The 72,089-nt window shown below is 37.7% G+C and overlaps 1 long non-coding RNA gene across 1 annotated transcript; it reads right to left on the bottom strand.

The window, feature by feature from the left end:
- Positions 1–23,593: 23,593 nt before the first annotated feature.
- Positions 23,594–65,887, bottom strand: LOC137851653 (uncharacterized). Its single transcript, XR_011093325.1, has 4 exons — positions 65,771–65,887; positions 41,044–41,121; positions 30,033–30,085; positions 23,594–24,007 (listed from the first exon to the last, which is right to left on the bottom strand). It is a non-coding gene; the product is annotated as an uncharacterized lncRNA (long non-coding RNA).
- Between the last annotated feature and the right edge of the window lie 6,202 nt (positions 65,888–72,089).

Here is a 72,089-nt window from a genome sequence, read left to right as displayed (position 1 = left end):
CACTCACCCTCCCCCCTCCCTCTCTGGGATGGGGGAGAGAAATGGGAAAGTGAAGCCTGTGAGTTGAGATAAAGACAGTTTATTAAGACAGGAAAATAATAACAATAATGATTATAATAGTACTACTAATAGTAATGTGTACAAAACAAGTGATGCACAGTGCAATTGCTCACTACCTGCTGACCGATGCCCAGCCTAACCCCGAGCAGTCCAGCCCTCCTTCCCCCAGCTAGCCACCCCTATATATTGTTTAGCATGGCGTCAGATGGTATGGAATACCCCTTCAGCTAGTTTGGGTCAGCTGTCCTGGGTCTGTTCCCTCCCAGCTCTTGCTGTACCCCCAACCTGCCTGTTGGCAGGACAGAGCAAGAAGCTGAAATGTCCTTGGCTTGGAGTAAGCACTGATCTGCAACAATTAAAACATCAGTGTGTTATCAGCAGTCTTCTAATCCTAAACCAAATCATAGCATTCTACCAGCTACTAGGAAGAAAATTAACTCTGTCCTAACTGAAACCAGGACACTATGTCAAATCTATCTCTTGCTCTGTTTTGGTCTTTCACTTAGAGACAACAATCTTTCACTTAGAGACAGCAATAAGGTCCTTGTTTTCAAGAGTAAAATACCACATAATGAGAAGGAGATATTCTTTATGTACATCTTCTGTTTATCAGAAGAGAATTTCCCCTTACTTTGTAACTTAAAGGATACCTAACGAGCAATTTCCTTGTAATACTGTCCTTTATTTTGCATTTGGTAATTCATAAAAACTCATATAAGGACTCTGATGCTCTAAACATATGACACTTTATATCATGCCTTAAAGATAAAAATAATAGCTAAGCATAATATTAAATGGAAAGCAAAATGTAATCCAAACAGAGTTAACAACAGTAGGTCATGACAGGCTTTTCTGAAAAAAAGTCTACTACAACTTCACACAAAGAATGCATCAGTTCTCTACTACCCAGAGTTCTGTAAATGTTTCAGGTGTGTCACACAGAAAGCTGCTTAGTGTCCAGTCAATATAGAAATTAAAGAAGAATTGTAAGGCTGGTGGGGAACTAATCAAAAAGAAGATGACACTGGGGACTATTAGAAACATCAGACTGGAGGGTAGGTATTAGCCAAGTTACTTGAGGATCAGGTTCCATTAATTATCTTTACATAGATGTTAAAAGTATCCTGGCGTTACAAAGCTGGAAGCAGTGTCAATATCAGAGAGAATTGAGACTATATATGCAGAGCATGCCTGACAACCCTGAAGACTCATGCAAAATGCTAGGTCATGCACTTGGCAGAATTTTATGTTACATCCTACATGCTGAATATAAATGAGAAGGAGGAGGATGGGTTAATGATAATATGTAGCTATGAAATAGGCCAATGCAGAATAATCTCTAGGATGATGCCAGGAAGATTTTAAGGCATCTTTAAAAGATGCCTTAAAGGAGAACAGTTTCCTGACAAAGTTAGAGATAGAGAAATGTTAATACCAATTTTAAAGGACTTTGTGAGACTTGACCTGAATTATTGTGTTGCTTTTTTTTTTTTTTTTCCTGTTTTGGTCATGCATATTTAAGAATAACTCCATCTCTGAAAGATGTAGTTATGGTCTCCTTATAGAATACCATTTGATCAGAAGTGAAAACTTTGATTATCTATAAATAAATAAATTAATTAAAATGTGGTGTCTTTTTGTTTTTTACAGAGGATGATATGAAAATAATAGAAGAATTCAATTTGCTGGTACAACAGTAAGTGGCAATATGTATGGATATGTTCTAAGATAGAAACTAGGTTTGCATGCATTACAGCAATTGGACATTACAGCAATGTGACTCTTAAGCTGTATGCAAGTAACAAGCATTTCAAGTGCATCTTTCTGCTAGAGCTATAACATGACCTACAACAACCCTCTTCTAGTGTAACGGCTGTTTATTATTCTAAATCCTTAATTATGCACTCCAATACAGCAGCAGAAACTAATGGATCCAGCACAACAATGATCTCACTGTGTTTCCAGTCAAGCTCCAGATCCCTAACTAAAGCCACTTTTCTCTGGCCTATGAACAGCTTTGGAATATCTTCCCAGAGGTTTCTGAAGTATATGAGGCAGTATTCTTATGATAAAGTTACCCAGAATTAAAACCAAATGTTACCCAGAATTAAAACGTCCTATGTGATCTAATACAGTAAAGTGAAACTATATGAATCTTACCTGGTACTGAGCTAAGTTGCACATTCCGTTTGCTGCTCCTGCGCTATGACAACTGATTGCAGGGGTGGCAGAAACAGGTTAATCAGTTCAGACTACTGAATGAATTGAACCTTATATATATTATCTACTGTATATATGTTATCTATGCTTTGTTGCTTCCCATTCCTTATTACACTAACAACTTAGCTAAATGACAACTGTGGTATACAATAAAATCTGTTGCTGAAAGAGATGTTTACATCTGGAAATAGCAAAGAAAACAATATAAGGAAAAAGGAGATGGAGAGAAGTATAATTTAATCCAGTTTGCTAGCTTTTTAAAAACAATTTATATTTTTACCCTTTTTTTCTGTATAGTCTAATTTTTACTTTTTTTTTTTTTTCTGAGTGCAATGAAACTCTTCATTAAACTGTTATCCTCTAAGCTTCAGAAGGAAAAAAAATAATTAATATTTCAGAGCAACTTCACTTACTTTTAATAAGAAACACAAACTCTATGAAGATAGCAAAAAGCTTTAACAAACAAACAAACAAACAAAAAAACAAAGAATTCATAATTTTATAGTGTGAGCTATTCCACATAGCATTAAAAAAAAAAAAAAAAAAAAAAAAAAAAAAGCCCATGCAGATCACTGGTAGATCACTGAATATAGTCCATATTTTTTCACATTTTAAACAATTTCTGTTCTACATCCAGAAATTAATGGGTTTAACCTTCTTCATCAATTGAAAGTTTTGCCCATTCTCGAAATTCATTTTACCATTTGCAGTAGTCTGGCCCGTAATCCTCACCCGATATCCTCACCCACAGGCAATCTTCTCCACAAAGTTAATCAGAGGACATTACTTATCACATGACCATACTTACCACAGTAAGATAGGAAGGTAGTGGAGACCAGGCAGCATCAACAGAAAAGCTAGACCTACTGTCCTTCTTATTTTATATTTATTACACCTTGAGAGATGGAGGGATAAAAATAACAGGATAAGATCTAACGCAGGAGCAAGCTCTTACAGAAAACTGACATTTCATTAATGAGACAAGGACTCCCACTATGGCTATATAGGGCAGCAAAAGCTGTATATTCCAAATGCTACTACTCACTCTAAGGTTTTTGGCCTTGTAAATGCAATATAACACACATCCTAGACAAATATTTGGTGCATAAAAACCAGCAGAAAGGAAACAAAAAGAAGGAAAGATAGTTTTCTTAGAGTTATAAAGGTTGTCCTTTATTTTTTGCCTAACTGTCAAATCTGGAAATTTTACCTTAAAGTAAATGTCTTTAATACCTGCACAAACTACAATAAATACAAGAGAAATGTCATTGGAGAAGGAGGAAAAGCACATTTGCCAACTATTTCATTTGCTCCCCATCCACTCTTCATAAGTGAAAAAAGCTAATATCTTGAAAGCTTATGAGCTGAATGTCTGTATCCCATCATGAATGCTGTTATTGATTCTTCTCAGTAGCAAAGTGAGTGAAGAAAAGCAAGGATTCGAATGTAAAGCAGGTGAAACAGCTTTTGACATCTACTTCACAGTTTATTTTACACTGCTTCAAAAGTAGCTGGCTCTCCAATGCCATTAGTGCTGTTTAGATGAATGGGCATTGCAATGGCAGATGGAATTCTCTGATGACAAATGCAAGGTAATGAACACGGGAAGGAATAAATTGAAATGCTTACACATATTACTAGGTTGTAAATTAACTCTAAGCAATTACTCAGGGAAAAAAAATAAATTGAGGATCACAGTGAAAATTTCTGGCCAATATACTGTAGGTGATGAAAAAGGAAGTGCAGTGTTGAAATATATCAGAAATGAAATTGAAAATAATTTAGCTTTCTCATGGGTTTGTATTGTTCCTAGTAACCATGGTATTTGAGCATCTCCTACGCAATGCCATAAATATTAAGAAACATCTGTGGCATAAAATGTAGTTTCTGATGTTTTATAATGTGCCCGGGCTTCAGGTGCTTGTGTGTGTGTACATGTGAGAAAGACAAAGGGTACTTATGCTCATGTAGATTATATTTCTCTCACAGAATTACAATGAGCTACAGGATAAAAATATCAGACTTGTATTAATCTTCAGTTAGTATTCCATATGCTGTGATGATACCATTTAAATCTGGCATACAAATTTATTTGGCTGGTACATGTTATGGAAGAAAGAAATAGTTCATCTGGGCAGCAAGCCTGTTGCAAGAAACAACCTGATTACCTACATTTTACCTGAAGTAATTAAATGATAGAATAATGATAGATTTAGGGCAGCCTCCGCTCTCAAGATATATTAGATCTAAAAAATTCAAAAATAGAAAAATCAGTTCACTTTTATTTATAACTCAGACGGCTTATTTTTTCTTGTTGTTCCTCAGCCTGAAAGGATTACTCATTTTATGCTTTGAGTCTGCTTATTTTTCTGAAAGTTTCCTGCCAATTGACCCTCATTGCCTTTAACGACATAGCTCCCAGTGTCTGGATGTGTAACTTACATCCACAGTAATTCTTTTAAAATTCAATGATATTAATATTCTTAATTAAATCAGCTAGGGAAAACACAGAAGCACTATTTTACAATGGAAAATAATACTTGTGGAATTAATGATTATGAATGTCACTGAAGATTTCTTTTCTTTTTTTTTTTTTTTAACTGACTTCTCTAGGAAGCCTGTTGCAGTGTTTGACCACCGTCACAGTAAAGACTGTGGGTTTTTTGTTTGTTTTTCTAATATCTAGTCCCTGGTACAGCTTTGTGCCATTCCCATACATGCTATCATTGGTTACCATGGAGAAGAGATCAGCACCTCCCTCTCCACTTCCCCTCCTCAGGAAGTCTTAGACAGCAATGAGGTTGCCTTTTAGCCTCCTTATCTCCAAGCTAGACAAAACAAGAGTCCTCAACCTCTCCTCATAGGATGTGCCTTCCAGCCTTTTTACCAGTTTTGTTGCACTCTGAATGTATTCAAGTATCTTAACTTTTATTTATTTATTTATTTATTATGGAGCCCAGGACTGCCCATAATATTCAAGATGAGGCTACACCAATGCTAAATACAGTGTGAGGATAACCTCTTTTGACCAGCTGGCTATTCTTTATTTAATGAACACCAATACGTGTTTTGCCATCTTGGCTGATAATTAAATATTGTTTGAAATAAGTGTTTTATATGAACTCAAAATAAAGAAAATCTTGTTCTTAGGAAATTTTGACCTGGGTACTGGTAGGTAGGGTGCTCTAAGCTGGAACAGCACCAAAATTCACCATGAAAAGGTCTATTCTCTATCCAGGTTTCTTCATAAATTAAATGTATAATATAGAGTGTAATGGATTTGATGGATCGACTATTTGGTGGATAAGGAATTGGATGGATGGCTTTATCTAGAAAATTGCAGTGAACAGTTCAATCTCCAGGTAGAGATTAGTGAGGACTGGTATCTCTCAGGGTCCATACTGGGACCAGTACTCTTTAATATCTTTATTAACAACATAGACAGTGGGATTGAGTGCACACTCAGCAAGTTTGCTGACGACACCAAGCTGTGTGGTGCAGCTGACATGCTGGAGGGAAGGGATGCCATCCAGACAGACCTTGACTGGCTTCAGAGTTGGGTTCATATGAACCTCATGAAGTTCAACAAGGCCAAGTACAAGGTCCTGCACCTGGGTCAGGACAACCCCCCCATATCAGTACAGACTGCAGGATTGAGAGCAATGAGGTGGAGAAGAACTTGGAGATATTGGTGGATGAAAAATTGGACACAAGCAAGTATGCAATTGCAATCCAGAAAGCCAATTGTGTCCTGGGCTGCATCAAAAGAAGAGTGGCTAGAAGGTTGAGGGAGGTAATTCTTCCCCTCTACCCTGTTCTCATAAGACCCCACCTGGAATGCTGCCTTCAACTCTTGGGCCCCTAGCACAAGTAAGCCACCAACCTGTTAGAGTAGGTCCAGGCCACAAAGATGATCAGAGGACTAGAGCACCTCTCCTATGAGGAAAAGCTGAGAGAGGCTGGAGTTGTTTACACTGGAGAAGAGAAAACCCCAGGGAGATCTTACTGAAGCCTGTCAAATCTTAAAGGAGGCTTATAAGAAAGATGAAGAGAGACTCTTTTACAAGGGCTTTAATAGGACAACGGGGTAACAGTTTTAAATTAAAAGAGGATAGATTTAGATTAGATATTAGGAAGAAATTCTTTCCTGTGAGGTGGTGAGGCACTGGAACAGGTTGTCCAGATAAACTATGGGTGCCCCATCCTTGGAGGTGTTGAAGGCCAGGTTGGATGGGACTTTGATCAAACTCATCTAGTCAGAGGTTTCGCTGCCTATGGCAGTGGGGTTGGAACTGGATGATCTTTAACATCTCTTCCAAGCCAAAAAATTCTATGATTCTATGAAAATAACAAAAGATGTGAAATACACATTGGTTGTTTGTTGTGACTTTAAGGACTAAAAGGAACTGAATGTCTATAATTTATAAAGATAAGGGGCTCAAAGAAGACACAGATGCACAGTACAGCTATAGTATGTATTACAGAATACAATCTTTTGCACATTTGGGAAGGATCCAGTGACATATTTGTTGCATTTCAAGTTGACAGAGGTATTCATTTTAAGAAAGACTTGAGTTTTCTGGAGCCACCTTAAATCATCATTGTAGGAAAATAGTCTCTATGGAGATATTCTAGTTACAGCATACTTTGCCACCCCTCCCTTTTCCCCCTTACTTTAAATAACATGATTTAGGTTTCTTTGTGTTTAATAAAAAGAAGAAAGAGAAGATGAATTAAACAAGGATAACCATATAGATGTAGGAATGAAGGGGATATTCTGGGTTATCAAGTCCAGTTCCCTTTGTAAAATTATTTTCATAATAGTATATAAAATATGTCCGTAACAGTTCTCTGATGCTAAAGCCACCTGACAAGGAATTGTCCATGCCTAATTAATTTGTATCTCTTCTTCTCCAAAATAGACCGCATGTTAGGAATGGTCCTAAAAACTTTCTGGATGGCCTGGGAGTTATTTGGGAGAGTATTAGAAGGTCTGTGAAAGGGATGTAGGTAATTATGTTCACATGCTTTATAAGGTATTAATTCAATTACTACTATAGGCCTAAGTAATACTTTTTTTGTGTGTGTGTCTTAACCCAGTAGGGCACCACACAATCATTCACTCACAGTCATTCCTCAGTTGAATAGGAGAGAATCAAAATTGGTTGAGATAAGGACAGTTTAATAGGGGAAAAAAAATACAAACAAACAAAAACAAGCGATGAACACATAAATTGCTCAACACCAGCCAAAGGATGCCCAGCAAGTCTCTGAGAAATGGCAGTCCCTCTGGAGAAATCCCCCCAGTTTTATTGCTGAGCATATCATCCTGTCATGCTACTGTGTGGGACATTCTTTTGTCCGGTTTCATGGAATCATAGAATCATTCAAGTTGGAAAAGACCTTTAAGATCATCTAGTCCAACCTTTAAGTTTGGGTGAGCTGTCCTCATTCTGTCCCCTCCCAGCTTCTTGTGCACCCCATCCTCCTCACTGGCAGGGCAGTATGAAAAGCAGAAGTCCTTGGCTCTGTGTAAGTGCTACTCAGTAACAATTAAAACATTACTGTGTTATCACCACTATTTTCATCTTATATCTGAAACATGGCACCATACCAGCTACTATTAAGAAAAAATAACTCAATCCCAGCCAAGACTAAGACACCTTTATATGTTGATTGAACTGTCTTGGAACTGCTTATTTTTTTGTTCTTTGTACTGTAAAGCTTTTCTAGAAGTTTGCTTCTTTACTGAATAAAAATCTTTTCTAATTTCCATTACAAATTTATTCATAGCTAAATCATACCCTTTTGTTCTTTTTAACAATGCTATACAATAGTAAACCAGTACATATTCTGTTTTATCAAACCCATGATTTATGTAAAGTAAGAGGAAAATCACCAAGAATGCTGATAACGAGTTCAGAATCAAGTTGTTTGGCACTGAATATTTGACTAAGGCTGCTGCCAACATTTCCTGTAAATTAACTTTGTAATAGTTAATGGGATGCTTTATATCATTATGATCAAGCAGAGTACATTATTGAACCCTGTGGTTTTTGTCTGGGCTTGTGGACCCTGAAGACATAATGAAGAACGAGAAAGTTATGTTAACTATTTACTACAGCAATATACTTAGTAAATCAGTTCATGTAATAGCTTCAAAATAAACTATCATTCTCTTTTATTTTGAATCAATTTAGACTGAAAATTCTTGATGAAGTGCATTTGTAGGATTTAAAAGTATTTAAAAGTTATAGAACTGAGTGCCTGATTCTCAGCCTGACTGTGCATTGCTCATTTGAATATCCCAATTAATATCCGTGGGATGGTGGTACGATTAAGTGTCATTTGGTATGTAGAATCTTGTCCAATATAACTTTGCCAACAATTTACCAACAGAAAATTTAAAGTGGTATGAAAAATGTATCAACCTGAAAATAAACTGTCAATCCGAACTAATCATATTTTAGTCAAATAGCTTTTTCATCCTGATATATTTACAGGATGAAATCCAATCATCCATAAGCCAGAATCTGTTAAAAAATACAACTTTTGAAAAATCTGCTGAAAATATAGGTTTTGGTACATGTTCTGTCTGTTCCAACTTCTGCATGAATATTCATGCATATTCATGCACATATGAATATGCTCACCTTTGCCTCTGGGTTAAGCTAAGCAAATTCAGTGCATAAGTCTGAAATTTAACCAGAAACTATTCTGTGAGTTGGAATCATGGCTCAAAAGATGCTATCCCCATAACCACAGCAAACAAATTTTCACACCTGTGAAAACAATTCCATTTGTCATATTTGGCATATAAGTATATATACCACTATATATATAGCCACAAAAGTTGGGAAATTTTTATGTAAGTGAAAAAAAAGTACATCTTCAAATTTAGTTTACTTGTCCAAAAGAAGCTTGTTCAATTATAAATATGCAAAAAAAGGACAAATGATGAAAATGAAATGATGATGAGTTTGGAAATTAAACTAGCTCATCCTACACCACCAATATCCTAAAGTCCCTACAAACTGAAGGCTCAGATAGTAAAGCTGACTAGGTAGCTTACAGACCAATATAATAAGGTCAAGAGACTGGATACTCAGGTTGTTGTCTCACCGTCTGCCAATGGTTCATGTTCCAATTATTCCTATCACTTCTGCTTACTTTTTCTGCTTGCTTTCCTTCTGTATTTCTCCCCTGCTGTGCTACATTAGAAAAGTGAAGTGCATGCTGAGTTCTCACAGATCCCTCCTCCTCTGATTCCCCATGCCAATCCCCACCACCCCCCCCCCCAAAAAAAAAATAAAAGAGGGGGAAAAAATGGAGAGGAGAGGAGAGGAGAGGAGAGGAGAGGAGAGGAGAGGAGAGGAGAGGAGAGGAGAGGAGAGGAGAGGAGAGGAGAGGAGAGGAGAGGAGAGGAGAGGAGAGGAGAGGAGAGGAGAGGAGAGGAGAGGAGAGGAGAGGAGAGGAGAGGAGAGGAGAGGAGAGGAGAGGAGAGGAGAGGAGAGGAGAGGAGAGGAGAGGAGAGGAGAGGAGAGGAGAGGAGAGGAGAGGAGAGGAGAGGAGAAAATAATAGGGAGAAAAACAAAATAAAATGGAAAAAGGGAAGGGAAGGGAAGGGAAGGGAAGGGAAGGGAAGGGAAGGGAAGGGAAGGGAAGGGAAGGGAAGGGAAGGGAAGGGAAGGGAAGGGAAGGGAAGGGAAGGGAAGGGAAGGGAAGGGAAGGGAAGGGAAGGGAAGGGAAGGGAAGGGAAGGGAAGGGAAGGGAAGGGAAGGGAAGGGAAGGGAAGGGAAGGGAAGGGAAGGGAAGGGAAGGGAAGGGAAGGGAAGGGAAGGGAAGGGAAGGGAAGGGAAGGGAAGGGAAGGGAAGGGAAGGGAAGGGAAGGGAAGGGAAGGGAAGGGAAGGGAAGGGAAGGGAAGGGAAGGGAAGGGAAGGGAAGTACTTTTAATAGGAATGTGGGAATCATCATAGCTAATGCTGAAGATTTATTTATTTATTTACTAGGGAGTGCTAAAGAACTTCATATTTTTAATTTCTTAAGAAAAAGAAAAAACAATAATGACATATTTCTCTTAATATTCTAAGGGTTCCAGTTATTTTGTGAAAAATAAATAAATAAAAAAGTACCCAAAGGTTTTCTACCTTTATTTAGCATCTGAAGGAACTTTAATTTTATTACAATCTGTCTTAAAATAAACATATTAATTAATTAATTAACCAGTTAAAATTTGATGAAATGTTAGCTAAATTAGCCAAGCTTAGCACTCAGCAGTTTCTTCAACTTAGGCAAGATTTTTCACAGGCATACAGGTAAAAAGGTAGAACTTTTCTGAAATTTCTTGAATACCTTGGAAAATCTATGATAAAGATTGAAAGCTGCAGTACTGTTACTGCATGAAAATTATCCTTTTAAGTAATTAATTTCTTTAAAACTCCTAAGAATATAGAACAGCATGGATGTATAAAACATTTTAAAACATTGGCCTTTTTGAAAACTATTCCAACAGTTTAGAGGATAGTAAGTATTAATTAATTACTAAATGTGTTTTTTGGTATAAGATGTAGACCATAAAAGTCATTAGTTGTCTTACAATGTAACTTTAAGGAAATTCACTTTCTTGTGGAAGGTTTCTAAACTGTGCCCTTAGAACCCAGACTACTGACCTGTCTTTAGCACTTTGGTACAAATTCATTTGATGAAATTTACTATTCTGAACCAATTGGCCCATGATCTTTATAGGATGTGAAGATCTAGTCCCAGTGAAGCCCAGAATACAATTCATCCCCTAACTAAATAACTGTCTAAAATAGGTCAGATGAATCATATTCTGAAAGCATTTAATTCTCTCCTTTGACTATTAAGAGAGATTTAGGTCACTGGCTGTGATGTTAACAACTGCATTATGGAAGTTCAGAATTGTAGGTGAGAGAAAATCCAGACAACGTTTTCTGAATTAACTTACCACTATGTTCCTTTTCTTTTGGCGGGAAAATAAATAAATAAATAAATAAAAATAATTGTTCGCCCACTTGCCAGAGAACTGTTAGTCTTTGATTGCCACAAAACTCCTATTTTTCTGGCTTCCAAAGAATAAATATTTCTTTTTTCCCCTTACTCTAGGTCAGTTCTGATTATTGATGTATTTTATGGATATGATGAACTCAATGTTTATGATTGTAGATATGATAAACTCAAACAATTGAGTGATATGATAAAGCTGATCAAGATTCAAGTCCAGTGAGATATTTGGTTCTCAGGGGCTCTTGACCTTGAGGGGAAAAACGTGTGCTGTACAAGAACAATAAGATTAAAACTCTTATATGAGAGTGGCCAGTGGGGGGGGGAATCAGGGCTTCTAAGCACTAAATTCTTTGATGTTATAATGGAAAAATTGCACAAAACATTTAAAAACATTTTTAAATGTTTTTAAAAATCAGTACGATCTGTTTCCACAAACACTAAAGTTCCATAATCATATAGCTATTGGCTAACATGATTACAAAACACAGTAAAGATTGTTTGCCTCCTTTAATTATGTAGTTCCCACATGAGTCCTTTTACATAAAATCTTAATTCTCCACTTCATCTGCTCTGATACTCTTCTCTAGACATCTCTTTTGAAAGATGTTTATCTTAATATTTTTCAGAGACAATTTTCAGTTTCTATACTGAATATTAGTTAGTTAATCTCTTTGAAGCACAGGAGAAATTCTTCTGGGAAATTGGAGTGCGTAGAGAATAATGGTTCTCCAAACTAGACAAAGAACCATAGCCTAAATACTAAATATAGGGATCAATAGGAAAGAAAAAATGAAAGAAATAAAAAATTAAAAAAAAAAGACCCTGGGAGAAATGTATGAACTAAAAGTTGTTGCCAATGTGGAAAATTAGTACATTAAGAAGGACTTGCCTACAGGCAAGTAGGTTGATCTCACTATTAAGATTTTTTTCTATTATCAGTCTCATTGCAACATAAAGGGTTATTTACCTGAGAATAGCCACTGGGCTGCATGATTTCTAACCTGCACTGTTAGTTTTCTCTGTTAACTCTATCAATTAATATTTATTTATTTATTTATTTATTTTTATTTATTTATTTTTATTTCTTTCTTTCTTTATTTATTTAAATTTAATTAATTAATTATTAATTAAATTTCTCTATTATTTGAGAGTATATCCCAAGAATTTTAATGGCACAAATATACTTATCAATAACTCACAAATATCATACTTTACTGTTATCCTGGATACTCCATGATCTTACTATGCCTCTTGTGAAATCCTTTAATATATTTATAATATATATATCTGAAACATGATCTTTATACTATAAACACTATAAATACAGAAATGTGATTGTGATAATCAACCTATTTTGGCTAACAGAAAGAGGCATTTGAAATACTTCTCAAATATTTAGTGATTTTGTGTCTTCATCTTTCCTACCCTTGTCCATTAAAATGAAATGGACTAGATTCCATGGATTCACTAAAATCCTTCTCCAACTCTTTAACCATATTTTTTGTTCCTCTCTAGCATTCACTCACTGAGGTCTTATTCATTTAATTTCTACGCAAAGTGAATTTTAGGGCATCTTACAAATCCCTTAAGGTGTTTTTTATCTGTAAAAATCTGACAGACCATTAATGACAGCAATACACAGCAGGCGCCACCAGAATTAAGGAAACATTTCAAAAATGTAAATTGCAAGTTATGATATTCTAAGACTCGAAAATGGAAATTAATTAGACACATGGGGGGGGGGGGGATTTGTTTTTCTTGAAACCATTTTCTTTTTTTTTTTATGGAACTAGATGCTGCTTTTTTGCCTCCTTCCTCCTCACTTTCTGCAGTGAGGTCAATAGATCTGATTTATAATGTGTCTTCACAGGTAGTGATACTGGCTGTGGTAGGTGGTCTGATCCAGATCGTAAGTTCCAGTTTTAACATGCCTAAATGCAATTATTTTACTTCAGCCATAGTTTTCTTTGTCATAATTTCTTTGTCACGTTTCTTTGTCATAATTATTTGGCTTTTTTTTTTTTTTTAACTTAATTTAGATCTCAACTAAATGTTTTATATACATATATACATTAAAAAAAAAAAAAAAAAAAAAACGTAGAGCACATAATTACTATAATGAAGATGAATTAGTACTCTTTGGGATTTACATCAAAAATTTTGTCCAGTTTGTTTAGGCACTGAAATGACAGTGTACTCCTCAAGAGAAATAACTAGATATAAGATGCTCCTTGCATGTAAGAGATGTAAAGAAATAGGAGGGTAGCCAACCATCTATATACACATAGTCAGGGGCCTTTAAATGGAGGACTTTCTCCTGGATCCACATGATAGTGTCATGCCTCTACTGTGTGTTAACAATACTGCATTGAGTTTTCTATTTCACAGAATCACAGAATCACAGAATTTCTAGGTTGGAAGAGACCTCAAGATCATCGAGTCCAACCTCTGACCTAACACTAACAGTCCCCACTAAACCATATCCCTAAGCTCTACATCTAAACATCTTTTAAAGACCTCCAGGGATGGTGACTCCATCACTTCCCTGGGCAGCCCGTTCCAATGCCTAACCTCGTAGGACTTGTTCTCCAGACCCCTCACTGGATTCATTGCCCTTCTCTAGACTCGCTCAAGCACCTCGATGTCCTATTTTTTTAAACGTCTTTCATTCAAGGGTGTAAAAAATCACTGTTAATATTAAAATATATTCTTCACATCATCCTCAGTGTGCAATTGACATTGGAGATAGTGGCCCAATGATACATAATGGTCTTCCTCTGTCCCTCCCTTAGGATGCCATATTTGCAGTGCAAGGTACCACTCAAGCAGGAAGAATTTATTTAGGTTTAGCAGAACTCAGAATGGCTCTTTGAGGGTCTTGCCCTTGCTGAGACTTGCCATTGATTCCATGTTTAGGAAGAAACAATTATTTGTGAGATTCATTTATTTATTATGTTTTATATTTTATTTTTATTCAGTTTAAACATATTTTAATCTCCTCTCCTGCTGAAGTCCCATGGAAGAAGAACTAGAAAAGGAGGAAAGAAGATGAAGACGGAGATGGGAAAATGGTGAGGAAGTGATATAAACATTGAGGGATGTGCTTAAGATAGCAAGAGAATGTTTTCTTTCTGAATAATCATTACCTTGGCTACTTTCAGGATGCATCAATGAGACAGCCACAAAATTCTTGTTGTTTTTGCCAAACTGGTTTTGAATAAAACAAAGTTTCAGTGCAATTTATCAATTTTTTCTCTTTAAAATTCACCTTGTGTTTCCTCTACAAACGACTTCATTCTTCTATATAATGTTTTGGTTTGTCACTTTATTCTTCTATATAATGTTTTGGTTTGTCACTTGTTTCTAAAATTGTGCTTTTGTTTGTTTCTTACAAATATCCATGGAGCAAGTATTCTTGTATCTGCTGGTTTCCTTGCTCTCAATATCAAAGGCATAAATGGTCTGTTATTGAGAGAGCAAAAGAAAGACATTGCTTAAGGTGTTGGTATGTTCCAGCTTGATTTGTCTGAGCCTACAAGAGACAGTTGCTCATAACACCTTACCAGAAAGAATTTTGATGTCACCCTTTTGATAAAAAGTTCTGGAAAAAAAAAAAAAAAAAAAAAAAAAAAGGAGAAGAAGTGAAGAAGTCAAGTAATGGAACAGGTTGCTCAGAGAGTTTGTGAAGACTTCATCCTTGAAGGAGTAGAGCTGTACACAAAGAAGGCTGTACACAAAATAGACAGATATTCCACTAACTGAATAGTGAGACTGAAGAAGCAGAGAAGTTAAAGGAGCAGAGAAGCACATTAATAATCCCTTTGCCAAGAGAGTTGTAGTGGGTTTATGAGGCACGGTTTTGGTATCGGGGAGCTGCAGGGGTGACCTCTGTGAAAAGAATCCAGAAGCTGCCCCATGTTAGGTAACAGCCAGTCTCAGCCAGCTTCAAAGTGACCTGCTGCTGGCCAGAGCCATGCCAAGAAGTGGTTTTCTTTGCACCTCTGTGAGAGCAGATTTAAGAAAGGGAAAGAAAAAAAAAAAAAAAAAAAAAGGCAATACAACTGTAGCTGGAAGAATGAGGAGTGAGGAAACAGCCCTGAAAACCCCAAGGTGAGTGCAGCAGGAGGTCAGGAGGTGCACCAGGTACACAGCAGCAGTTTCCCTGCAGCCTGTGGAGAGGCCCCTGGTGGAGCAGGCTGTCCCCCTGCAGCCCATGGGTCCCACATGGAGCAGATCTCCACGCTGCAGCCCGTGAAGGAGCCCCCGGTGGAGCAGGTGGATGTGGCCTGGAGGAGGCTGCGGCCCATGGAGAGCCCCCGCAGGAGCAGGCCCTGGGCCGGAGCTCTAGCCTGTGGAGAAGAGCCCATGCAGGAGCAGGGGATCTGGGGTGAGCTGCTGCCCATGCTGGAGCAGTTTGCTCCTGACAGAGGGACCTCATGCTACGGAGCCATGTTGGAAGAGTTCTTGAAGAGCTCCTGCCTGTGGGTAGCTCCCGCAGGCTCAGTTCGGGAAGGACAGCATCCCGTGGGAGGGACCCCATGTGGAGCAGGGGCAGAGAGTGACTGTGAAGGAGTGGTGGAATCGAAGCACTATGGACTGACTGCAGCCTCCATTTTCCTGTTCCCCTGTGCTGCTCAGGAGAAAGAAGGGAGAAGAGGGTGGGTGCGGGGAGGAAGTTTTTAGTTTGTTTTCTTTGTTTCTCACTTCTCTAGCTTGTTAGTAATAGGCAATAAATTTCATTAATCTCCCTACACTGAGTCTGTTTTGCCCATGATGATAATTGCTCAGTGATCTCCGTGTTCTTATCTCAATCCTTGAGCCCTTTTCATTGTATTTTTTCTCCCTTTCCCTTTGAGGAGGGGGAGTGAGAGATCATTTGTGGTGGAGCTCAGCTGCCCATCTGAGTAAAACTACCTCAAGAGTCCTCCAATATTTCATCTGAAGAACAAGGGGTCAGGAGATGCTGCATTTTGACACATGCTGTATATGTCAAAGTTGGGTTCATTGAGGACTCAGGCAATGCAATGAATTGTTCTTCTCCTGCATATCACTTCTGAGAAAAACTCACCTTCCAGAAACACACAGTCATACCTGACTAGGCATGGAGAAAAGAACTTAACTTACTCTGGGAGTCTGAGGGAATTTCAGACAGTGATGCTGCACCAGGGATACTACTGTCCCCTTTCAAATTCAAGCCCAGATTCCTCAAGTATTTTTCTACATTCTGCTTATATTTACATGCATGAAAATACAATTGTTTTCCTTTTCATGGAATGTTTTCTGTTTCACCTCTGGGTATAAATTCAAGCTCTGCTGGTGAAATCAAATCATATCTATCTAGAATTCCCATCTTTCTGTGGTCAGCATGCAGTGTCATCAGAGGGTAAGCCGCTGGGAAGCTTAGGGTATTAGCCTGCTGACACTGTAGACCTCTAACAGTAATTTACATGCAACACATAGTGGTCTGGCACCCACTCTTGCTTAACTGGAGTAAATCCAAAACAGCTTCTCAAAAAAAAAAAAAAAAAAAGGAAAAAAGTGCATAGAAAATTAGAAAATGCAGGAGTCACAAAAGCATTAGCTGTAAGAACAGAGTAGTCTTTCCTGATATTAAAAATTTTTCATGCAGCTTATTTTATGCATATATCTCAAAAATGTATAAGGGAGATGAAAGCAATGCATAGTGCTTGAGATGTATTTCTTGGCTTTATCAAACATGTCATTAAGTCATTTTTATGAGAAATGGGGAAACCAAGGCAGATATCATGAAATACAGCAGGTTAATGACTTAACTATCTGCAAACAATCAAAAATTAGTTTAACAATATATATGCTATCTGCGTCTAGGTACCACTTAAGCCATTTACTTACATATTGTGTTTTTTTTTCTCGATTTTTTTTAAATAATTATAAAACAGAAGCTCTTTATGCAGAGATTGTGGTTTTCTTTACAGTGAACACTATTTATTAAAAAAAAAAAAAAAGTTCTTGATATTAGTAGCTACATCCTTGCATTTAATTTTTCAGTATGGAGTTGTGATAAATGGCCTTTTTTCATGCCTGAATAATTATTATATCTAATGGTTATATCGTTTAACTGTAATAACCAAAGCTGAGCAAATAAGTCATAAATAGCCAATCATTTATTCAATTCATTATTCTTCTTGTAGTATTAACGAATTGCCAATGACATTTTCATGGACATATTAACCTATTGGAAATTAGTCATCAAAGAAATGCTGCAATTATTTCTTGGTCTATAATTTGAGAATAAATAAGTAAGAATGAAGTGTCCTTTTTTTTTTTTTTTTTTTTTTTTTTTTGACTAAGCAGCATTTAAAGTTTTTATGCAAGAAAATGCATGGTTTCACATCAAAAAAAAAGTTCAAATACTTCATCCATAAACAAATTCCTTGTCTTACAATTAGAAGATGTTTTTCAATTTGCAATGATATGTACATATAATTAATTTTGTGTACATTTTCTACAGAAAATTAAATTATTAAATTCTGACAAGCTCTGATCATTGTGGTAAACATTGCCTATTCACTTGTTGCTTGGATACATTTGACAGACCGCATGAATACTCCTTTTACATCCTCAGATAACATCTACTTTCCAAGGGGAAAACTTATGTTTATACATTTCACATCGCTTTCTTAGGGAGATTTTTTTATGATTCCTCTAACACGTTAATGTTTCAAAATGCTCCAAGCAAGAAGAATTCTTTAAAGTGGTAAAAAAAAGCACTACAATAAAAACATATTCACTGGGACAGGAGAGGCTATATTATTCAACAAATTTTGTCTAGCTCTATACTGGAAACTCCGACAAAGAGGAGAGGAGGCCACATATTTTATGAAGTCCACATAACTGGCAGCACCACAGTTTATCTTCTGTCTTAGCTGGGACTTCTTAGTAAAACTGCATGTGCAGTAAATAGTATAGAGTAACACAAAGAGATGAACTTTTGTCATGGAAATGTTTCACTTCCCAGTGTTGGTAAATATAAATTATCTTTCAGAACTAATAATTGGAACCCAAAGAGTAAAAAAAGGAAGGAAAATGATCTTGTATTTGTTTGAGGAAGTCTATGTACACCAAAACTGAATAACTATCGTTGCCATGCTACAATAGTGTGTTGACTAAAATAAGGATATAAAGAAGTGACTCTGTTATCAGTGAGCATTGATCCATCCTACAAACAGATATCATCTGCTAAGCCTAATAATCTCTTACAGCATTGTTCACTGAAGAAACGAAAACAGCAGCCACACTGCTGAGTCAATATTTACGACTCAGTGGGATTTAGGTGCTACAGAGGTACAAATGTACCATGTGTAAGCAGTTTCGGGGCTCTGCTGTTGTGCCCCAGCCAGTCCTGAGCTGCAAGCAAACAGCCACCCTGCAGATGCCTAGTGCTCCACAGGGGATGATGGGGTTCCAAGTGTCATACAGAGCCACGTGGTCTCAGGGGTCTTGTGAATGAGGGTAGCAGGAAATAACTTTGTTTTAGGAAACAGAATAACTCGTGTTCCAACTGTTCCGCTTGCAAGGCAGAAATATTTCTCAGCTGATGTAATAAAGTACATCTGAATGAGTTGCCCAAGCAGGTTTTTTTTTTTTAACTCTTTCCAAAGCCCTTATTAATTTGATAAAATGTGGTGGAAAGTCACCTTCAAAATTGCCTAATAGTGTTTCATCTTTTGGTTAAAACTGCAATTGCTAATATATCTTATGAATTTATGGTGTAATATAAACTTCTTCAATAGAATTACTGTGTAAAATTTTGTCACTGTGCATGTAAGCAACACAGCTTGTACAAGCAACTCAAAAGAATTCCACAGATTTGCTTGGGCGTGAAGATTGGCAGGACCTGGCACAAACTGTCTTTTTGCTAAAAGGACTGAAATAACAGCAAGGATTTGGGGGTTGTTTGGTGGTGGAGGTTTTATGGAAGAGGAAAGCCCAGATCCTCGCAGAAACGTGTCTGTAAACCTTGTCTATAATATATTAAGAAGCTGAGACTTCAAAGTAAGGACAATCTTTTTTTCAAAGAGACTTTGAAAGACCAAAGACCTTTTGTAATGTCAAGATTAGTTGTTGAGAAAGCTAGATGTGTACAAAGACCATGCTGATTAAAGCTTGGTGATAGCACCAGAAATTCAGCTACGGTTCAGACCGAGTGTCACTAATTTTTGTGGAACTATACCGGTTTGCATAAAGCTGTTGCAACCTCACAGGTGAGGAACTGGGATCTAATTAAGGCTGGGATTTTTCTATTGAGGTAAAGAGGGAAAGGGCAGAGTATGAGCCAAGCAACAGAAAGGGGGTTATGGGGAGCTCTGTGTTGTTGCAGCTAATCCTAGACTGGAAGTTGACAGGAATTATTACTTTGGGGATTTGTCATCTCATTCAAACTGATGTTTTTAAGAAGAGAGTGAATTTCTGGGATGTAGGATCACTGCTCCAATTTCATGTCCAAAACCTCATATGCGTCAAACCTCTCTAGACCACAGGTAAAATCAAAAGTACTAATAAACCACTTTCCCCATTTCCTCTCTCTCCACTAAAATCCTGGCAAATCTCAATGCATGTTCGAGGCAGAAATATCAAATGTCTGCAAATATTTTTACTTACTGCTTGTGTTGCCCTGGCCTGCAGACAGGGTGGAGATGGTGGGCAGTGCTATTTACTAGCCCTGGCACTCTGCCTGTGAGAAAAGGAGTAGCAGCAGCTTTTGCTCATGTGACTTTTGCATTAATTCAGCATGACCAGAGCTTGCCCTTAGAGTAAATGTCAGGTTCCTTCTGGTAGCCACTCAGTGTCAGGACCACTGTCTTGACTGCTGTTCCAATAGTCTCAGAAGATCCAGGTTTAAAATAACAAATGCTGATTGATTAGTTTATTTTATTTTATTTTATTTTATTTTATTTTATTTTATTTTATTTGATTTGATTTTATTTTATTTTATTTTTATTTTATTTTATTATTTTATTTTTTCATTGGGTTTTATTCATTTTGATAGTGCCTAAATTATGATGTTTCCTTAAAAACAGCCTGAGACACTTTCTGGGGTTAGTAAAGGTGCCAACTTCAGGTATCAAGGTATAGCAGAACAATGAAATTAAATAAAGCAACACCAGAACTGTGGTTTTTGGTATTTCAACCTTTTAGAAATTGAAAGTGAATGCAATTCCTTTTTACGTGAATCCATTCTCATTTCTTTTCTTCACTGAGGTCTGAGTATCCACTAGCACCTTGGAAAGCGGTTTTTAAATGCTTGAGGAACTGTCATCTAACATTGAAAATTAAGTTTTCTGTTTCTTGGCCAATGGTATAAGTGGTGCCATTTTTTCTGGAAAAAAAAAAAATATATATATATATGTATATATATATATATAATTATTGTTATATCTATTATAATTATGCATATATATATATATAATATTATATATATATATATATAATTTCCCATAGTACAAAGTATATTTTATTAAAACCTTGTCTCAGGGAGATGATTACATTTGTAAATGCCCATGCTCTCTCCATGTCAAAAAAAGTACATGATATTATGAGGGATAAAAAGTAGGGAAAATATCAAATCTGTGATCAAATAAAAGCTCTCCAGAAAATTCAGAGATTTTAAAGGCAATTAAATAATAAAATAAAATAAAATACAATAAAATAAAATAAAATAAAATGTAGATTATTTTTGAAAACATACTGGGAAAAGAGAGAAAGAGAGAAAGAGAAGGAAGGAAGGAAGGAAGGCAGGAAGGAAGGAAGGAAGGAAGGAAGGAAGGAAGGAAGGGAGGGAGGGAGGGAGGGAGGGAGGGAGGGAGGGAAGGAGGATTAATTGTTCTAAAAAAAATGACATTTGATAATACCTGCTCATGACTATTCGGTATGTGGAGTAAGACAGTGTGCAATAAACCTCCTGACACATACAGAGACTGAACATAAGACCTTAACACCAGATGTTTACTCTGTGTGTCCATTCCTTCTTGATTGCACTACTTAGCAATACAGAAACGTTTTAGTGTCATTTGAACATCCAATTTCTGAAATCTGACAGCTCAGCATTTAGAGCCAGAGCATATTAGGTGGGGATAACAGGAAGATTTACTTAAAAAAAAACTCGCTGAACCCAAGCAGAAGCACTCATGCAGACATCCAGTGAAGAAAGATATATGTGAGTATGTTGCCCTTAAAACTTCATAAAGGTTACTTATATTCATGTGCTATTATTTAAGGCCAAAGGAGATCTCCTTTCTAGTAATTATCGTAAGGCTATTCAAAAGCAATTTTAGTAATGCTGGCTGGAGAGTTTCTCTGAGCTGGAACTTATGAGTCTTTACATAATAATAGGTTAACATATAAGTTAAATTGTAATTTGTAAGGTTAATTTGCAAGTGAAGAAGATCTCTCTGTTGCTCAAGTTTCTGCCTCATTTGTGTGTAAAGATCTCTGTTTGCCTGCTGATCTATTAAGGCAACAGCTACTTTCCAGTCAACTGTTCCAGGAACAGTACCTCTAGCTGTAGTATTTTTAAGAATATATTATATGAACAATATATCAGGCTGTCCATTGAGCAACCTGTCACACTGACCCACATAAAGAAAAGCTTTTAGGTGGACCCTGAGATATTGCCTGGTGCTGCTGAACCTTTGCTGTGTTCCCCAAATGCAAGCCACGCTTTCTTAGTGAAGCAAAACCTTCTCTGCTAGAAGCCCCACACCTAGGAAAAAAAGCAACCTTTGATTTCAGAGGTGATAACCAGTATACATTCATATACTAACTGAATAAAACTCATACCTTCCACTGATATCCATTATTAGTGCAGCAGGCTGTGATCTGGAAATGAAGTTAAATAGCTTGGAGGGTTCCCAAGTAGGCATGGGTCTAGTTACACAAGAGATAGCTTTGTGTTCAGTCTGAGCAATATTATCATGGCTTTCTAGCTGTTTTCCTCATGAATATGTATAGATGTGTGTGCATGTGTGTCTTTTAATTGAAGCATAAAGCTGCAGAGAGGATGCATTAACGCACCAGAGTTAACATAGTGTGGCCAGTGAGATATATTACTTAAGCTAAATGATACTAAAAGAAAATAGAAAAAAAAAAAACAAAAAGTCACATATCCTCTGAAAGGAAGAAAAGAGCACTGATTGTCATCAGGTGTTCTTAAGGGAACATCCGGTGTTAAATCATGAGAGGTTGACTGGAGGCTTTCTGCTTATTGTCCTTCAAGTCCAGAAAATGGACCACCCCAAGTGCACGTACACAAATAAGTCACTACCAAGGGCACCGCATGATGGGGGAAGCTCTCACACATTTTCTGGAAAACACCATAACTGGGTGGCTCTCTGGAGTGCCTGCATGTTAAAGCATAGAGCATGGGGAAGAGACAGCAGGAATTACAAGTTTGCTTGTTATTACAAGGCTACAATCCCACTGGGATCATGAAGGTGTGGTGGGATAGCTCACCTGACTGACATGGGTCTTTATGAAGGACAGGCTGGGAACATGGGAGCTGCCTGTTATGTGAGGGAGCAGTGGAGACAAAGAGCTGTCTGGGTTCAGAGGAGCAAGCTAACAGCTTATGGTCCAGAATTAGCAAACATACCAACATGGGTGTCATTGAAGTGGCTGTTTGCTATGGACCACCTGATCAAGATGAGACCTTCCACAGAAAGTGGCAGAAAGTTCAACTGGAGGTCAGGTACCAGTAGTATACCCAAGTATAAACCATGGGGTCAATACTGTTTGCCTTCAATACTGATCAGGACAATTGATGGGATAGAGTATATCCTCAGTAAACATAAAGATGGTACTCAGCTAGAAATGTAGAATACATGAGATGGTTTTGATGTCATTTAGATGGACCTGGACAGGCTGGGGAAATGGGGAACCTCAGGAAGTTCAACAAAGGGAAAGGCAGAAGTCCTGAGTTAGGAGAGATGCAAGGGCATCCTAAAATCAAAAAGTGTGTGTGTGTCTTTGTGTGTGTGTGTGTGTGTGTGTGTGTGTGTGTGTGTGTGTGTGTGTGTGTGACTCTGCTTTTAAATTCTAATACTCCTTTCTTGAGGAGGAAAAACATGAGAGACAGAAGTATTTTTAACATCAAGACAACATAGAAAATCTTAACATTTTTAATTTAGACATTTTATTTAAAATACATTTCTTTAAAATAAAAGTTCTGATATCATGAAATATTTTAAAATAAAATATTTTTAATTAAGACATTTCAGCAGTCTCTATTACAGAGAACACTCCATCCTTTCTGAAATGATACACACAACAAAAGATGCTATTAGATGACCTTAAATATAATTTTGTATTTTATTCCGAGTCAGATTTTGAGGGCTTTGAGTTTTATCATGTTTATATAAAGCTAAAAGAGATTGTTTACTGTTGGTCAAAATACATACTTAATTATTCTGTGAAAAACACATATCTTATTCCACCTAAAACATTCAAACATCAATAATTTAAAAATTATTTAGACTTTATAAGGTATTTTTGGAAATTAATTTCCTGAATCTAAAAGGAGAAGCTTAAAGACACTCAGAAGATAGATAAAAACTTGTGTGCAGACATTATAAGAGGCAGTAGTGTCAAACAGCAAACTCAGAGCTAGGAAGGAAAGGATACCTCATTTTGCACAGCATAGCTCATGAGTCCTCAGGGAAGGAACTGGAAAGTAACCAAAGAACAAATAAACAGTAAATTACTCACAACTTAGCAAAACTTTGAGCATTTTGAAAACATTTTTCATAGTTATGGTTTATGACTATTTTTGGATTCTTATAATTCCTCGGGATATAAAAGGATCTACAGGAATGAGTTTCTACTACACGTTGCCACATTTTTTACACAGTAATTTTGTATTATTATTCTATAATTTATCTGGATCAGGGATAGAATTGACCAGATTGTGGAGGAAAATGACAAGAGAAACTTTTGTGATCCTGAGTATCCTCTAAATGCATGCCCCTTCTCTGTTTGTCACTTTAAAACATCTCTCTGCAAACATTGGCAATGTTTTTATGGCTGTGGTTTGAGCCTGGTTTTAATCTCATGCTTATTTTTTTCATAGCTGAATCATCTGTCTGTACCAGATCACAGAGAGGTTAAAAAACAAGCAAACACATTTATAGTTATTGGATTGAATAGTGCACATCTCTGTAGCAGAGATTAACTCTTATCTGCTAATAAGCACATTAAACATGTTCTAAAAGTCTAAAGGAAAGAGCTTTATCACAAAATGACCAAGTAACCACCACATCCCTTTCTGGGGGACCTCTGCACTGGAGTAATTCCAGAGCTCATAAAATCATAGACTCATAGAATGGTTTGGATTGGAAGGGACCATTAAAGGTCATCTAGTACAACCCCGAAGCTCCATTTGACCTTGCTATTACCATGCTCCATTTTAAATTACTATGCATTTAAAAAGTATACTTTCTGTAGAAATATACAAATGCACACTGTTTACTATCAAAACTTACATTTCCATGGATTTTTAGTGTCAAAACTTTACATTGTCCTGGAATTCCTTAATATCACAACAATATTAAATAGTTAAAAAGAAAATTTTGAAACCAGAATATGGTGAAAATTAGTTAAATTCATTTAGCATAGTAACAGTCCATAAGCTTTCTGTTTGTTTCTAAATATAGATATTTGAGTTCAGTGACTGTCAGGGCATATAGAGTTAACTGAGACCATTCTTGTTTTCCTAATTTAACATGACTGATTAGTCACCATTAATTGTTCTGTGTTAGAAATCTTTGTTTCATTGATTAGGTGACTCAATGTTATCCAATCATATAATGACATCTTCAGAAAAAGGCTAGAAGGCTGCAATACTAATTAATATGAAATATTATCCAATGTTCAGTTCTACAGGCTACTACTTCACTGAAATATAATTGCATGTCCGCAGATATTGGATAGGACATAAAAGATTATTATTTTTACTTTTAACATACACAGCAGCTCATACATTTCGGTAGAAACTCTTATCTTTTTTGTTTGTTGTTGTTGGCATAGTGGCTTCTTCTTTACATGAAATAAAGCTTAAATTTTAGTGTTAAAGAAGCCTGAGATCTTAAACTCCTAGAGTTTTGGTGTTAGTGTAGACCATGGAGGAACAACAGCTATGCCACTAATTAAAGGCATATTGATTTGTTTGGCCTAATCTAATCATAGTCTTTATAATAAATCATAAGGTGTTTTGCAATTAGGAAATCCATACTAACTACCAAAAGGACTGTTATCTTTGTAACCTTATTAACTATGGCTTAATGCAAAAGTATTGTTCATACAGATGTATTTTATGACTTTTCATTCGTGCCTCATTCAGTATTTTAGTGGGATATATTACTCTGTCAAAAGTCACTTAGAACGTGTATACATAATATAACAGTAATGTGTTTGTTCCCTCAGGAGTTTTCAAAATCATATTTCTATTTACATGTTTTCCTCAATTGCCCACTGCCACACGCATTGCTTAAAATCATAGCTACTAGAACTAACATCTAATTAGATATCTATCATAAACTCAAATTTATAGTCCACATATAAATGTATGGAATGCCTGTGTTTGCATGTGGGAGACACTTTAAAAAAAAACTGTCTTGTATATGTACGTCCCTCCATATACACGTATTTGTCACCATTGCTGGGCTTGGACAATGTGAAGCTACATCATTGCTGCTGGTATCTAATAGGTAAACTGGTGTTACTGAAAAAAAAATGTGTTTGTTCTCTACCAGTGATACCTTTACCTTTCCTAAATGACTGTTTACATTGGATAATTGTATATGGAGAGTAATGATCAATATAGGTTTTTCAGGTGCATCTATCAGAAACTTCTGTGATATAAGAACAGAACAAGTTGTAATACTAGAAGTTCAATGAGTTCAGTATTTCTCTGCTGCGGCTTCTTAACTCCCATTTTGAATATGGGTTTTGATACCTGCCTACATTGCAAACAAGAGCAAAAATCACTGATTTCCCCCAAATAATATTAAACCATAGAATAGAAACACATTTAGCCCATATTCTATTTGATAATAGGGAGGAGCACAATATTGGAAGACTGTTTTTATTGGTCTTCTGCACTCTCGAACAAGATACGCATTTTGATCATATAGGCTCCTCTTTGTTTCCCTAAAGGGAGCTTTCTGAAGGAAGTGTATCTAATATGCTTCTTCCAGTGAAGAGGTACACTATTTTTTGGTCTTGTTTTAAGAAAATACCTTCTTACGGTGGAGCTCTTTAATGTCTCTTGAAGAGTGCATCAAATAGGGATTTCTATCTTCATGGAAAACATCTATATGCACTAAACTGCATAGTTCAGAAGAGAGAAGGTAATGACTTAATAAGAGCTGTTAATTCAAATAAGGGGATTAAAAGCCAATTTAGGAGCAATTCATTAAATCAGGATTTATGTTATAGAGTAAAAATTAATTGTGGTATTGAAAAAGAATACCTGAAATTAACGTTAGGAAAGAGACCATATCCTAATTTGAATTAGTGGTTCTTAAAAAATATAGAAGAAAGATTAAATGGTTCCAGTTAAGCTTTCAGATTCACTAGTTTAATATACCTGTAGGCAAAACTTGTTGCTAAGGTAGCCTAATTCTCATTTTCACTTTGTTACTCCAGCAGTATAAAAATGGTCCGATCATGGGTGAAAAAATCAATTTGCTGGAGCAATATGTAAATTAGAGACAGGATTAAACTTTCTGTAATATTATTGTACTGAGATTCTGATACGCTCTACATCAGCAAGTAAAGACAAAATTAAAACTGAAGCAGTGTTAATACACTCAGTAACACCATCAGTTCATTCCATTGTGCCTTAGTGCTATAACTTAGATGTATAAAGAGTAGTCTGAGTCCCTTGACAGTAGATAATATCACCATTAATACATATGGTAAAGATGAAATTGTGCTCACTCTTTACCTCTGAATATTTTGCTCCGGTAGATTAAGTCTTACCCTTAGTGTTATTGTAATACTTTTTTTTTGTTGTTGTTGATTGTTACATACTCTGGGGTATACTATCCCTTCAAAAGGAGCACATAACTTCCATTAATGGTAGTGGCAGCCATGTGTGCATATCAAGAGGGGAATGCTCCCTTCTAGAAATTGTATAGGAAGTCCCCAAAGGAATAATATTTTCTACAACTGCAAGTCTAAAAAGTTAGTGTGTACAGTAATTAAGAAAGCACAACAGGCAAATTCAAATTTCAGGAGTCTGGGTTTTATTGTTACAGATGTTCTTCAGAGGAAAGTCTGTTCAGCAGTTCCTCGAGTCATAAATGTTTAATTTTTAATCTATTTTTTACCGGTTTTGTGTAATGCAAGCTCCTTGTACGCCAAAAGAATTTTGCAAGTGTTTTTTATTTCTTGAAAGTTTAAAGTCATGGTGGTTGTTTAAGATTTCTCTTTTAAAAAATAATTTGCCCAATAAAAGAGCAATGTTATTTTTAACTCTAAACATAGATTTATTTGCTTTTGATTATTCTCTGAATTTGGCAGCAAACAATATCATGGTTCATTTGTTGTTGTTGCTGTTGTGTTCTTGTGTTTTGTGTTGTTTATTGTTGTTGTTGTTGTTGTTGTTCTTTGTTTTTATGTGAGTTCTGGGACTTGACTCCCTTAAAAAATACCTGTGTGACCTTAAAAACCTGTCCAATTTGGAAATGATCCCAGGCTACTAAGTCTCATTGTGAAACTGGGCTGCAGAAGCCTTAAAAATGTCTTAGGGCTGTCAAAAGATGAGGGTACACAGCACCCAGAAGGATCAGATCTGGTGAAGGATCAGATCAGGCACCTCATATATACACTCCTCATTTATATTGCTATTTACAGATGGTAGACTATTTGCACAGATTGAATTTTCTCCTGTGAAAACCATACAAGCTACTGTGCCAGTGTATTGTTGGATTCACTTTGGGTTACGTCATTTATTTGCATTGAAACTATCTGTTTAGTAGACTCAGGAACTAAAAACAATAGCTGTTTCAGGAGATATTTATCTTTTGTGAGTCAAACAGCTGTCTTGTCTTCTCATACTTGCACGACCATGTGATGTAGGTTGTTAGCTAACAGGAGCTGATAAAAGGTAAGCTGTTTTTTGAAAGACTGGAAATATAATAGCATAATGATTGGGGGGAAAAACTCCTGGTGATTTAAACTTATTTACATTTTATCTTCTGCCATCTGCTGTAAACCAGAAATAAACTCATCCACACAGTGATGTGTGTTCCAGTCACTCAGCCTACCAGACAGGAAATTACTGTTTTTGACTTTACAGAGTTAAATATTCCTCTGGCCACTGCTTGACCCAGTATAGCTCTCTTTATGCTAAGTTTAAAAATATATATATATATCTTCCTTTTAATCTATAGAGAAAGGTCGTCTATTATATTTTGTGCAATACAATTAGCCCCTAGTAAACAGTGCAATACAAATAATAACCTACAATTAACTAATTATTCTTTGTTGGTTTAGATGGAATGTTTTCTTGGGGCAGGGACACATGTATTTACTTATTTCTCAAAGGTGCTATAGAAAACAATAATAGAGTCCTGAGGAAGCAGTTTAGTATTTCAAAAATGCATGAGTACCTAGTTCATTCCATGAGATTTAGATAACTAATTCTGGATCCAAAATGGATGGGTCTGGATCCAAATTCCATGGGTCTTTCTGTGCCCAAATACCTTTACACATCTGTGTCTATATCCCACTGTCTTTTAGCTCAACATCAGGGCATATAGTTAATACAGAAACCTGTTCTTTAGATTTATTCTTTTGCAGTGAAGGTGGAGGATAATCAGGCTGGGGCAGAGTGCACCTGAGATGAGAGGACCACATACCTGGGTGCAGGGAGGTGTGATGCAGAGTCAATGGCAGCACCATGCACAACTTGGTGTGGGGACTCCCCATGCCTGGACAGGATGCAGCCATACTCCACACCACCTGCTGCAACAGCTCTTACAACATCAGGACATGGATTGAACATAATTGCCCTAGACTTGTTCACAGGCAAGAGTGCCTTAGAGAAAATACTGAGGCTTATCTGTGGGCTAATTGTGTGTGAGTACTCAGGGCTAAAAAACAGCATTCTTGGCTATGCAGTAGGGAGCGTGGCCAGCTGCTAAGGGCCATCCTCTCTTGCCTCATCATACCTGCTGATGTGTACCTGGGAATTAGCCCGACAGAGGCTGAGCAGGTTCTCCACAAGGCCAGGGTGGATAGGGAAGAGAGGGTTCCCATAGAGAGCACACGTGTTGGGGCAGAAACAGGAAGGAGGACTGGGAGACCCTGCCTGGTGGCACCTCTTGTGCTGTGAGATTAAGTTCTGGTGTTTACAGCTTGCCCCTCCAGATCACTTGGTGATTGCCATGTTGTGATGGAGAGTATGCCATTGAACAAAGAGAGAGCAAAAGTGTACCCCTCTCCTGCGTGAAATGGATTCCAGCTTCAGCGCTACACCTAGTGCTTTCAATCAAATATATTATTGGAAACTGAGCTGTAATAACATTTTAATATTCTCCAGTTATTAAAGTTAAACAGAGAGGAATAATCCTCCTTGGTAATCCAAAGCATTCAAAAATGAGAACCCCAGTATCAGAGGATTGGCATAAAAATTAAACTATTTATACATGATAAGTTTTCAACTTCTTTGCATTCTGATTCTTACTTGCTTTTTCACCACTTCCAGATTTCACCAACTGCCATTAAGGTCAAAAACTCCTATAAAAAGGAGAAAAAAAAAAAAAAAAGGTTGATGGGTTGATGAGTTAAAAGCCAAAATACCATGAGACTTTTTGGTTAAAACACAAGGGATAGCAGAAGTGTCACACATAGTTCCCTTGGAAAAGGGTAACCTCTCCACATGGCTGCATCAGCTCATGCAGCTAGGGTCAGGGACATCACTCACTCACAAAGACAGCCCATTTGCTGACAAAGGCTTCATTGTCTTGCTGGTGTGCCTGATTTTAGAAATCTTGACAGAATAGGAATGTTTTGTTTCATTTTTTCCCCTTCATGGAAAATGCTTTCTGTGGGTTTTTGTTTTGTTGTTGTTTAAATAAAAGCCTAAATATTTGATAGTCAGAATTGTCTGAAAACTGAATCTTCTTCCCTTTAAAGAGACCCATGAGCCTTTGTGAAACATGAAATTAAGATAAGTAATGATCCATTTTGTTCCATAACCTGAGTTTGTAATTTATAATCACTCCTATTCCAGATCCTTAAGTGTTTTACTACTTTTTGAAGAGAAAGGAAAAATGCAAGAAACATGTAATGCAGATATACTACAAGGCAGAATCTGTCACTGCAGGGAATACAAGAAACATAAAGCACAAACTGAAACCTCTGAGGACATGCTTTTTCCTCTAAATCTTGGATTCTTAATTGCTTCTAAAGTAAAAATGAAAGCACTTGGGGTTGTGGTTATGGAACATTTCCCACTAAATTTCAGACATTTTTCCCTAAAAGAGTAAAAACTCCTCCCCTCACACACATGCACATACACACAGATAAAGTGGTGAATTTCTCTACAGTTTATCTGCTTGCTCCTTTGATGTTCTTTAAGGATCTGTCTCCATCCATCCTGCTTTTATCCCCACATTTTTTATGTAAATCTTATTCCAAATTCTCCTTTCTGTTCAATTCTACTTGTATTCTACATCACATTTAAGCTCCTCACCTTATAATTACCCACTGTAGTTTAATTCCTGCCTCTTTATTTCAGTTCAACAGCCAAGCAAATGTCCATCCAGTTGTGTCTATGCTTACTACATACACAGTCTGTGCTTTCACCCCAAGTTTTGCACTTCTCATTGGATGGTAGAATTTGTCCTAAAATATATGGAAACATACTTAAATCACTAAACCCTTTAGTATCAAGTTTCCTAATTAACTGTGAAGAATTTTTCCCTATATTTTTCCCTAGACAAAAGCTCCAACACAGATAATAGATCTTCTAGTAAAACCTTTATACCTTTTATACAGTTGAATGTACACAGCTGGACTCAGTGCACTCCTTTGACTGATGGTGGTGGAAATATTGACTCTGGTAGTGAAAGATGAAAATACAATATACAATAACACAATACATCCTCTCCTTTTAAAAGTGATTTTCAAGGTTAGATATTTAGTAACTGCTATAAGAGCTGTTCATAGATCAATTTTTTTTTTGTTCCATGTCCTTCAGAAAATGACCTTGCTGCTAAGAATGAATAAGGCAGCACATATGTTCCTTTAGACATGCTGAAATAAAAGGAATATCCTCACACATAATGCTCTTTCTTCATGAATATTTCTATATAGCACTATAGCTCACACCTGTAAATCACAAGTTTATTACCCATCTGGATCACATCCTGCACCCACTGAAAATAAGAACAAGTTTTCACTTCAACAGAATTTTCATCTGATGACCTTAGGCCCAGGTTGTAAATGGTAATTGAGTGCATAAAAATGAATACTGTGAGTTAGACACGTAGTCCCCACAAATCCCACTTGCCTGGAAAATTTCTCAGTGTCTTCTGTAGGCATGTATATCGGCTCATGGCTCGTTTCCAGACCAGAAAAAAATGTTAGAGGAAAAAACATTTTTTGTGTGGATGAGCTTGCATTTCTTTAAAATAAATGAGTAAATAATTAATTATGACAGCTTACATGACCTTTTTCCTGACTGAACAGCATTTCCTGTATAAAACAGTATTTTCTGGTGAATCTTCACTGTGACTTAAGAATCAAAAAAAAAAAAAAAAAATTTGGTATTTATCTGCATTGGGCCCTGAAGCCACATCATATTTACACATGAGTCTTTTGAATAGGGTTTCCAGATTCATGTGGATGTTTTCAAATGTAGCTTTCTCACCAGTGTTGTGTATTGCTTGCTTCAAATTTTTTGTTTGTTTGTTTGTTTTTGTACATATCCATGCCATAAAGTTGTGACAAGGAATTAACTGAAGCCCTCCATGCCTCAAATTCTCCATAGTGGCCTGCTTATCTTCTGTGCCAACTGTCCCTGAGGAGGGCAGAACCTTATTTCTTTTCCTGGCCTTCCAGGTCTTCCAAACTGGGACCAAAAGCTCTGCTACTGGTTGGTATCCCCATCTCTGCTGGACAAGAGGTTCACTTCATAAACTGTTCAGCAGTCATAAACTGGTTGAAATACTTTTATTGGCTCAGCCTGCACTCTTTGGAAAGAGTACAGGTGTCTGGAAACACCTCCACAGGGCAGCTCCTATCCCATAGTAGCATGAATTGCTGAAGTGAAATACCTGAAATTCTGATAAGATGTATTCAGGCTGATCATGTTAATATTCATCATGTTAAAATTTGTGTCATGTTCAGTCACTCATTACTTCAGTCACCTCTGTCTTGTACTGCTGTGTTTCTTAATGGACTAAGGTTTAGAAACAGGATGATCAGGATGATGGATGATTGTGGATACATTCATTGCACCATCAGAACTGGTAAAAAAAAAAAAAAAAAATTAAACACCAAGTAGGTTAAGGAAATAAAAGGACATGAAATAAAGCATGAAGGTACAGGGTACCTGAAATTACAAAATTGAGATTCTTCACTTGGGATACGATTCATCTAAGCTAACCTCAGGCATCTTGTTCAACATTTTCATCAACGACCTTGATGAGGGAATAGGGTCTGCCCTCAACAAGTATGCCGATGACACAAAGCTGGGAGGAGTGGCTGACATACCAGAAGGCTGTGCTGCCATTCAGTGAGACCTGGACCAGCTGAAGAGATGGTCAGGAAGAAAACAAATGAGATTTAATAAGAGCAAATGCTCTCTAAAGGACTCTCTAAAAAGAGTCCTGCACCTGGGAAGGAACAACCCGAAGTATCAGTACAGGCTGGGGGACAACCTGCTGGAGAGGAGCTCTGACGAAAAGGACCTGGGGGTCATGTTGGACAACAGGTTGACCATGAGCCAGCACTGTGCCCTTGTGGCCAAGAGGGCTAATGGGATCCTGGCATGCATTAAAAGGAGCGTGGCCAGCAGGTCAAGGGAGGTGATCCTCCCCCTCTAGTCTGCTCTGGTCAGACCTCACCTGGAGTACTGTGTCCAGTTCTGGGCTCCCCGGTACAAGAAAGACAGGGATCTCCTGGAAAGAGTCCAGCAGAGGGCCACAAAGATGATACGGGGCCTGGAGCATCTTCCCTCTGAAGAAAGGCTGAGAGACCTGGGTCTGTTCAGCCTGGAGAAAAGAAGATTGAAAGGGGATCTCCTCAGTGTATATAAATATCTGAGGGGTGGGGGACAGAAGGATGTAGCCAACCTCTTCTCAGTGGTTTGTGGGGATAGGACAAGGGGCAATGGCTGCAAGTTAGAGCACAGGGAGTTCCGCACTGACATGCAAAAGAACTTCTTCACAGTGAGTGTGAAACAGGCTGCCTAGGGAGGTTGTGGAGTCTCCTTCACTGGAGATATTCAAGGCCTGTCTGGATGCCTACCTGGGCAGCCTGCTCTGAGGATCCTGCTTTGACAGGGGGGTTGGACCCTATGATCTTTCAAGGTCCCTTCCAACCCCTACAGTTCTGTGATTCTGTGATTCTGTGATCCACATTTTGCCAGTCTTATTGGGATCTTTCTTATCATAGTTGCTGAGTGAAAAGCATTTTAGGGTATGAGTCATCTGACTTAATGCAGACATCTAACTAACTTTATTATTCCATAAAAATACCTGTTGCAAAGAAGGAAACAAATGTAACTAGCTCAAACATCGATGTCTCCACTATGGAAGTGTACGTATAGTCAGATGAATCCTCTCCTCAGCATGAAAAACACCTGCACAGCATAGAATCAGAACTTGAACCCTTTCTTGTGTGAAAAGGATATGTACATCGTAGAATAGAGATGACTTCGGATATAACAGCTTTATTTTTTGTAACTAAACCAACCAACAAACAGATATTTAAGAAAAGCATGTTTATTTGTCAAAAGCTATAAAAAAAATGTTCTGTTTTCATATAAAAATCTTTTTTCTCTAGACTGAGGTTATTCTTCTAAGTATACTCTTCTAAAATAAAGAATATTTTTTGTTTTGTTTTGTTTTGTTTTGTTTTTCACTGTGCTAGTTCCATATTTTTTTTCAGGGACATATTATTATTACATTTTTCAGATGTCAGTAGTGGTTTCAGGTATTTTCAGAATTACGTACCAAATCTCTCACGTTAATCAAGGTCTGTGCCTTCACTCCTTCAGTTGATTTAAGAAGCCTGGCAGTTAGTCTTACAAAGGACAGAATGTCAGAAATGCTGAGCACTGCAATGATTAAAAAGAGTGGTAGCAATTCTTAGGACATCAAATAATACAACCAGAACATTATGTGGCCAATAACACTACAGCTATTTTCCAAAAGCAGGTATGTTCAAATCTCTGTTGTTTTCTCTTTACTTTTGCTTTCTTAAAAAAATATTAAATATTAGTATGTTTTTGGTTTTTTTTTGACTGATATGAAGATATGCCTTTTGCCCACTGCACAGAAATACCTCATCTATGTATAATTCATTTTAAGTAGACTCTTTATCCTGCCCTCACCCTTTCTTACAATATTTTAATAAAATATTTTACACATAACAAGAGTTAAGATAGAAAAAAATGCCCTCAAAATATTGGTTTATTATCACAAACATATTTTATATACATATACATGTTCTGCTGTTTTATATTTTTACATTGAAATATTATTAAATATTTCGTAATCGTAAGCAGAGAGGTGATGATGTCTTTCCTTCATGTATCCCCCTACTCATAACTAATACTAGCAAAATCTAAGAAGCAGAGAAGTAAAGTGAGAGGAAGCAGGAAAACAAGAGAGAGAAGGGGAAAATCCAGGCATGTGAATTACTTTGTGGAATTTATTTGCAGTGATAATATATAATAGATAATAAATTATAACTCTTGTGCACACATGCTCATAAACATACAGTATGCAATCTATTCCTTTAGAGAAAGAGTATGTTTGTGAATATATATACACTTTCCTACATAATTTTATATAAACTGTAACAGTATCATCATATTTACAGCACTTTTTATAATCTATGGTTGTTAACTCTGGCAGGTCTCTCAGTAAAAATTATTTATAAGCCTACAGCATATGTAGGGCTATGTTCAATTCATTTTACACATTACAGGTAGCTAAATAGGTTACATGAGTTCACACTGCAGTTAGTGGGGAGTGAGAGAAAGGGAGAGAGAGAGGTGTTTCCAGTAAGTGATTCATATCACCCAAAAAGACACATGAAAAATAGATGGGGTGAATTACTTCTGTCTGTAACTTTGCTAGCTGTAGATTCACTTGAACGTGTCTGCATTTAGGTGAGTGAATTAACACTAATGAGTCACTGAGATGATAGATATATTAATGAAAAATAAATACTTTCTTTATACAAGATTATATGTTCCTTTCAGGTAATCCTGTGTTTCACACAGTTATTTTAATGTTACAGCTGCCTGTGCTTTGGGCACTATCACCATAGTAACTGACTAACTGTTAAACCAAGAGTTCAAAAGTCAAGACAGAGATTTTCCAATACCATAGTTTACAAACAATTCTGTCTTTTTAGAGACACAGTTGAGACAGTCAGCAGTTTTCATGCTTTCCTTATATAAACTAAAAAAAAAAAAAAAAAGACTTTCAAAGACTTTCATGGGGTAATTCCACTGACTGAAGGTGACCCTCACACTTACTAACAATTAGACTATTTTCTCTCTATAAATAATTCTGATTCAACTGTTGTTTCCTAACTGTATTAGTTGTTTCTTAACTTTTTTTTTTTTTTTTTAATTTAGTTGTGATTTTTTTGAGCATTTAGTGATTTTGGAGGTCTCAGCATCCTGAGTTCATTTAGAAATTTCTCTGAGGCTTCTGATTTTCAGGAAGTGCTGAATAAATCACAAGTCATAGATTAAGTGTTGCTTGAGTGTATTCTATAGGTTGTTCGTGACTTGCCTGCAATGAGAAATGGATAATTTGGATAAATCATGCAGTGTTTTTTGGCACCTCTGTCTAGGGATCTGTTTTGCTTCCTGTAGAAGCTTATGAAAGTGTAAATCTTCTGACCCTAGGTTCTGTAGCTTGATTTGAATACATCACTCATAAGCCTTCAGGCTGGGGCTTTATATATGTGATTCATGTTTTCTACATTAATAGGATACCTATCCAGAGCTGCCACATGCTTACCTCTTTTTCCATGCAGACTTAGCATGCAAGATTGTACACCTGGCCATTAAGTACATCTGCTTTGAAACTATTTATCATGATGCTCAGAAGACTAGGCATACGCATGACATCTTTGTTTCCAGGTGAAAAGAAATACAATTCATGTATTTGCAGAAAATGCACTTGGAAGGGAACTGCCTACAGCTCACACATGTGATGTATGTATTTGTCACCCTGACCTTTCAGGATCCTGTTCAAATGGATGAACAGCATAAGCTTTTAGCTTTGGGAGTCATCACATTAATTCTGGGCCACCATCTGCATGGTATCGATGGCACAACCACAATCAAAGTGACTTTACTCAAGGATTCCAGTGCCCCTTCCTGCAGTAACCAGCTGGGTCTGCCAGCATCCACTCCATTGGACCCTGAGGGCTCCACACTGTTTTCTTTTACTTATTCAGTTACACAGGGATGAATTAACACAGAATGAGTTTTACAGCACAGTTCAACTTTCACAACGTCTAAAGTGCTGTTATATATTTAAAGCTAGAAAATTCTCCAACAGTTGTCTAAATAACAGGGACTCAAGCACTTGAGATGAGCAAGCAATGCAACCCAGAGAAAGATAAGGAATGTTAGTGGTTTTGAGATACTTTATCCCATTTGTTAAAAATGTATGAATGAATGAATGAATAGATTAATCAATACAATTTAACCTTTTTTTACTCTAACTGTGCTAAAGTTAAATGATAGATACTTCTTTATGTATACACATTTCTATTCTATTATCTGTTTAACTGGTCATCAACAGTACTGTTATTTAAAGAGAATGAATTATCCATTGTCTTCCCTTTAAAGATGTAGCCTGCTGTTATCTTTTACCTTCTATTTGAAAACATGGATCTCATGGCCTATATTCTTCTTTTGTAAGTTATTTTTACCATGCTGCAACAGAGGCTTCAATAAAAAAATTAGAGATTAATAAATTATACTAGAGTTTTCAAAAGCACCTAAAGAAAGTGGGTGTTGCTTTCTTGGGAAAACAAAGAGGCATGGCTGTCTAATTCTTCTACTCTCTGCTGAGAGCTCAAATTCTGATTTTCTAAACAGGAAACCTTAAGAAACTTTGACAGGAAAATGTTCTGCAAGCCTGCCATTTTAACCATGGTTGAGCCTATGAGCATCTGGATTAGAATCCTAAGGTACGTAACAAGAAACCTTCAGCCAAAATTTGAATCAAACTATCTCCACTGCACTCTATACCTGACTCTTCTAAGCATGGAGGAGGACCCACCATACACAGGAAAGTACCTTGTCTCTTGTTCACTAACATACATACACAGCACAGAAATCTTTCAAAGATTTTCATGATGGCTGGATAAAGGTCAGCAGTCCTAAAAAAAGCACAAATACTATTAAATCAGTTTGGCTTCAGAGAAGACACATCACCCTATCAAAATTTCAACTCAAGCAGCACTAATTGGGTTTGCTGGCAATGTATGAGGCCAGGTTCCCAGATTTAGCAAAATTCACTGTATGTACTTGCTTAAATTTAAATCAGCAATAAGACTTAATACTGTGGAGGGCTGGGTTCTTTCTTCTGGCCATATGTTTTCAGTTAGGGTTGAACTTTTCTCCTCCTTGTGCTGAAGTCCTAAAACATCTTACTGTGGCAGTAAATTTTGCAATCTGCTTATTAAAGAAGCATGTAGACATTCTATATGATCTGCACACTCCTCTTATTAAAGTTGTCATTTGTTGACAAATGGGCCACAATTATAGTATTTGCAAGAACATTACATGTTCATTGTGCTGACATGCCTAATTACATAATTTTATATATATATATATATATATATATATATATATATATATATATTACTAAGCAAATCAGAAGGAATAGTAATGGTGGATTTGGATAAGCAAATAAGAAAATTGAAGTGACTTTATTTAAATGATAATGGTAGAATGTGCATTATGAATAACTATTAGGTGATGAAATATATTTATTTGATTTTTGTGGTACAAAGCAGACCTCATACTGAGATGCAGATGGCTCAAGGCCATTTCACAATATAAAATAGCTATCCAGATTAGGGGAGGAGACCTGCAGGATTCTGGGTTGGCATCCAACCAACTCAATACAGACGTCTTTTATTTGTCTAAAGAAACAGAGCTATAATTGTTCATTTATATAATCCTCCATTTACTGTCTTGAGGTTTTTGCACTCAAACAAGAAGATATTAGGAAGTGGTTCTCGTAACCAAAAGTAAAAACAAAGAAGAAAGTCTGATGTCTAGATTTAAGAACACCTTCACACAGTACATTTTTATGGCTTGTGGGAGATACTGGCCTTAGACAAACTTCAGAAGACTTTGTTTCCTGAGGATATCTCAGCAATAACACCAAACACGGAAGTCCTGCTCCAAATATTGGGGGATCAATGTGTGTAACCACATTAACTAAGACTTGGGTTCTATTCTTGGCTATGCCACTATGAACCCAGAGCTATTCCATTAATCTCAATTTCAGATGAAGGAAGAAAACAGCTTTGGAGTCTGGTAAAGTATAAAACATGGACTCACTGTTGTTTTCTACAGAAGACAATGTATCTTCTTGGTACACAGACATAATTTGCCATAGTCATGATGGGAGACTGGTGCAAGGAAATGTTGAGTTTAATTTGCAGAAGTCAGTTAATTTTGAGTAATATTTGTGTGTGTGTGTAATTAGTGCAAAGTACTCAGATGTCTTCTTGTTGGAAAGCCAATACAGTATCTAAAAAATTGACCTAGCAGTTCCTTTGCCATCCAATTGGTGTTTGAAATCAATGTTGCAAAGATTTTCTAGACAACTGCAAGAGCTGTGAGCTAAATTAAGTTCTGAAAATTCACCTGAGCCAGCTTCCACAGAAGTCAGTGAGAACTTCATTAGTAAAGTTGCCAGAAATTGTACTGGGTTATATGGTCTCAAAAATTTGATGGGGACATCTGCATGAGGCTTTGTTTGCTCATTTTTTGAAAAGATCCATGAGAATAACAGATAGCAGATTTGCAAAAGCCTGAGCAAACAGGTGGCTTTTACATTTAACTTTTAGTGTTGCAAGTAATCACTCTTGTTTCTTCACAGCAGTAGGAAACTGATGTAAGATTTGTCTGATACAGCTAAATGAATATACAGTTTTATTTCTATAATAAACCATTTTATTTCTATAATAACCCATTATAACTATTTTCCCCAAGAAGCCAGTTTTTTAAGTAGTTTTAGGATCATATTCCAGATATATTACTCATTTACATGTTTTTAAAGTATGTTTAAAATATGTTTTCTTAAATGGCTTAAAATTTGACTAGTCATTGCCTATTAAAAAAATAATAAATCAGTGTGAAGTTAGGTTTTCACTTGAACAGTATGAAATTTAGATATTGTAAGTATCGATATCCATTAAGCCACTACTATGTCAACAGTATATTACTATATGAAGGGTGACATTAACATGTAGAACTAATATATGTGTATATATATATATATTGCTGGAAGCAGTTCAGGTATTTTTGCTCTATTTGCACAATACAAAAATAGCCTAAATACATTTTTAATGCAATCAGATGAATTCCGTAAATCCAAATTGTGTGCTAACTGCTCAAGCTGATTAGTGTGAAATATTAATTTGCACTAATCAGCCTGAGGCAAGAGAAGCATAATAAACTTGACACATACATTTCACGCTTTACTGTGTTAGAACTGTTTTACAGCACAGTCCCTGTAAACGGTATTGGTGTTGTTAGTTATGTCACAGGGTCTGTATATTCAAGGTGTGCTTGGAAAAATTTCCTTAGCTGATGCTTCAGCTAGCTCAGTGTTTTGAAAACCCTGGTCTTTCAGAACTGATGGTCTGCATCAGCTAGATGTTGTCAGAAGCATTTGTCTCTGCAATGAGCTGGAGCATCTGATTCCTGCCCTAGCAGTTTCATGACTAACTCATTCACATTCACATTCCCTCTGCTTTACCGGGGTGCAATAAGGTTCCACAAGCCGATGGTTTCATGATTCCCTTTACCTGAAATATGTGTATTTACAAAAATATAATATTAGGCTTAACGAAATAGGCCAGTTACTAAGCAAACACAAAAGAGAGCATCAATATGTCAGGTTTTATATGTTGTGTTTGAGGGTCACTCTTTGCACTCCCATCTCAGTCTTTTGCAAAATAGAGTTTGTTTTCAATTCCTGCTTTCATGAGTTAGCATTACCTACAATCTGATTTAGCAAGCAAGTGTCCCCAGACACTATGTTATGCCATAAATCCATCATGAAATGTGATAAGCATGGTATTCTTATTACCAATACATGACTAAACACGTAGTACCTTAGATGCTGGGTCACAGTGCAAGTGAGAATCTGAGCAAAGGCTGAAGGGGAAATGAAATCTTTAATGTGATTTAAGACAATCATATGCATGAGTGAGAAGGGATAATCTGTGCAGGTAAACCTGTTGCTCACCACTGCCTGGGTCATCCATGTTGTCTCTTTATTGCTTTCTGTACATAGCTCTGTCAGGTTCTGGCTGGGGTCACAACTCTGCAGAGAACAAAGGTAGACATGAATGAAAATGTGTGGTGAAAGTTACCATTTGGTTGAACTGAAAAATTGTAAATTTGAAAAATTTTTATCTTCCTTTTAATGATAAATTACCCCAGGAGACAACCATGTGTATGCTGTGTTCATTGTTTTTGTTTTGTTTTGTTTTGTTTTTTGGTTGGTTGGTTGGTTGTTTTAATATCCTATTAGAGAGGTGTTGAAAGTGAGATATAAAATGTGTCACCCAGCTTGTCATAAAGAAGGGGGCATTCCCTGTGTTGTAACAACAGTTAACATGGAAAAGTTTGAAATTGTGGTGTGATACATTTGCATACGATGAATATAATTTAATAAAACAATGGAATTATCTCATATGTTCTGCTCCCCAGGGCAGGCAAAGCTAATCATATTGCTGAGCAAACAATGCATTGCTGAGCACAAAATGAAGTACTCATGACAAGCTCATTGATCCCAAAAAAAACAACAACTGCCATTTACACATAACCAGACTTTTTTTTTTTTTTTTAAGAGATATTATATGCTCAACAATACCAATTTGGTTAGTTATTAATATTTCCTAGAAGCATGTGGAATTTTTCTTTTATAAAAACATAAAAGGTGAATTTGAAACTTGAAACAGGTTGACAGTGTAATTTCTAATAGTAAATGGCCACATACATCAAGAGTCACATGAAAAATGTTCGGCATTCATTGGTTCTCTTCAGCTTTGAACAATATCTTTAGACTTGGAACAAATTTCATTCTTGGTTTCCTTTCCCCATCTCTGAAGATTTTCTTGGTGTATACATCAAAGGAAAGTAAAAAAAAAAAAAAAAAAAAAAAAAAGTAATTGTATGTGTACAGATGTTCAGTTTGGAATATATTTTTAACTTTTAATGGTCTAAACAGACTCCAAAACTCTCTTAAATATCTTTGACGCAACCATTTATCTATGTATTTCACTCCACTCCACTGAACTTTTGATTAGAAGCATCTAATCAAAAAGTGAAGCCAGTGTTTTATTAGGTATGTTTAGCCTGAACAAACACAACTCCATTCTTTCACTCTTCACAACTCTGTCAAGTTTTATAAATTAAATATAGTGTGACAAAGTCATCTGCATGGATGCAGATTTAAGAATACTAGATCTAAGAATACATTCCACTTAAGTCCCTCACAGCTGTATGAAAAGGAAAAGGAGGGAAGAAGGAGGGAGGGAGGGAGACTCAGATCATGGCTCTTAAATGCATTTTTACCTCTGCACTGGGGAGAATTCAATTTGTGGAAAAATGAAACATTTTAGTCTTGACCACTCATAACTCATTATATATTCTCAATAATTTGCATTCCTCTGTCAGAATTCGTTTGTGTGATTACATCTAGAGAAACTTTAATTCTGTTTGTGGTTTCAACTTATCACATTTCTATAGTCTCCCTTTTTAATTCTGACATTTTCATCAACTAAACACTTTCTTTCTTTGCAAGTATTCCATCTCATTTTATCTTTTTCTTCCTCTTTTAATAAGAGCTAGCAAAAGCTCATCTGAACAGCATTTCAAGACTTAACTTCACAGCAAGACTCTTCTCTAATGTTATACACATACTTATTTACTAAATTAACATTAAGTGAGATTGAGAATAATCAGCAACTTAGATTTTTAGGCTCTTATTTTTATTGCTATGGGAACACAGCAACATATTAAGTTTTTCAGCTTGGAGTTTTAAGTTAGTGTGTTATGTATAACAGTATCTGCTCTTTTGATTTACTTAAGCATTTATACTCTTTATAGTCAAGGCAAAAGGTAAACAACATAACATATGCATTTTATTAAAATACACAATTGAACCTTTTTCCTTAAATTTATTACTATTCATAGGACTGGTTTCATTGTTTTAGGTTCTGTAAAAACACTTAGGAAGAGACAGCAATTACTCCAAAGCACTTGTAATCACACTTATGTGTAGTTAATTAATTAAATTAAATCAAGAACAAATCATTGTAAAATAATTTATCTGAATCCACCAAGGCTTTGCACCCTTTTAGCCTCATGTGTTTAAAAAGTAATTTTGTTTCACTGATGCAGATTGTGTTTAAAAATAAGATTCAATCATACAATATGATAAGGCTCCTGCAAACCTCCGTGTTTGTACATGACATACACTAGAGGAAGAACATGGGTCACTATACAGAAATGGGTGTCTAAGTCTTCAATCATTTAAACATCTTGTCGAAAGAAGGCAAGTCAAGTTCAAAGCAGAGAACAATGGAAAGAATCCCAAAACAGGAAGTATCTGTTACAGGCATTAGAGATGCAGTAGATGATCCAGGTGCAGTCACATACTGACCAGGAAAGCATATTAGGCTTTGTTGCACAGAATAACAAATCCCCAAAGCATTCAGCTTGATATGCAGCTGCACAGTACAAGACAAACAAAAATTATTCCAGCAATAAAAAAAAAAATACAATAGAAATCAAAGGATATAGTTCTGCTTCTAAAAATAACACTACTCATTAGACTTCACCTAACAGGCAATATGCGGTCTACTTACCATGATTTAAAGATGATGTGAATATAAACTACACCAGTGCCTGAAGGCATGCAGTGTTTGGCAGGAGGGATATAAATTTTGGTGTTTATTAGCACCAGAATTAAAGAATAAAGGACTGAAAATGTAATGAGCCAATATAATTGTTTCTTAAATGTCTCAATTTTGTGGAAAGATTGTTATAGAGTTCAAAACAGTGACTAGGAGCAAAATAAGTCCATGTAACAAAAATGAAGGAGGAAGATACAGTTTATCAGAAGGCTTCCAAGACTACTGGATCAATTGAATTTACACATTGAAAAATGCACACACAAAGCCCTTTCCCCAAAAGCAGGATTAAGATCTTGCTCAACATTTTGCCTAGTTAAGAGCAGTCCCCTTTCACCAAAGAAAGTCAATCAATCAGCTTCTCACATATGGTGAAAAAATCTGTTTTGGGAAGTGGGGATCCAAAGTCATGAGGGAATGAGCTGGAGGAAGGATGATGAGAGAGCACCCTGAATCCCCACTCTGTGGTGAGGGATCCAGCAGCCACAGGGAAGTGGGTGGCTCAGGGGGATAGGCAGCTGTGGGGCTGCCAGCCAAGTACACCCCTGTATGCCAGGAGTAGGTCTAAACAAACAGCCCTGCTTCATTTCCTCCTCTTGAATTCTCAGAATTCTCAAAACACTAGTGATGGCTTCATGCCATACCATCCTCTGTAAGCCAAAAATAAAAATAAAAAATAAAAAAAAAAATGCAGTACATGTGCATTGACCATCACCAGGGTTGCAGAAGTGGAAGGATTTTCTTCTGATGCAGTGATGAAGTCTGTCTATGTAAACATTTTCCTCCAAACTAGGGACTGGTTGGACAAAACAAACTCTAGCAACGTAATCACAAGGCTGTTTGCAATAGATAGGGAAAATAAAACATTGAAAATATTACTGGAAACAAACAAACAAAAAAAAAAAATCACAAAAAATCAGCTACAATCTAACTTCTTTCTCTGAAAAGGCAAATTAAAGCCTTTTCTGTTGAATTGACCTGATCCTCTTGTGAGAGGGATTCAGTCAGACATAATGCAAGAGCAATGCCAGATTATCATTGTCATATGAGAAGCTGCCTTTCCCTCTGTGACTGGTCATTATGAGCCAAAATTCATCAAAAGACTGAGTGAGTTTGAAGTTCGCCACAGCTGGAATAAAAATATCACACACGGTTTCAAAAACAGCAGCCTAAATATAGATAGTTTCCTAAATAAGTGTAACCTGTTTTCAAAAATGTGTTGTTTTGTCAGCTCCCACATGAAAATCAGACCAAATCTACTTCATGGCTTCAGTAGGAATTCTGTAAGCCAAGTAAAAGCAGCAAGTTTTGAAAACTTCATCTCTGCTTTGATTTCAGTAGCTTTTCCCTTTCAAGTTAAGCACTTCAAATTCAGTCTATGAATACAGTAAGTGTACGTTCACAAGTAAGTTCACGGGAGGAAAATCAGTTTATGAGTTATCTGTCAATAAATGTCTTCAACCACAAAGGCAACCTGCTCTAGCCAAACTAAGTGGGGATCTGAGAGTTGTGCTTATCTCAGGCTGTGTCCCATCTTACCTTGTCTAGAAAGCAGTAGGGGAAAAGATACCCAACCACCAGATTTACCACAGCAGTTTTGGCAGATGAAGAAGCTCTTCCTCATTTGTATAGTGATTTGCAGACATTACATTAACCAAGTTGAAAAGTAGAGAAAATGGATAACAAATGCTCATAAAGCCTTACCACCCAATTTTTCAGACTGCAGTGTAAATTTTGATTAACACACTGAAACCAGCAGTGCTAGTTATAACACAAGAGTTGGTGTTTGTGATCTTGCAAGATGCCGAATGGCCTCAACACTGTCTTCAGACCACATTCTGGTAGTCAGTATGCTGAACCTGGTCTTGTATTATTTGGAAAACAGGAAATGAAAAGCAAATTTCAGAGAGAGGATTTCCTCAAGGAAGGGAGATTCTGAAGGGTGTGGAAGGCAGATTCTTCAAGGACTGTTTGAACTAGTGCCAAATTCAAGAAAATAGACATATTACTTTGAGCTAAGAATGACAATTAAAATATAATTGATGTAGACACCATTAATTACATGATAAAACTTGGAATAATCAAACCTATTATAAACAAATTAAGTAATTACTGCTTATAACCCCAATGTCACTTCAAACTAGGAAAGGTACCTCATGCTTCAGCCTTAGATTGTCTACGTATGCAGAATTAATTTCTAAATGATACACCAGATTGTCTTTACTGCATCATTAAATCCACTAGCGTTGTTGTGCATACTGTATCTTTAGTTTTGAATAGAGGTTGCTATTTTTTACAACTGTGTCAGGAGTATTTTATTTCTCTAAAATATAATTTGTATTTGACTTCATTTATGAGGTATAGTATCAGTGGATGATGTCTTTTTAAACTAGCTACATTTGATATTTCAACATATAGTTCTGCAGTGAAGTTTCCATGCACAGAAATATAAAAGTGAGGGGTTCCCAAATCTACCTGCTTTCCCTCATCATTCAAGATAGAGCTAGAACAGAGTTTACAGAACACATAACTAACCCTTTAAACATTTTATCAGCTCTTTAATGGTATTCACATTGTTTTGCTTTAGAACTCACTAGAAACTAATCAGGCTCACAGCCAGGACTGAACGTTTGTATACGCATAGTAAATATATTTATTTGTAACCCAGAACTACATGTGTATTTATATTGATTCTGCTAGGTAGAGAACAGACACAATAGCATTTAATAGTGTCCATAATTTTAGACCTGTAATTCCAGTGAAGTCAATGGGTCCTCTTTGGTGCTTAAACTAAGATACACACTGGAATTACTTCAAACATGTTAAAAGAAAGCAATCTTAATATTTTAAAGGACTTCATAATTTCTATATTTAGAAAAAAAATTACTCTAAAGGAAAATTATCCAGACAGAACATGCTCTTAAATACTTAAATGCAGGTTTATTTTTTGTAATTGTTGACTGACTTCTGGGAAGATACATCAATTACTAAAAATAGACCTAAAGTAAAACATGTAGGAATAAATTTGACTTTCAATAACAGTCTCATTTCCATAAAGGCAGCACCATTCAGGGAATACACCTAAAATTAGGCAATTTATTTATGATTCCTTAAGATTCATTTGCGTACTACAGCATCGTCTCTGTTTGCTCCTGTTCATCAAAATTGCATGGTAATTTAGTCTGATTTCGATGCATGAAGTCCAAAAGTCAAATTCAAGTTTTGGCACCTGGGAATTTTTCCTTCAGAGGTATTTATGTACCTTACTCTCCCTGAAATAAGTAGAATTCAGAACTAAAAATTATCAAAAATGTGACTTCATGGCAAAAATGAATTACTTATCTGGAGTGCTGAAAATGTGCTAGTTAAGCTCATGAAAACAAACATGCACAGCAATGGGTTTCCAGCACAAATGCAGAGGTGTAAACTCAATCTAGATTTTTAACTGTTTTTAAGTTTGTTTTATTTTTGGGGGGTTTTGTTTTGTTTTGTTTTAATCCAGACTTAATAATTCCAAGAATCATGGAAACACATAATAGTTGGGGTTGGCATAGACCAGAAAATCATCTAGTCCAACGACCTACTCCAAGCAGGATTATCTACAGCAGGTTGCTCGGGGTCATATCTAGTAAGATTCAGAATATCTGCAAGGTTGGAGAATGTACAACTTTTCTGTGAAACTTACTCCAGTAGCGTTTGACACCCCCATCCCTTACAGCAAAATTTTCTTCCTTTGTATAAATGGAATTTCACTGAGAAGAGTCTGGCACCCTCTTCTTTATACACTCCAAGAAGACATTTATACATAAGGATAAGATGACCTCAACCTCTCCAACAGTCCCAACTTTTCCAGACTCTTCTTGTACAACAGATGCACGTCTTTGTGGGCCTGCACTATACTTAGTCCAATATGTCCAGATTTCTCACCAGCTGTGCAACCAGTTGTTGACTCTCAGGGTCTACCTACAACAGATGTGCATGAATAATCTCACAGTGATGATATTATTTAATCATAATACTGTTTTTATGGAATAGGCAGTTGGAGCTGATCCCCCCTCTGAAGCAGACCCTGGTGATGTGATTCTTAATACACAATTCTGGGCTGAATTCACTATGGTTGTAACAGAAAGTCGGTCTATATAAATAGAGATTTATAGATCTCGATGTGCTTGCTTACTATGGAGGAAAAAAACTGTTCCTGGGGATTCGTTACAGAATTAATATATATACAGAGTGGTTATTTGGTGATAATTTAAAAAATAATAATTAAATAAAAAAAAATGATATGTCAAGTACTTAAGCCCTAACACAAAAATTTCATAAGGGAGTCAAAACTCAACCTGACTGTAACTTTGTCCATTTTAAAAAGAAATCCTGATCCCAAACTTTTTAAACTAGTTTTAAAACTGTTTTTATTTTTTTAAACTACTTTCATCTCTGCTGATTATTGTGAAACTATTGTTATTACTAATATTAATATTGTTCCTAATGCGAATGTAGTTGAAATGACGAAAACAGCTGTAGAACTTCAATATACTTTCAGCCATTGTCATGTTATCAGAGTTTTTACAAGCAGTTTCTCTTTCTCTTTGTGGCTACTCATTTATTGGGAATAAACAAGCAGCAGTAAATTCCGAAATGCCTATGTTTCACTAGAATTAACAATTACTCAATGTCTAGTAATATGCATTTCAAATGTGTTTGGTGTTCTTTCAATATTCATTGATTACTGTTATCAGCTCCACAAATTAAAATGCATCAATAGATATGAGAAGATATAGGATTTGTCATACTGTTTGAAATCTTGGTTATAGGGAAACCATTGACTTTGCCACTGACTTTAAAGGAATGTCAATTCAATGATCCTTCAAGTCAGGTGTTGAGTCTCTCAGTGGCCAATGAATGATGGTTTCTTTTTCTTTAGAAAGGAAACGAAAAAGAACAATGTTCATTTATTTTGGTTTCAGTAAGATACTGGCTTTTACTGTTCTTCCCATAACCTTCAGATGAACTAAGTACTGATATTTGCCTGGAGTATTCCTAAGTGATCTTAGATACCACTGCTATTTCATGACATAGTGTAAAATATCTGTATTGTGTATCCAATTAGTGGGGGAAGCAGCCTATCCTAAAGCAAATTAGCAAAGAATCTGAAGAAATACACATTCTGCTGTATTTCTTCTGCCAGTTGACCAGTTGGAAAAGTTAGCTTGCCTTTCTAACACGGATGTTTAAGAAAATATTTCCATCCTATGGAACCCTAGGCAATGTAAAAAGCATTCCTTTCCCGCAAAGAGGTGAAACCAATGTCTTTCAGTGTTGTGCTGCAAGTCCCAAATGATCACAGTATGCTGATGGGAAGGGCATTAACTGGTAATAAACACAAGTTCAAGACTCATTTTAATCACTTAAGCAAACATCCAGCAGATGAAACCGAAATAAGTTTGAGATTTTTTAAAAAACATAGACTGGGATTCACCTTTTCTGAATGTAGATGCCTCCACTGAGACATCTAATCAACTGGTCTACTCACTCTAGGAAGCTTTTACAGCCAGTGTAGACTGAGTCAGGGAAGTCTAAGTCTGACTTGTCACAATTCAAAAACCCTATAAATATGAACTTTTCTTTTTTCAAAAAAGACTCAGTATGGGTTGTCTAAACGTGCATGTGTATATCAGAGGTGTTTGGGTTAAAATTCCCTGAGACACAAGTGAATAAAGTACAAGCTTCTTGTCTAAATTGGTCAGTTTAGCAAACAACATAAATCATTGGCTGTTCAAACAAAAGCTCCAAATGTCTGGTGCACGCTGGTGCACCTTTGGTAATCACACTGGGATATGTCTCTTGCAATCAATAGACGAGTTTCATTTAGAGAAATCTACACTGCTGAAACTTTTTTTTTAATGGAAAATTCCTGCCATGTCTACCATGTGTGCCTCTATATTCCATTGTAAACTAGGAATAGTCGTTGCAATTTTCTGGAATATTATGAGATCAAAAGTGTGTAAGAAGAATTAAAACAGTATTATAATTCTTAAGTTCTCTTAGAATCAGTAAAGTCAGGTAGCAAACATGAAATTAGAAATTAAGTGCCATTGCACATCTGGGCTTAAATAAAGGAATTTAAAAAAATCTATTTCAGTCCAGCCTGAGTTTCAGTGCTGAAAAATGTCATATTACTCCTTCAACATAAGCCTGGAATCCTCGTGGGTATTTTTGGCTAGTTCATGTATTATGCTGCTGTCTGGCTGAGTTTACATATGAACATATTGGTTTTCTCTTCTCCTTTCTCCTGCATCTCCCCCTCTCCAATACAAACAGCGTGGAAATATCAGCACTTAACAGAAAGAAAGAGGCCTTAGGAGTGGGCCAGCTCCTGGCTCAGGCATAGGGAAAATCTTTTTGGTTTCTGACCAGATGATCCAGAAACATCCACTTTTCATTTCAGGCTTTTCTGTGACAAAAACAAGCTCTTTCTGAGTCTATTAAATCATTTCAATTTGAGGTCACTGACATGTTACATTTTTCAAGTGTCCCTTATTGTCAACCTTGTTCATCTCAGGAGATGTTAAAAGTAAACATTTACTTTTACCTGGTGTCTCTTGTGGATACCAGTCAAATGTTTAAAAAAAAAAAAAAAAAAAAAAAAGAAGAAGTAGATTTGTGTGTGTAGATTGTGTGGCTTTTTTTTGGAAATGCAGGTGTATGGTTAGATTCACTTAACTGTGGGGCATTTTAATCTAACCACATCATTGTTATTTTAATATATGTCTCACTGTGACAGTATGTAAAGGATATAGCTAGTCTCATTTTACATGGATCTATGAATGAGTTGAGCTTCATCTAAATTTCATCATCTAGAAATCGTGATCTAATTTAGTGCTTAAAACAACCCCTTAGTTTTCCTTTAATGCATGAAGTTTCACCAAATTGTTATCACAAGACTTTGATACCTCCAGAAGAAAAATTAATATAAGCTTACTTTATATTCTGTTTAGGGCTATCATCTATCTGCTGACAGAAGGCAAAGAATATGAAGCTAAATGAAAGTCAGTAGTTACTTGGAAACATGAGGAAAGAGTCGTTCTCCCTCTTAAGGAAAGCAGGAGCTATGAAGAAACTGGAGAAAGGGTACAATAGTAGGCATGTCTCTGGCTGTCAAACCCAGTTCCAGAGCTGGGTAGCTGCAAAAGAGAAATATTCCAAACCTTAGATAGGCTAATACAAATAATGTTTATTTTCTTGCTCAGGTGAAAGAGCTCCAGGGACAGGTGCTTTTCTGAAGAGTAATGTCAGAATTATCCATGTAAATTAATAGGTTCACAATCTATTCCTTTAACAGGACACTAGAAAGTAGACCTGTGAATTTATCTTTCACTTCCCCTAAGAGAAAATATAAAACAGGGTTGCATTAATTCCTTATAAGCAAAAATGAAAGAATAGTGCCTTTATCCCACACCTCCCACCCCATCTCCAAAAAATCATGGTAAATCTTTGCTGCAAGGTGAAAACATACAAAGATCATGTAAGGCTAACATCAACTTCTGTTGGTTTGGGGTGATTCTTTCATTACATTGGGTCATTGGGTTTGAGTCTGTATGTTTTATTATTACTATTATTTAAATTGGAAAGAAAAAAAAAAGTGTTTTTTGTTTGTTTGTTTGTTTTGGTTTGTTTTTTTTTGTTCTAAACACATAAGAGTAGACATGGAAAAAAAAAGTCTGACAGGTGTCTATGCTGTTAAGACACAAATGTTCCTCTCTGAAGACACGTTAATACAACTATCTCTAAATAATCATGAGACTGTACAGGGAACAAAGTCTTCATTTTATTTATCTCTGAGCTGACACTCAGGTCAAGCTATGAATTTTGCTTCCAGCTTTCCAAAACAATCCCTCTAATAGCCAAATTTAGAGATGTCTCCAGAAAATATTCCCACTGGTTGCAACAGCAATACTTGGCTAGTGGTAAAAACTATGAGTAGATGTGTAGGAGTCTGACATCTAGAAAAGATAAACCTAAAGTCTGAATATATGAGGATATTCTGAGGGGAAGAAAGAAAAGGTCTACACTGAAATTCCAAACTGTGATGTGATTATGGAAGCTGAGCTTCTGAGATCATGGCAGCATATAACAAGCAGTACAGCTCAGAGAGAAGTGCCGGAGACAGGAGTGGATTTCTGTTGGCCTTTCCCAGAAATTAAAGGAGAAGGAAAGATTGCAAACCGCAGAGATACACTAACATAAACAGTTAAACATATGGCTATCACTAGTTTTTAGCTGGGTTCTAAAAGAAATTCCAAGGGGAATTACAGCTGTATGGGCTTACTACATGCGTAGACTTAACATGAAAATCATTACAACTTTCCAAGTTTCCAGAGCAGAGTAAATTCTAGCTACCTGGATCTCCCCTCTCCTTCCTGTCCAACTTCATTTTGCTTCCGCAGCTTGCCTTAGAGCTTGGCAATGTATAAGCCTACAATTCCACCTGTAGTTTCTTTAGCTGCTGCTGCAGAGCATCCTGTATGACATTCCCTGGCAATATCCCCAGAATTCAGCTTTGTTATTCATTCTGGCTTGCCACGAGGCTTCTGCTTCTGAAGTTTCCTGCTTCTGTGGCTTCCAGACGAAGAAATAATTTGGAGGCAGAAGAAAGGTAAGATAAGAACAGTGATTTTCTGCTAAGAAAAATTCACCATGATTCCTGTGAAAGCATTGGTACCACAAAAGTTCTGATATTGAGATTGAACTGATATAATTTAAGATTATTTTTCAGAGGAAGGGAACCTACAGGACAGCAGGAACTCCTGTGTTACAAGGAAGATGTTGGTATTGAGCTTTACTGTACAACTGTTATTGTAATAGCAGTTACAGTATTTCTATGTTGCACGACATCATTCCATATAGAGATACCCCAATGATCTGTAAAAAGACCCTACTGAGAAACTAATTAGTCAAGGCAGAGCTCTGTGTTAATTCTACTCTGCTGCTGCTGGCATTGCACTAGATTTCTCAGAGAGAAAAATAAAAGGCACAGTGAGATGAAATAATTGGCCTGAGGATACAGAGGGTGGGATTCATCTCACCTGACTTTAAACATCAACAATGTAGACATTTAAAAGCAAGTTAGTCCCTGGGGCTCCATTTATAGTCACTGGAGATAAATATGCCCTTTTAGGGTGCCAATCATCTGCTGTATTTCTGACGTGTAATTTAGGAGACAATGAATTGCCCCCTGGATTCTATTGACTAGTTCTTCACTGACTATCAAGAAAGCCAGAAGCCCAATGCAGATGTCTTCAGTACAGACATCTGCATTTAGTCAATATAATTCCACCTGAAAAGTCAGTGATGGAACAGGGAACAGGTCATGTTCCCTTTGTTCCCAGTCCTGTACACTATTCTCTAGATCACATCACCACCTTGTTGTTCCCTGTAGTAACAAAGTCTCATAGTTTTGCTTTATGATGCCTAGTGATAGTTCAATTATCATGTTAATTAAAGTCTATTTAATAGACTAGTCAGTAAACAGTTGGCTGGTATCAAAAACTAACATATTACAAAAATGAAAACTAATTTTAGTATCATTAAAATCCATTTTAGTTGCATTCTCACTAGTCAACATCAAAACAGGTTAATAATTTAAAATTTTAATTTAACTGTGAAAACAGAGATGTAGTCATGCAGTTATAGTGTCAGGTCTTGTCAAATGAGAGGACACAACGTCATGAGATATAGCCCACTCATTAAGAGTGCAGAAGGAGATCCATTTCCACTAGATCTGAATTAGTACAAACAACTCAGCAAGTATGGGCCGTGCTGTGAGAGTAGGGACTATAAGATGAATGAAAATGAATCTGTGGTATCCTAGATTCAATTTGCTACAGAAAATACAGAGAAGAAAATTCTCTTAGAAGAAAAGAAACTTATCAAAGAAAGGATAAATGAAGGATACGGCAGAAAGTATAGCATCTCATCACTAATACTGGGGAGGGGTTTGGCTGAAGATTCAGACAAATAAATCAGTTGTCTGCAAGCTAGGTGTCTATATGTGAGCTGAGTGTCGATGTTCCCAGCAGAGCTAACTGAGACTTCAGCAGCACATAGCTGAGGGTTGGGCTGATTAGATAAGAATTTATTCTGTGTAGGGTAAACAAACAGCTCTACAGGCTCTGTTGACACCAGAAGGAACTTGGATGTCTACCTCATATTGTAGTTACCTACAATATAAATCTCTGTGTTAAGGTATTTCAATACAAAGCATTAATTAACCCTTAATGGCAAGCAGGACAGTTATCTTCCTACCTCTGCCACAGTATTGTTTGGATTAGAAACAGACACTTACAGTTAGCTATCAGTTGTTAATTTTTTTTGTTCCCTGTTTTCTGGGTGTGGTTTGCAAAAAATCAGAGGGCTAAAGCACTTGGATATATGACTGGAATGTAGATTCCCTCTTTAATACTATTGCCCCTGAGAAATTACAGGCTAGGTGTCTAAAGCTGGTCATCAAAAATTAGTATAGAGATCTGACAGCTTTAGCTATAATTTTTTTCTTTTTTTTTTTTTTCTTCAGTTCACCATCTGTAAAATGGTGGTAATAATGCACCTAATTGCTTGGGCTGCTGCTAATATAAATTCATGATGTTTGTGAAGAACTAATAAGTTACCAAAAGAGTAACAAAAAAAAAAAAAAACAAAAAAACGAGGATCTTGATAACATTGTAGTCAGCTGAGGTTTTAGGTTGTGATTAATAGAATCTGGAGCCATACATAGAATAAAGGAGATATAAACAACTAATTAATAATTATCCACACACAAAAAAAAATAATAGATGACCATGTAATTAAAGTCTGTGTCAAAGCACACATGCACACATGCAAAAGGGGCTAAATGAAGGTTACATATGAAAATGCTAATATTTGTAAAGCAATGTCAGTGAATGATAGCATAAAAATCTCTAAGTATGGCGCAAATATTGTGTTTTATTGAAGGAGGTAGAGGTGGTAAACCAATTTACAATTACCCAGTATTGTGGGAACTCAATGAAGAGATACAATGTTGTTTGACACCCTTTCTTCATCACCTCTATAACTGTGCGCAGCCACCATAACTGTTATTTTCTTAACTCTGTGTTGAACCTCTTCCCTCAGTTTGATTCATTCCCTTCTTGTTCCCCATTTATGCTGCGGTTATAAGGATATTTCTTGTAACGATTCCACTTTCAGCTGCTGGATGCTTCTTGCTGCCTACAAAACTGTGGCCACAGAACTATTTCAGCGACCAGCAGATCTTTGACTGGATCCGGATTTGTGTCAGAAATAACCTTTTCTTTCCACTTATTCATTCTGTGCTACTTTCAGGATTACTATAGCTCAGCCCAGCCCCCGGTCTGGTTCAACACAAGTCCCTACAAACCCTAGCATTGGCAGAGCTGGAGGAGAGATGTGGAAGGACAAGGAACATCTCTGGTGGGAGAAAGAGCATCCAGGAGGGAGGGAGCAGATGGACAAGGGAGAAGGGCAGCTGGGTAAACTAGTGGGAACAGATAAGTATGTGTGAAAAGCACTGTAACTGGAGGTCCCTCTAATCATAGTCCATCTTTAAAAAAGCCCCTGAAAAAGACAGTTGGTTCATGCAGAAAGCAGTTTGCATTTTAATCTTCCTTTCTTTCCGGAACGTGGCAGAAAAGTGCTATCCTCAGCGACAAGAATTCCCCTGAGAATGCACCTTGCCTTGCAGCTCTTGTGTACTGACTTCCCCTGGTGTGAAGGAAGGTTTAAGTGCCAGCTGTTAGAAGAAATAATTATTACAGTGCTTCCTGCTAGCACTTCAGATTTTAGAGAGGAGGAGCAGAAGTTACCTGTTTCCACAATTGGTGTGTGCTTTTTTTTTTCTTTTTTTTCTTTTTTTTTCACTTTTACATTTTTTTCCATCTCCTACTCCCTTAAAGCCTTTGTCTGTAGTCAGTGAATGAGCTTTTACCCTGAGGATTCAACACATTGCTAAGGGCTATTGTTACAGTGAGCACAATCCTGTAAGTCATATTCACAGTGTCATTTCAAATGAGGTATAGACTAACCCTGTCCCATTAAAGACACAGAAATCCTCTCACAATTAAATCTAAACACACCTTCTAACATTTAGGAAGATGGGGTGATGAGAAAATGTTGAGAAATGTGTCTGTACTCCAGATTACAGAATACAAAGGCAATAACTGTAATGTGAATTGCCATTGCTCACTGCCTGCTTGTAGCTTACAGTTAATTGCATAGATAGGGACCATCATTTACTGCTGATGCCTATGCACAATTCATTCACAAACAGCAGTCCCTTCCTTGTCCTTATGTTAATTGTCTGTCACTAACACTGTAGCAGGTACCTCTGTGAGGGCATCTAAACATGCTGTTACCCTGCTATCCACTCTGCAGTTACAGCTTGTGGTCCCAGACAGACCATAGGTGATCAACTCTGAAATAGCAGCTATGTGTATTGGCTTTACAATGAGCTGAGACCAACTGAATTAACAAACCTGCTTCAGTTGCTTTCCATTATCCTTCCAAGACCTGATTAAAGTCTATTTGAATGATGCTGTATTTTCTCCTGTCACTGCTTCATTTCATATTGTAAAATGTTGGCACTCAAAATAAAAATATAATTAAAATATGGCACAGAAGCAGATAGTTTTGATCCCACCTAGCTTAGTGAAGAAGACAAAACAGACACATTTAATCCACTGTTTGTTCAGTTACAATGTGCTAGTTTTTAGCTATGCACATTCCAGTGACTGAATGAATATATGAGGAATGCAAAAAATTAACGTGAGTTACTATTATTGCCATACAAAGTCTGTTATAGTATGCACCAAAAATCTCTAAACAATGAGGTCATGTCACCATAAAACATAATGCATGGCTAAATCATAATGCAAAAAGAATTTTGAAATACCGTATTTCCACATGGCCAGCCTGTAATTCAGTAGAGCTTATACATATACATTTGTAGAAAAAGAGATTTCCCCCCTCCCAGATTTCCCCCCCCACACACTGATTCTCTCATCTTCTGTCTCTTCACAAAATCTCCCTGTTTCTACTGCCCTCTGCCTTTGCCTCTGCTTGCCTACGTATTGCCTGGGGATTAGTTGAGGGTGTTTATTAGCCTGAGGATTTATTTGCATAGGCATGCAGTTTATCTGATATGCAAGTTTTACACATGAAAGTACGGTGTTCATTTTGTGCAAAAAACATGCACACAGAGACACACACACACATTGCCAGGTGCGATAAAACCCATGTTCAGCATTTTTTATCCTCAAAATGCCCTACAAATGTTAACTAATTAATCCTCAGAACACCTCTTCGAGTTAGGCATGTTTATCCAAATTTCTTAGGCTGTGACGGGGAAGCAGAGAGATTAAGTGACTGTGAGAGCTCCCACTGAAATCAGGGCGGGTGGGGGGGAAGGGCACAGAAAATAAAACACTCATCAGCTTTAATGGGACTTGAATCAGGTCTAAACTGATTTGTCTAACACCATGTCAGGATCAACACAATGTCAGGATCAGAGCAAAGTTACCCACAAATGGGAATTTCTGGGACTGATTCTGATCCTGGCGTTGTTTTGTGCCCAGACCAGATGCAGGCAGTCCCAGCACCTGCAGCAGCAGCAGCAGGATCCAGCTGATGGCACAGCACCTGCATTTGCATTGCACCCTCTCCCCAGCACCTCTTTGCATCCCTTTCCCAGCAGAGCATAGGCAGACAAAAAAAAAAAAAAAATGACAGCAGATGATAAGGTGGCTCTCCATCTGTGACTGGGCATCGAGTCATGCCACACATTTCGGTAGACAGCCATGGTGAGACACTTTGCATTCCAGTGAGAGGTCCAAGGGCTGCAGTCCCTCTTGTCTCTTTACAAACAGCCCCCACCCCATGATGATCTCTTAGTCATGACAACTGAACAAAATGAAAGATATTTCTAATTTACAGCTGCAACCTGCAATGAATTATACTTGGGTGGTTTATTAATGTGAAGCACGTTAGCAAGAGTATACTGTATGTCTGTCACAGATGGAAAAACTAACTCTATCGATGACTGCAATCCATTCATTGTTTTATGAATCCAGCATCCTCCAGAGAGCATCACAAAACCCCACTCAGTGTCTCTGAATGTTACGTTTTACATTTAGATTTTCTGGCTTAGAGAAAAGAAGTGTAAAATCACAAGCTTGCATAGCATTCCCCACTGACTGGTGCATTTATGAAGTCTTTTGTGGTGTTATTACAGTAAGCATATGAAATACGGTGTTCATGAATCTAGGAATAGGGAAATAAATATGCCTGTATTTTTTAAAGGAACAAGAGGCTGATATACATGTTTTATCCCACATTTTGGAGTATTATCTTCTTTATTCTAGCTATAAATGCAGAAACTCTTAAGCCACATAGAATTAAATCTGGGGTAAGATAGACCTTTAGAGGCTTTTGCTCAGCAGCAATTTTGAGGTTTCCCCACGGACCTTGTATATCCAGTCACACGTCTCTGGGAGATCACAGGGGTTTGGGCAAAGCCCTTGTAGTTAGGAATAATGACATATGGAGCTGTGTCCAGAGGGATTTAAAGTTGCCTAGGGACTGGTCAGAATGGTTGTAAAAGGTAAACCAGAAAGTAGGCCACGTGGATTGTGTCACTTTTGACCAATTTTCCCCAAGCCCTTGGGCTGTGCAAACATCAGAACTGAGTCCTCTGGGTCTAACTGAAAAGAAATGTGCATTGAGAGGATGGACTGAATTTCCCCACTTTAGACTGCTGGACTTATCTTTCTACAGTATTTTCCATACATAAACCTCTATATCCTAGCGTATTCTTGGTTTTATGAGACCCTGAGCAAACATGGACCAAAGGGTTTTGTCCATTCCTTTCTTTTCAGATGGCTTTTTTACACCTGAAACAAACAAAACTACACGAGGCTGAGCTTTCAAACTGTGTCCCTGTATTGGGTCTGGCTGGAATGTTAACTTTCCCAGCAGCAGCCCATACAGTGCCGTACGCTGTACTTGTAGCTGGAACAGCAGTGTTATCACACCAGTGTTGTGTCTGCTGCTGAGCAGCAGTGGCACAGTATTAGGCCTTTCTCTAACCCTCCTAGGGGGTGGGCAAAAGTTGAGGAGAGAAACATCACTAGGGCAGCTGGCCTAAACCAATCAAAGGGATATTCCATACCATGTGATGTCACACTCAGCAATAAAAGGGGAAAACAGGAAGAAGAGAGGGGGGGTGGGCTCTCGTTTGGAAGACGTCGGTCCTCCTCTCGAACACCGGCTGCGTGCGTTGAGGCCTTGCTTCAAGGACGTGGTCAATCATCGCTCATTTGTGGGAAGTAGAGAGTAATTTCTTTCCTCTGCACTTCCATATAGCCTTCATTTATTTTGTTTGTTTGTTTTCCTCCCTTCTTTTTATTTTCCTTTTTTCCCCTCCCTTTCCCCTTTCCCTTTTTATTTCCCCTTAGTTAAATTGTTAGTTCGGTAGTCTTTATTTTATTATTATAATTATTTTCCCTTTAATTAAATTATCCTTATCTCAACCCGTGAGTTGTTCTTTGCTTTACTTCTTCCCCTCCTCATCTAAAGGAGGGGGAGTGAGAGAGCGGTTGTGGGGTTTAGCTGCCCAGTACGGTAAAACCACCACAGTCCTTTTTGGCGCCCAACGTGGGGCACGAAGGGTTGAGATAACAAGAGAATTGATTAAACGCATATAACTAACACGCTTGCTTGCTAGTAACCATGTACATTGCCCTGTTAATAATAATAGCTTTGTTCCTATGTCATGCAATCCGTGTCATATTCTCCTTTCTCCTATATATCCGATCCGACAAAGTGCTACAATCTGTGTTCACTTTTTTTAATTCGCTGTGCTGCCAAGCACTGACCTTGGTTTTAATCTGGAATTCAGGCTCTGCACTGTTATCATTTGGGTCCCATGGAAACTATCTTTCAGAGAATATTCAGAACTACACTGCCTTCCTTTTCTCATCTGGACACCAGTTTATTAATAATATTAAGAATGGTACCTTTCCCTCCTTTCACAGTGGGCTAATTACAACCGTTTGGGAGTATTTTGAAGATCCATCTGTAACCCATGTATTGCTATTTCTAATTCTGAACAACCAGTTTCATTTTCTCTCTAAGATTAGTCGATTGTTTAGAAAACTTACTTGGGAATCTGTCCCGAAACAGTCTTGTGGTGAGTGGCTAGGTGTGTGGGATGATGTTAGCAGATACCTGTCACGAGTGTCTCCTCCAATAGTTTTGAACTTCACCCCTGAGCAAGTGCTAAATCCTAAAAAATTAGTAGAATGTTTGAGAGTTGTATGTCCTGACCCTGATAATGCCGGAGAACGACAGCTTGCAGCATTGTGCTGGGTCCTGGCTTATTCCTATCAAACACTGTTTAACATCATCCAGCAACTTGAAGAGAGGGAGGAAGTCTCTGAATATGATGACCAAGTAACACACGATGTGGCTGACCCAAAAGACCAACCAACTATGGTATCAGTCGCCCCCATAGTCAAGTCAAAAAAATGGAAACGGAAATCAGCTCGTTTAGTAAGGGAAGAAGGCTCTCCTAAGGAGGAGGAAGAAGAGGAAATGGCAGGCACCTCTAAAGCAGGGCCATCACAAAAACAGCGGGAAGACGAGACAGAAATCATAAAGGAATCAGAAATCACTCGATCCTTATCCCTGAGTGAGATGCGAGAAATACGAAAGGATTATGGTCGACGCCCAGGTGAACACATCCTCACTTGGCTGCTTCGATGCTGGGATGCTGGGGCCAATAGCCTACAATTAGAAGGCAATGAAGCCAAGCAGCTGGGATCCCTCTCTAGAGAAAGGGTAATCGACAAAGTAATCGGGAGAGGAGCACAGGCCCTCAGCCTCTGGAGACGGCTCCTGGCGGCTGTGAGAGAAAGATATCCCCATAAGGAAGATATTGTATATCAAATCGGCAAGTGGACCACTATAGATAAAGGTCTCCAGCATCTGCGGGAATTAGCTGTGCGGGAGATGATTTATAGTGATTTGGACAATGCCCAGACACCTCAAGACCCCGATGAAGTCCAGTGCACAACATCCATGTGGCGTAGATTTGTGCGGAGTGCACCACCAGCACATGCCAGTACCCTGGCATCAATTAACTGGGATGAGGGGATGGGACCAACATTGTATGATATGTCCTGCCAGCTTCAAAAATATGAAGACAATCTCTCTGCTCCGCTACAGTCCAGTGTCTCAGCTGTGGAGAAACTGTCTAAAGGACTTGACAAGCTCGTGGAACGAGTGGAACGAGTATATTCCCCCTCATTTGGACAGAGTGATACTTCAGCCACTAAGAATCAGCATTCGCGCACTCAAGAGAGAGAGTACCCAAGACGTACACCACGTGGCACCTTGTGGTTTTTTCTGCGTGACCATGGGGAAGATATGAGGAAATGGGATGGTGTACCTACTTCAACCCTAGCTGCTCGGGTACGTGAACTGAAAGGAAATACAGCAGCAAGAAGAGGGGTTCCTAAGAGAAATGCTGCTCCAGTTTCCATGGGGCAGTACCCCAGAGGCAGTAGAAGAGTTGATGTTATTCTTGACCCTGATGAAGAGACCTCTACCTCTCATTTGCAAGAATTAAGTGGCAGACGCTCCAGCCAGGACTAGAGGGGCCCTGCCTCTGGCCAGGTAGAGGAGAGGGATAACCGGATTTATTGGACTGTGTGGATCCGATGGCCTGGAACATCAGAACCACAAGAATACAAAGCTTTAGTGGACACTGGCGCACAATGTACCATAATGCCATCAGGCTACCAAGGGACAGAACTCACCTGTATCTCCGGAGTGACAGGGGGATCCCAACAACTATCTGTACTGGAAGCTGAAGTGAGTCTAACTGGGAATGAGTGGCAAAAGCATCCCATTGTGACTGGCCCAGAGGCTCCATGTATCCTTGGCATAGACTATCTCAAGAGAGGGTACTTCAAGGATCCAAAAGGATACCGGTGGGCTTTTGGCATAGCTGCTTTGAGCACAGAAAAGATTAGGCAGCTGTCTACCTTGCCTGGCCTTTCAGAAGACCCTTCTGTTGTAGGATTGCTGAAGGTTGAAGAACAACAGGTACCAATTGCTACTACAACGGTGCACCGACGGCAATATCGCACCAACCGAGACTCCCTGATTCCCATCCATGAGTTGATTCACCGACTGGAGAGTCAGGGAGTAATCAGCAAGACTCGCTCACCCTTTAATAGTCCTATATGGCCAGTACGAAAGTCTAATGGCGAGTGGAGGCTAACAGTGGACTACCGCGGCCTGAATGAAGTCACGCCACCACTGAGTGCTGCAGTGCCGGACATGCTGGAACTTCAGTACGAACTAGAGTCAAAGGCAGCCAAGTGGTATGCCACAATTGATATTGCTAATGCATTTTTCTCCATCCCTTTGGCAGCAGCATGCAGGCCGCAGTTTGCTTTCACTTGGAGGGGCATCCAATATACCTGGAATCGGCTGCCCCAGGGGTGGAAACACAGCCCTACCATTTGCCATGGACTGATCCAGTCTGCACTGGAGCAAGGGGGAGCTCCTGAGCACCTTCAGTACATTGACGACATCCTCGTGTGGGGCAACACAGCAGAAGAAGTTTTCGAGAAAGGGAAGAAAATAATCCAAATTCTCCTGAAAGCTGGTTTTGCCATTAAACAGAGCAAGGTCAAGGGGCCTGCACAGGAAATCCAGTTCTTGGGGGTAAAATGGCAGGATGGACGTCGCCATATTCCAATGGATGTGATCAATAAAATAACAGCAATGTCTCCGCCAACTAGCAAAAAAGAAACGCAAGCTTTCCTAGGCCTCGTGGGATTCTGGAGAATGCATGTGCCAGGCTATAGTCAACTTGTGAATCCTCTATATCGAGTGACTCGAAAGAGAAACTATTTCGAGTGGGGCCCTGAGCAACAACAGGCATTTGAACAAATCAAACAAGAAATAGCTCGTGCAGTAGCCCTTGGGCCTGTCCGTACTGGACCAGCTGTGCAAAATATACTGTACACTGCAGCTGGGGAGCATGGCCTCACCTGGAGCCTTTGGCAGAAAACCCCAGAAGAAACTCGAGGCCGACCTCTGGGCTTCTGGAGTCGGGGCTATCGAGGATCAGAAGCCAATTACACCCCAACTGAAAAAGAAATACTCACAGCATATGAGGGTGTTCGAGCTGCTTCAGAAGTTGTGGGTACAGAGGCACAGCTCCTCTTGGCACCACGGTTACCTGTGTTACATTGGATGTTCAAAGAGAAAATTCCCACTACACACCATGCAACTGATGCTACATGGAGTAAGTGGATAGCACTAATTACACAGCGGGCTCGAATGGGAAAACCCAATCGCCCAGGAATCCTGGAAGAGATTATGGACTGGCCGGAAGGTAGAGATTTCGGAGTACCAACAGAAGAGGTAACCCGTGCTGAAGAGGCACCACCATACAATGAGTTGCCAGAGGACAGAAAGCAGTATGCGTTGTTTACTGACGGATCCTGCCGTGTGATAGGGAGTCATCGGAAATGGAAAGCTGCTGTGTGGAATCCCATACGACGAGTTGCGGAGGCCATGGAAGGGGAAGGTGAGTCGAGTCAGTATGCAGAAGTAAAAGCCATACAACTAGCCCTAGATATCGCCGAAAGAGAAAATTGGCCAGTATTGTATCTTTATACTGACTCATGGATGGTGGCAAATGCTCTGTGGGGGTGGCTGCAGCAATGGAAAGAGAGCAACTGGCAGCGCAGAGGTAAACCTATCTGGGCTGCTACCCTGTGGCAAGATATTTCTGCCCGGGTAGGAAACCTGGATGTTAAAGTACGTCATGTAGATGCCCACATGCCCAAGAGTCGCGCTACTGTAGAACATCGGAACAACGAAGAAGTGGATCGAGCTTCGAAAATTGAAGTGGCTCAGGTGGACCTAGACTGGGAACGTAAGGGTGAGCTGTTTGTAGCTCGATGGGCCCATGAAACATCAGGACATCTGGGGAGGGATGCCACTTACAGATGGGCTCGTGATCGAGGGGTGGACTTGACCATTGAAGCCATCACACAGGTTACCCATGAGTGTGAGACCTGTGCTGCAATCAAGAAAGCCATGAAGGTAAAATCTCCCTGGAACAGGGGGAGATGGCTAGGGTTTCAATATGGTGAGGCCTGGCAAATTGACTATATTGGACCACTTCCAAAAACCCGCCAAGGCAAACGGTACATACTCACCATGGTAGAAGCAACTACTGGGTGGTTGGAAACATACCCTGTAAACCATGCCACGGCCCGAAATACTATCTTGGGCCTGGAAAGACAAGTATTGTGGCGTCATGGTACACCAGAGAGAATTGAGTCTGACAATGGGACTCATTTCCGAAACAATCTTGTTACCTCCTGGGCAAAGAGGCATGGTATTGAGTGGGTATACCACATCCCTTATCACCCACAAGCCTCTGGGAAGGTTGAGAGGTACAATGGACTGTTAAAGACTATGTTACGAGCATTAGGTGCTGGGACATGGAAACAATGGGACACAAATCTACCAGAAGCCACTTGGCTAGTTAACAATAGGGGGTCTAACAGCCGTGCTGGTCCTGCCGAAACAAAACCCCTACACACTGTGAAAGGAGCTAAAGTTCCCGTAGTGCATGTAGGAAGGTGGATGGGGAAGGCAGTGTGGGTTGCTCCTGCCTCGGGAAAAGGCAAACCCACTCGTGGGATTGTCTTCGCCCAAGGACCAGGGTATACCTGGTGGGTCATGCAAAAGAATGGGGATATCAAGTGTGTGCCTCAAGGAGATTTGACACTGAGAGAAAACTAATCTGTAATCTAAGTTATATGTTGTAGGAAGATGCTGTAGGATCAACGACAGGTCATCATTGCAAGGAGCCGGGCAGTGCAACAAGAACTTGAGCTAAGCTGGTGCTCGCGTCCAGACATCCAACTCCACCTGCCTTGAGTGGCCACTTTGGCAGATGAAGACCTAATCATCAACAGTTCTTATGAACGTTTTCCAAGAAAGACCTATGGAATGAGAAGATACACCTGCCTATTAATCTTGTCCTATTAAATCCTTGTCCTGTTAAAGGACAAGGAATAATGATGAGGATGCTTGTATGCTAAAGTATGGGGATCTGAGTGTGACACAAATGTTATGGAATAAGGGGTGGAGGTTGTATTGGGTCTGGCTGGAATGTTAACTTTCCCAGCAGCAGCCCATACAGTGCCGTACGCTGTACTTGTAGCTGGAACAGCAGTGTTATCACACCAGTGTTGTGTCTGCTGCTGAGCAGCAGTGGCACAGTATTAGGCCTTTCTCTAACCCTCCTAGGGGGTGGGCAAAAGTTGAGGAGAGAAACATCACTAGGGCAGCTGGCCTAAACCAATCAAAGGGATATTCCATACCATGTGATGTCACACTCAGCAATAAAAGGGGAAAACAGGAAGAAGAGAGGGGGGGTGGGCTCTCGTTTGGAAGACATCGGTCCTCCTCTCGAACACCGGCTGCGTGCGTTGAGGCCTTGCTTCAAGGACGTGGTCAATCATCGCTCATTTGTGGGAAGTAGAGAGTAATTTCTTTCCTCTGCACTTCCATATAGCCTTCATTTATTTTGTTTGTTTGTTTTCCTCCCTTCTTTTTATTTTCCTTTTTTCCCCTCCCTTTCCCCTTTCCCTTTTTATTTCCCCTTAGTTAAATTGTTAGTTCGGTAGTCTTTATTTTATTATTATAATTATTTTCCCTTTAATTAAATTATCCTTATCTCAACCCGTGAGTTGTTCTTTGCTTTACTTCTTCCCCTCCTCATCTAAAGGAGGGGGAGTGAGAGAGCGGTTGTGGGGTTTAGCTGCCCAGTACGGTAAAACCACCACAGTCCCTTGCAAGTCATTCCCCACAATTAGCTGTTTCCCATGTGATTGAAGAGTGACACATTTTTAACCAAACATCACTCACATGAAAATTTATCCCAAAACATAAACCAAACCTCACCATGAAGTTTGTGGTCCTTACATCCTTGCACCTCCACACAATGTTCTCATGTTGAGGTCTCTTGGTGCTGCTGCTCAACTCAGCTCTCAACTGCTGCTGGCCTGAGCCTCAGCCCTTCTTCCTATTCCACCTGCTGGTTGAAGCTTCAGGATGCACTCAGGGATCAAATAAGATGCATGCCTAAGCCTTAACAGCCAATAGGCATGTGGCAACCCCATGAGTCGGCACATCTATCAGCTCTGGGACCATCACCAGCATCTTACTTCACAGAGCCAGCCCAAATTCTCTAAGGCCACTCCAAGGTTGAATTCTACACCAAACACTGCAGAATGGACATTTTCTAGGATATTTACTCATGCAAATGCTCGTCTTGAATTCTGCAAGTCCCTTTTTGCCCACAGGTATAAAGCTATTTACTTACCTCAGATGTAATAAGACTTACTTTACTATGTATGAAGAAAGATTTCTGAATAATATATAAGAAATCAAAGCATTATTATTAATAAGCAGAGATCATAAATAAAGCCCTCCTTTCATACCCTTTATCAATCCAAACTGTTACTGAAGTCAGAGTATTATTTTGTGGAAACACGTACTGCAAACTCCTTTAAAATTCTCCCTAATTGCTGCAGAAGTTTTGCCAGAATGAAGACAATAGGATTCAGTCTGTTGCAGGAGATTCAACCTAATACAAGAGATGTTTATACTTACTGAAGCAAAATATTTGACTTATATTAGTTAATAGGAAAACAATCAGTTAATTTGCAGGTTTTGCTGTGTTCTGAAATATATATATATGTCTCTATTCAGAAACGTCTAATGTTGCATCTTCCCATGCATGAGAAGAGTGTCTCCCGTGAATACTTCTATTGTTCTTACAGTTCCAGTTTTTGAGACTCCTTAAAGACCTTTTAATTTTTGTTTGGTTGGTTGGTTTTGGTTGGTTTGTTTAGAATTTATTTATCCTTAAAACTTTCCTTCAAGATTGTTTATAGATGAGGTATAAATCTCAGTCATGTGACCAAGTTATTGCAGCTCAACAATTCAATATGCATTATCTGAGACATGGTGACTGTCCTTGTGCTAACTCAGCCTGTAGCAACTGCAAGGTTATGCTATTTATCTTAAACTTTCTTCATTGTAAGCTAAGTCAAGCTGAATTTGCTGTGGGCTATGGTTATGAACACAAGCAACTGTTATGAGTCATCTGACTCAGAGAAACTTGTACAAGTAGCTTGACTGTGCATCTGAGCCTACTACAAAGCACGGAGTGATTTTCTTGAAGCTGCACAAAAAAATCTGAGCCAGAATAAGCAGTCCTACTTCATTGTGAAACCATCAGATACTTCTAAGCCATGAAATATCACGATGAAAGTAACTGGTGATCCTAAGAGAGCATTCACTCTAAGCAAAATATTTTATTTTTCAAAGGGGGTCAAATATATGAGTGACCTTGGCTCCAATCACCTAACAGAGCATTGAATAACCCTACATAGGGTTGTTGTAGAACAACCCTACATTTTCATGCAATTCCTCTGAAAAATATTTTCCCTTTTTAATATTTTCCGTTTTTTTTTTTTTTTCCTTTTTCTTTTACTTACAGTTGACTGAACTAACATCTCTTATCATGGTTTGCAAAGAAAAGCTGTAAAAAATTAAATTGGAAAAGCTAAATTATTTATACAATTTCATGTGCTGTATGTTTTGGTACAGTTGAGCCTTGCTTCTTCCTAATAGCATAAGACTATTAGGATTTGTAATACTCCTCAGGGGATGTAAGATTTATCAACCCTTGCAGAATGGGATGGGAGCCAAGGCAGGAGATTAAGGGATACTAGTTAAATTAATCAACCTTCTCTCCATATATCGGCCAGGAGAATGCAGTAAGTTGTTATTCATACATTTTACACAGTAGGAGCACAATTTGACCACAACCATATGCTGAATTTAATATTAAACATTGGATCTTTCCAAAAACAACTCCATAAAAATGTCAATACTTTTTTTTCAGACAGATGACTCTATTCATTTTTAAGGCATTTAAGCGCACACACACACACATAAAGTGTTTTTCTTTACTAGCTCTCAAAGGGACCTTCCATTTTAGCCTTAGTTCAGGACCCTATTGTGCTTGTTTATGAGACAAAGTCTAAAGCAAAGATTAATTGGTAAGATACAAGAAATATGAATATTCCTTTTTTGCCTTCTATTTTTAACTATAACAGGGTCAAGAAGAAATTTTCCCTGTTAAACTGCAAACCTTGAAATGATATATTTTGCATTATGCACAACACTGAAGTTTAAGTTTCCTAAAAGAAATACAAATTATTCTGTTTCTGTACAAATTGAAAAATAATGTTATATAATCTGTTTTTGTAACATATTAAAACTATGGAATAGTATTTTCTCAAAACCCAGAAATTTGTTAAAGTATTATAACACCAAGACTTTGGAGATCATCAAATTAGACCATCCTTAATCCTGTGCAGTTTGAACTAATACAGACCATCTTTGTGTTATGTTTAACAAACCCCACAGGAAATTAATAGAACACAACTCTACATTGCAGTCAATATCTAAGCCAGTCATTAACACATACTGCTAATGAGGTGACCGTAGCTTGCCTATGACTTGTTCTATAAGAAGGCTTGCTAGTTCCAAGAGTCTTTACACAGTGTTGCATTCCCCCTGTTTTAAGGTTACTTTGTGTAGCCTTGCAGATAGGTTCTACTATCTCATGCTGAACACCAGTGTGCCAAACTGAGCTATGGCCATCAGGTTTTAGAGGAGAAGCATTTGGTTGCTCAGTTCACTGTCACGGCCACATTGCCAGCTTTGAGCTAAAGATGGGTGTAAACAAACAAACAAGCAACATGAGTTGTATATTCTTCGCATGAAGAGACTTTTCTTCAAAGATCATTTAACTGTGTCTACCATAAAGTATATAAATATGTCTCTTAAATTACACATGTTTAGGGCAGTGAATCATGGCAGGAAAAGAGAATTTCAAAAATTCTTCATGATAACTCTGACTTCAGGGCAACCTATGAAGTCAATAAAGACAAAACACTTGACAGTTTGGATATTCAGTTATTTTAGGTAGATGAAATGAGGGAAACATCATTGTTTATCCATCAAACATGTTTCAAAACTATTTATCTTTCTATGCACTCTGACACTGGGGGGATGTAATTATCGTGCCAGTGGGCAAGATAAGACTGTGAAATAGCAAATATATGGAAAAGAATGGTTAGGGTAAAAAAGGAGAAGGAAAAAATAATAATAATGAAAAAAAGACAATGGGTGGTAGACCTCACAGATGTAGTACCTACTATCTGTCACATGAAAAAGTCACTCAGAAATCCTCAACTGTATTTGGCTGCATATCAGCTGAGTGTGGGAGTCACCCCTCACCAAATATTGTTCTGTTCACCTTTTAACTGAAAGGGATCAATAACATGATTATGTACAAAAAATAAATAAATAAAACCTTATTAACATAGCATTTCACATGACAACACAAAACCTGGGAAAGAAAAAAAAAAAAAAAAAGAGTAAAAAAAAATGAGTAGAAAAAAAAAAAAAAGAAGTCATTCACTGAGAAGATAACATTTGCAATGGTAAAATAAATCAATTGAAAGAGGAATGACTTCTGTAAAATGTCAACAGAAGTGTCTGTTTCACACATTCATATAATACATAAGCCATTCACCTGACATTGTATCCACTTGCTGTGATAGTTTACCTGAATGAGGGCCTGTAAAAATTCATTTTTCACCCTATTATGCTATCAGAAGTGTTTGTTGTAAGTGAAACCCTTTCTAAAGTTCATTTGTTATAAACCAAAGGCAGTAACATTGACATTAAACCAAGTAACCTTATTGCTTTCCAGTTTTTCTCTAGATGTACTTTGCGTTCATCTGCATTGTCACAGACCACCTAATCTAAAAGGGTATTATACAATCCTCTCTTGAAGGTACGTAAACTATGCCTAAAATAAAGCGTGTGGTTCAACAGTCTACAGGTACTACATTATAACAACAGCTAGGAAAGTTAGTCATAAACATACGTTTCAATATGATTCAAAAAATCATCCATTGAAATTTATTGATTTGAAGACCAGTGAGGACTTTTCAGTCATTTAGCCTGACATCTTGTGTTACACACAACATAGAGTTCACAGTTACTTCAATATTGAAACCAATGGAGCCATTTCTCTTGTCAAGATCAAACGCAGCAATAAGATAGGAACCTGTATGCCACCCCCTGAACCGAGGTTTGTGTACCTTTCAGGACTAATGGAAGGGTGGCTGCACATTTAGTTCTCCCCTTTTCCTTCCTTTTTCTTGCTCTTTTCCCAGTAAAGTCCATGGTTGATATTTCACATAAAACTTCTGGCAACAAAGTTCTTATTAGTTCTTATTAGGACAATAATTCAATAGCAAAAGAGGGAAGCTATGCATCGGTGCTATTTTCTCAGAGTTCAGGCAGACTGAGAACACAGGGAGTAGAGTATAGATGTAGACATTTCACATATATAGGAAATGTGTGTAATGCTGTGGTCCAGCTGAATTCAGAAAACTGAGCAGCATGAAAATAAATTCCCAATAACAAACAGAATACACACAGTTAAAACAGGAAATAGTTTGCAAGAGATCCATGGGCTACAGTATGTTTGCATACAGCAGTCAACTAATGCCTAATTTTGCCAGCTGTATTGACTCTGAGCATAAATTTACTGCAGAGTAGCAAAAAAAAAAAAAAAAAAAAAAAAGTGGATCTTGTTTACAAATTATTTATTTAAAAGATATTTAAAAGATAAAGCAACTAAACTATATTTGATAAATATGTTGTGTGCTGAGAATAGTTCATTCTACTCTACATGAGCCTGTACACAATGTTCTAAAACGTGGAAACGTGCATGATATTCAAAAATCTTCATATGAAAAATAAATGCGTTGAATCCAAATGAAGATATATTCCAAGCTTACATTATACGCTGGGAAACTCTGGTCAAGAGTACCAGTCTTTGTTTGTCAGCACCGCACCTGGCCATCACCTGGTATCAAAGCTCTTTCAAAAGATCATACCAATCCATTCCAGTTATTTCTTTCTTCTCAGCCTAGAAAACAGGAAAAGATAATAATTGGTGAGGTCACATGAATTGTTTTCATAAAATTAAACATTTTCAAAAAATAGGCAGATATGTTTGCTGTCTTGATTTTTGACTGGATAGTTTCTATATCAAAGAAGTAATTTAGTTGCCCAAAGACTCCAGAAAAAAATCTCAATAATTAGGCGTTTGAGCTTGTAACTCAGATGTCTGGAAGTGTCTCTTTGTCTCACAATGGCCACCTTTTCTTTTCACATCTTCCCAAAAAAAAGGCAGTGGTGTCTATACAGTTTTGGAACTGCCAAAATTTTTACCAGCCTGATTCATGATATATCCTTTGTATAATGAACTTGGCAAAATTGAGAAGTTTAAAACTGTTTTTCAAGATCACTCTTTAGCAAAACATTAAATGAAAGAGAGAAAATAATCTGTATAGATGAAATATAATACATGTCAAGGAAGAGCAATACATCTTTCTTTCCAAGAATTCTTAGGACTTCATTAATTTTCCAAGCTCATTTCTTACAGTTTATTAATCCCATGCTGCTGAATCTCCTTTTCTTGTGCTTTTTTATGATCTCTTTTATATTCACAGGTTGGGTTTCCCTTGTGAATCATCAAAATTCACATTATTTATATTTGCCCTACCCCCTCTATTTTTGCAGATAAGTCATGTCTGGGTACTGATTGAGACTGGGGGGTAACAGCCATGTTTTCTGGGTGCATATAGTACCACTGATTGCTTGTGATCACTGACCTATAGACTGTTATCAAAAAGATCAGTGACATGAAAAGGATTGTGCTATGCTCACAAGACTATCAAGAGGAGTTAGCTATCTAATCTGCTGAGATACTTCTGTAAATCTTGTTTGTCACCTACTGCCTTCTACGGAACCTCAATAGCTGCATAAATCTTGCCTTTGATCTACAGTTTTTCCTTCATATTGTATTATAGCAGCACCAACACAACCATGCCTGAGGCACTCTACAAATTCAGTAAAACATATATCCCATCTTTAAGAGCTTAAAAGATCTCTTCTACATGTATGAAAAAGGGATTAAAAAAAAAAAGAAAAAAAAAGAAAAAAAAAAAAAAGAATCAGAGAAAAAGCACAAGGATGACCACAATTACAGAATGGCATTTTCCCAAGAGGAACCACCAAATACACACTCCCTCCTGGAAAAGGAATCAATTAAGAGACTCCA

Source organism: Anas acuta, chromosome 2 (genome assembly GCF_963932015.1).
Source record: "Anas acuta chromosome 2, bAnaAcu1.1, whole genome shotgun sequence".
In the NCBI taxonomy this organism is placed as follows: domain Eukaryota; kingdom Metazoa; phylum Chordata; class Aves; order Anseriformes; family Anatidae; genus Anas; species Anas acuta.
The sequence above is the reverse complement of the archived record's forward strand: the minus strand, read 5'-3'. Positions and strand labels throughout refer to the sequence as shown.